The sequence below is a fragment of the Solanum verrucosum genome, unplaced genomic scaffold (assembly GCF_900185275.1).
Source record: "Solanum verrucosum unplaced genomic scaffold, falcon-dt-bn FXZP01000894.1, whole genome shotgun sequence".
Taxonomy (NCBI): Eukaryota; Viridiplantae; Streptophyta; class Magnoliopsida; order Solanales; family Solanaceae; genus Solanum; species Solanum verrucosum.
Genome location: NW_026019772.1, coordinates 24,937 through 97,025, shown reverse-complemented (window position 1 = coordinate 97,025; position 72,089 = coordinate 24,937). Strand labels below are relative to the sequence as shown.

The 72,089-nt window shown below is 32.3% G+C and overlaps 3 protein-coding genes and 1 long non-coding RNA gene across 4 annotated transcripts in view; 2 read left to right on the top strand and 2 right to left on the bottom strand.

The window, feature by feature from the left end:
- The window catches only part of LOC125809901 (26S rRNA (cytosine-C(5))-methyltransferase NOP2B-like), a 4,990-nt gene extending 11 nt beyond the window's left edge, over positions 1 to 4,979 (top strand). Inside the window, 15 exon segments of the mRNA XM_049489460.1 lie at positions 1 to 160; positions 257 to 415; positions 418 to 440; positions 538 to 601; positions 692 to 816; positions 916 to 999; positions 1,086 to 1,159; positions 1,293 to 1,364; positions 1,450 to 1,524; positions 1,970 to 2,025; positions 2,431 to 2,543; positions 2,808 to 2,876; positions 2,950 to 3,023; positions 4,729 to 4,822; positions 4,929 to 4,979. The exon segment at positions 1 to 160 is cut by the window's left edge and continues 11 nt beyond it. Coding sequence (XP_049345417.1) covers positions 85 to 160; positions 257 to 415; positions 418 to 440; positions 538 to 601; positions 692 to 816; positions 916 to 999; positions 1,086 to 1,159; positions 1,293 to 1,364; positions 1,450 to 1,524; positions 1,970 to 2,025; positions 2,431 to 2,543; positions 2,808 to 2,876; positions 2,950 to 3,023; positions 4,729 to 4,822; positions 4,929 to 4,979 — 1,209 coding nt within the window. The 5' untranslated portion in view covers positions 1 to 84.
- Positions 4,980 to 5,422: 443 nt separating this feature from the next.
- LOC125809978 (uncharacterized) lies at positions 5,423 to 6,244 on the bottom strand. The gene is made up of 3 exons (XR_007441840.1): positions 6,203 to 6,244; positions 5,782 to 5,901; positions 5,423 to 5,696 (listed from the first exon to the last, which is right to left on the bottom strand). It is a non-coding gene; the product is annotated as an uncharacterized LOC125809978 (long non-coding RNA).
- Positions 6,245 to 35,037: 28,793 nt separating this feature from the next.
- Positions 35,038 to 35,595, top strand: LOC125810033 (dirigent protein 22-like). Its single transcript, XM_049489581.1, has one exon. The coding sequence runs from the start codon at positions 35,062 to 35,064 to the stop codon at positions 35,593 to 35,595; it is 534 nt and encodes a 177-aa protein (XP_049345538.1). The 5' UTR covers positions 35,038 to 35,061.
- Positions 35,596 to 36,504: 909 nt separating this feature from the next.
- Positions 36,505 to 48,741, bottom strand: LOC125809701 (uncharacterized). The gene is made up of 3 exons (XM_049489333.1): positions 48,586 to 48,741; positions 47,576 to 48,032; positions 36,505 to 36,854 (listed from the first exon to the last, which is right to left on the bottom strand). Exons 1-3 carry the CDS (start codon positions 48,739 to 48,741, stop codon positions 36,505 to 36,507), a joined length of 963 nt encoding a protein of 320 aa, XP_049345290.1.
- Between the last annotated feature and the right edge of the window lie 23,348 nt (positions 48,742 to 72,089).

Below are 72,089 nucleotides of genomic sequence, written 5' to 3'. Positions count from 1 at the left end.
AAGGAGGATCTTTTTAGTGACGGTGAAGGAACTGATGGAGATTTTGAAGAAGATGGAGGTTCTCGTGATGAATAACAACAGGAAATGAACTCAGATCCTCACATGTCTTCTGACTTGGATGACACCTTTGCTGCTGATATATTAGCAAGCGGTGATGCTGGTACTGTCTTTAGTGTATTGGTATTCCAATTTTAGCCATCCATCATGATTGATGACTCACTAAACATTTTTCTTCGCTTTGTCATTTATGTTGTAGACGATGGTTTCGATGTTCATTCGGATTCGGATGTAGATTCTGATTCAGATGCAGATGATACTGATCTTGTAAGGAAGTCAAAAGCTATTGATGATGAAAGGAAAAGAGAGGAGGATGATGGTTATTTAGAATTGCAGCTCAATATTAAAGAAGAAGCTGATGGTTCAGATTTCCAACAACTGAGGTTTGCATAATGTTCAAGTTCTTGATTAGAGGTTTTACTTGTCAGATACTCATGCAGGGAAAAATTATGAATGCTAAATATGTCATTTTAACTTTAGGAGCTCGAAGAAGAAACAAATAGACCCCCGGATCTCTCTAATCTCCAAAGGAGGATAAAAGAGAGTGAGTTTCTTTTCCTTCATCTTCCCTTTCTGAATTATCTTTCTTCGGAGGAAGTAAGTTTCTCATTCACATATAATAAAATAAATGCAGTTGTTCGGGTGCTTTCAAATTTCAAGTCATTGAGGCAAGAAGATGTGACACTTAAGGATTATGTTGATCAACTTAAAAGGGACTTGGGTTCATACAATGATTTTCTCATTGAATCGTTAGTGGAGGTAATTCTAAGTCAAAGTAGTCTAGACTCTGCACCTTTTGCGTTTTCAAGTTGCACTTTCATTTAAATCTGGATTTCTTGATATGTGACCTTACTGCAGCTGTTTCCCCTTGTTGAGTTGATTGAACTTATTGAAGCATTTGAAAAGCCCCGGCCAATTTCTCTGCGGACAAACACTTTAAAGGTCATGGTTTATCTGTCTCTTTTCTATCTTTACCTTTTGTTGCTCTAATGGTTGACTCATAGTTTATTGCGTCGACCGGATTTCAGACTCGCAGACGGGATTTAGCAGGTGTTCTTCTTAACAGAGGTGTCAATTTGGATCCACTAAGCAAATGGTCAAAGGTATAAGGATTAACTGTGGTTCTCTGTGTTTTGTTTGGGTTGACCCATTATTTAAGTATCAATTTGGATTTGTTAATTCTTATTTTTATATGTATCATTACTTATTTCAGCATATGCATTGTTTATTTTATCGGTTGGACTAGTTTTATATGATTCTCAATTTCCAGTTGGTGCCACTCCTGAGTATATGGCTGGTCACTACATGGAATCCTGACATTACACTTTAATTGATATCTTTGCTCTTAGTACGCAACTGTAATGCTTATTTCTAATAAATAACTTGCTTACAGCTCCAAAGTGCGAGTTCGTTTCTGCATGTAGTGGCCCTTGCCCCTCAAGAGAATGAACGTATTGTTGATATGGCGTAAGTAAATAATTTTGTCTAACAAATGTTTGCTTCAATTGTCTATCATTGAATTTTTCACCATCCAATATGTTTTTAATTCAGATCTTTTTTGATTTATTGCCCTTTCATAATCTTAAATGTATCGGTAAGTAATTAACAAGCTTGATCGCTGAAAGAGTTGTACGGTGCATATTTAGATAGTATAGGAAAAAACTAATTGAGAGAAATAAAGCATCTTCTGTTCCTCTCACTTGTAATTTCTACTTTCTTTAAATCAGCATCTTTGTGTTGGATATATCTTTGTCAGTCTTAGGTTTAACTAATCTATTTTTAGTATCTTTCTTGTGAGAGGAAGCTAAAACAATTTCTGTGAACTTTTTAGTTATTAGCTCACTAAGCAGAAAAGTGGATTTTTTTGGTAACTTCTGTTCTTCTAAAGTGGGAAAACTTGTAAATGGTGCAGTGCTGCTCCTGGAGGCAAAGCAACTTATGTTGCTGCACTGATGGAAAATAGTGGTATGTATTCATTTACAGTCAATCATGTTGTATTTTTGTGAAGAAATCCAATTTCTCCATAATTCATCCATAATTTCTGGAATACGTATGGTTGAATGAATTTTCAATACATTTTTCTCCCCTGGTGTTACTATCCATTATCTTCATTTCCTTGAAAATATTCTTTGTTTTTACATTTCTTGCATTGCTTATTTCTAATGCAGTGAACCAAAATATACTGGGTGCTTCCGTTCTATTTTACTATGCGCTCATGTTCATTGTTCTTACCCAAAGTAGCTTATGTGAAACACCGTGTTCTATTTTTGTGAAGTAATCCATTTTCTCCATAATGCATCCATTGTTTCTGCATTCCTATGGGTGAATGAATTTTAAAAACATTTTTCTCCCCTGGTGTCAATATCCATTATCTCCATTTCCTTAATGAGATGAAGGAGTCGAGAATTAAATCACTCACTGCTAACTTACATCGCATGGGGGTAACAAAGTCAAACACCATTGTCTGTAACTATGATGGAAGAGAGGTTAGACTCAGACTATTTTGCTATCTCCCCTTTTAGAACTTGCTGCATTTTATTTGTACGTTTAAATTTCATGCTGGACAATGTTGTTCTACTTTCTTGCTCATTTTAAGCTCTCATTCTTGTTGGCTGGAGTTGCTATGTAGTAACGTCATTGAGCTACAGGCACTGATCTGACAGATTTTGTTGGACTTGTTTCTTGGTTTACCTAGTTATAATATATGGACAAGTCCTCTGATCTAATACCTTACCTGGGAATCATTTCAGCTACCTAAAGTCTTGGGTCAGAACACTGCCAATAGGATTTTGCTGGATGCTCCCTGCAGTGGCACTGGGGTACGTAGTAATGTTTGATGTACATGTTTGACTGAAATCATTTTTAATCAGATGAAGTTCGTTGGTTCTGCAGGTGATTTCCAAGGATGAGTCTGTTAAAACTTCAAAAACTGCTGCAGATATACAAAATTGCTCGCACTTGCAGAAGGTATAAATTGAGTTCAACGTGTAAATTTGGTGATTTTGTGTCATCCATATATCTAGATTTGTGTTAGGGTTTTGCCCTGATTTTCTTACCTTATTTGAAGTTTATTTTTTTTCTTAAAGAAAAGTCAAAGTATTACTATAAATGCTTGAACTTTTTCTGAAAGAAAAATATAATTTTCTTATATTTGGTTTATTCTTTCCTTAGAGAAATAGTTTGGAGATCTATAAATTGAAGATCCCTATTCTCATAGCGTAACACAATAGAATCTACAATGTAGTTGTTTAGAGAACTTTGTTTATGAGGAGATTTTCTCTCTACAGTTTTTATGCTTTTTATTAGTTTTTAATTATGTAGATCAATGGTCATATCAAATAATAATATTATATCCTTTAGTATAGTTTTATGTGTCGTCTAATTTATCAACCATATTATTTGCAATTGTAAGTTTCAGCATGACGCCCTAATCACCCTTTCGAACCCAACAAGTGGTATTAGAGCATATGGTTCAATGATCTAATGCTTGAATGAGGTTGAAGACAGGTTCAAGTGGTTTCAAATCAATTTGCAACTAATTTGATGATAAAAAAGATTTTTGTCCAGCTACATGTGGAGAAAAGATTAAAACCATATTTTCAACATTCCTGTTGCTGCATCTTTAAAAATAAAAATAAAATATTTTAAAACCATTTTAAACCCATATATTTTAAACTTTATTTTTTAACCATGACAAGCAGCAGTGATGAAGACTATGTGAAGAACGAAGATATCATGCATGTGAAGAAGACGAATCAAGTTTTATCAAGAAAATCCAGCCAAAAGGGGAGATTTGTTAGGGTTTTGCCGTGATTTTCTTACGTTATTTGAATTTTAATTTTTTCCTTAAAAATAAGTCAAAGTATTACCATAAATGCTTGAACATTTTCTGAAAGGAAAATATGATTTTCTTATATTTGGTTTATTCTTTCCTTAGAGGAATAGTTTGGAGATCTATAAATTGAAGATCTCTATTCTCATAGCATAACACAATAGAATCCACAATGTAGTTGTTTAGAGAGTTTTGTTTATAAGGAGATTTTCTCTCTACAGTTTTTATGCTTTTTATTAGTTTTTAATTATGTAGACCAATGGTCATATCAAATAATAATATTATATCATTTAGTGTAGTTTTATATGTCGTCTAATTTATCAACCATATTATTTGCAATTATAAGATTCCGTATGATGCCCTAATCACCCTTCAGAATCCAACAACTTGCAATCATGAAATTTCAATGAACTGGTTGTATGCTTGTCATGCTTCATTAGAGAACTCGTATACAACATATCGCCAGCATCTGACTTCACTGGATGTTAGAAAACACTGGTTTCTGAAAATACTTAATTTTTGAGAGATTAAGTTGCAAGGAAAATTGAACGTTATCTTTGTTGTTTTTAATTATTGATTTCATCGATCTTATTTTTTGTATGAGGGAACAGATTTTGCAATTCTAGTTGCCTTATTGCCCTTATTTTTGGGTGTGTTGTTATCGTACCCTCCCAAAGTAGGAGGGTGTTGATGATATTGGAAGGCTCATCTCCCTCCCTCCTGCAATAATGTTAATTTTGCTCCATAATGTTTATGATTATCTTATATTCCATGTTTCACATATTGATGTCGCTTACTCGCCTCTGAGAAACCTGTTTCATGGTCAATTTTCATTTGCCGGAACTGATACTTGCAGCAATTGACATGGTCGATGCCAACTCAAAATCAGGTGAATACATAGTGTATTCTACCTGCTCCATTATGGTTGATGAGGTTTCTTTTAAAACTTATATTTCTTATGAATCTTATAAAAAAGGGTACCCTCCTAAGTGTTTGTATGCATATCAATTTCTACTTATTTGCTTAACTTGGGCTGCAGAATGAAGCAGTTATAGACTATGCACTCAAGAGAAGAGATGTTAAACTATAACATGTGGGTTCGGCAGAAAAGTAGCTTTGGTTCAAACCCTGTAATGTGTTAAAAAATCACTAAATATGTGTAGAACTTAAATTTAGAACCCAGTTACTAGCACTTGAGGCCATGAACTAGAGCCCAAAACTCTTAAGGTTTAAGTCCTGGATCTAACTCTGGATGGGAAGTCTTTCGGAATGAAAAGTATCATGTTGAGAGAGCTCTAATGCAGGAATCAGAGTTCTATCTTTATAGGTCAATGATGTCTATTCTTAACATTGATCGCAGCACCCCAAGTGAAGTACTTACAAGGAGAACAGGCCACATAAATTACTCTGTCTTCGCCATATCACACTCAATTCTCCTGTGAAGTCCTCTCTTTTCAAATGATTTTTCCCTTTTTGGTGTGCTTGTTTCCATCAACCATGATAAGTATGGGGGGGGGGGGTACATACCCGATGAGACATAATAACCTTGTTGCCTAAGTAATCGAAAGCTTAGAGCAACAACATGTAGGTCACTTTCATCAAATTCACCAATCCATTCTTCATAATCATTATAGATTTCACTCAATGATTCCTCAATATTATGTTCAAAATGGTATGCCACTCCAAGCAATTGTATTGTGTTTATAAGTTCAAGTTTTTGTAAAGATTTGGAAGGAGCCATCACTAGCATTTTTCTCACTCCTCCTTTTTGGTCTTCATGTTCCTTCTCTTCCCATTCGTTGGCTCTCTACTTGATTAAATTTCAATATTTGTTTATAATATGCTTTGTTAAAAATCATGAAGAATATTCACAACATAAAGTAATTAATTACCGAAAGATTAGCATAGGCAAGAAAATGGTCTCCCCAAACAGAAGGATGATGATTGGCACATCGACGTGTAATCTCCATCTCACCACCAAATCCAACCATTTTTCTTCTTCTTTCAAGTTACTAGATGAAGAGAGAAAAAAATTTGATCAAATAGTTGTTATTCAATAATTAAGGAGCACAAATGACTAACTTATAATGGCCAACAGGAATGAAAATGTTTTCTAGAAAAAAAAGTTTTTGTTAGTGCATGTTTGGGCGTAAAGATTGTAAAATTTGGAAGAAAGTAATGTTTGTTTTCAAGTTAAAAAAAGATAATTGGAAACATATTCCACACTTACTAGTCACTTTTTATTAGCAAATTATACATATAGCAAGCTACTTCGATGCAAAACTGAATTATTAAAAGAAAATCGGAATATACCTACTAATTTCCTTGCTACTACTTGGCTCTCTTTAAAACTAAGAAATTGTGTCTTCAATGCAAGTAATTAGGACATGAATCCCTTGCTATTTATAAAGCTTTAGTATACCAATAGGTTCATTAATATTCCTTTACGTTGATAGATTTCATTTTTATTATTTGTCACATCTGATATATTAAGAAAATGTGATTTTTTTCATATATTCCCTAAATCATTGTTTAAGATCTAATACCTAAATATCAATTAATAATTATATATAGTATAATAAAATAATCATATCAATTATTGTTTTGTTAAGAAGTATGTCATATTTAAATATAACAAGTGCTCCTCGTATAATAAAGTTTTTATATTATATCTATTCCATATTAACTTAATTTTTGAGGATTTTTTCATTGTTCAAAATAATTGAATTGTTCAAAGTTTAAGATCGATGTTTAATTTTTTTTCCATATTTGCCCTTTCATTTATTGAAAATTTATACTTTCTAGGAGATAAATTACATTACTTATAAAGTTATATTTATAATTTCATAAAAACAATAGTGAAAATCATAATTTAAATTATGTCTTTAAATATTTTTAAATAAAAATGCATTCACTCACAAATTCAGTTAATATGGAGTAGGAGTTAACCGTCAATGAAAGGCAGTCGTTGATATAGAGACGTGACTTAATGAATGAGATCAATTCAAGTCCATTTTGGGATCTCACTTTGAATCCTCTATTGTTTTTGCTCTAACAAGTGGATTAAATGCTACTTTCTCTCCCTTTAATTTATATGGTTTATCTTTTTTATAACCAATCTTAAAAAAAATGACATTTTTCTATATTTAATAATTATTTAACTTTAAAATTCTCATTTTATCATTAATGAAATGATTTATAACCACACAAATTTTAAAAAAATTCTTTGAGTCATTTTTGCCAACAAGTTTCAATTTTTTTTTATTTTTTTTAAATGGAACACTATAATATACAGAGAGACAATGGTTTAATTTGTAATCTTTTACAAAGTTGATTTTTAGTTTTATGTCATTTGTATAAAAAAATAAAATTACATACAAAAACTGAAACAATCATTTTCTTCGTTTCAGTTGTACAAGTAGTAATAAGAAATTATGTTCTTCATGTGGTGTAAAATCTGGTACACAATAGGAACGTTAAAATATTTAATTTCACTATTTTATTTTAAATGGCTTTTTCCGTCTTCTTATTTAGCAATTTTAAGAAAAGGATACCTTATTTTTAAAACTTACAGTCAATAAAAAAAACAAAATATAAGCCATGTACAAATTGAAGAAAATATTAAAACTAGTTTAAGGACATGATTGAAGATAAGAACATGGTCAAACCGTCAAATTCAGAAAAGAAAATAGAATTTTAATTTTATGAATTTTAAATTTTATAATAATAAATTTAAATATGATAGCAGCTAATAGCAGCAGTTCAACAAGTGGAACAAGTGGTGTTGATATAAACCACCCAATGTACAAAGAATTCATGAATTTTATGAAATCCAAGAAGGAATTGGATAATAATCCACCAACATATTCCACCATTCTCATGGATGATGAAAACATAGAAGTATTTGATTTGAATGACAAAAGAGAAGTTATACTTCTACTTGAAAACAGTGACCTAAGATGGAAAAATGAACCATGGCAGGTAATGTCCAGATATCTGGATACAATATGTTATACTACTACTGTGTATAAATACAGAATGTATTATGAGATAATACTCTCTGCCACAGGGTCATGTGAATTTCAACACTTCTACCCAGCAAACACAAAAAAGGATTATAACTTTTCTAAGATGATTATTAAAAAGATCTTAGCACCTGAAGAATGGGGTATGAGACCTTTGAAGGAAATGGATTATATCCATCCTGAGCAAAAAGTCGCAGTAAAATATAACTATTGGGATTACATTAATGCCTTTAATAAAGCCATGTTATATGAAAATGCTAATAAGAAGCATTCATGGTTTATCAAGATATGCGGTAATATATTTGGAAGGCATATTCCGAATTGGTTCTGCAAATGGTGGACATTATATGGTCCTTCAGTGAAAATATTACCTGAGTCATATAAAAAATTATATTTAGAATGGGTAAATATCTCCCCAAAAATTATAAGTTTACAGGATGATAATATATTCTTTGAAGGAATGTCAATAATGTATTTCTTTATTGAATTTTCTATTCCATGGATCATGAAATGGTCGGTGAAAGTTAATACCACTTCCGATGGATTCCCATGTTTACAAAGGACATTTTATACCAAGTTCTGGAGTAAACTATTACAGAAGGACCAGGAAGGAAAGGTTCATGGTCAAGAAATTCTTGATTCAATAAATAGAAAATTAGCACATGATATTGCTACTTCAGAACCACAGGTGATAGAGGATCTGAGTCCATTTAAGAAGATCACAAGAAAACTTCAAATGAAGAAAGGTCTGATTTTGAAATCAGAAGCCATAGCTTTGAATATGGAAGAAGTGAAAAAAGATTTAATGATAAATATTGATATTGAAATCAAGGATGATATCTCTATGATAACTGCATAGTTAGAGAGGGACAAAAAGTTGATGAAGAGATCGATATTGAGACTTTTTTACAAAAATATCAACAACAGATAGAAGAATCTTCTAGCACCAGCACAACTGTCAAAGGGAAAAATAAAGGATGAAAATCCCACAGATAGCGTAATGAAATACTCTAATAAAGTTGTCGGCCACATGTAATAAGGCCAAAATACTTTTATAAAGTAATATTACCGGAAGCCGAATGTAATGTCAGCTAGTAAAATAATGCAAGGTCATATGGGTGTGTCGGCCTTATCGTTTTATTAATGGCCATTGAAAAAGTCTGGCCAATACCTTTTTGTAATTTTTAACTTTTAAAGATTCCTCTCATATCTATATAAGGAGAGGAAATGTGTGTAGTTAGAGGCAGGTTTTAGAACCCCCTCTCTCTCTTGTACTCTAAATAATTTTCTTTGTAAAATTTTCTAAGTAATTGAATAAAAGTTTGCAATTTGGTTGATCTGCTGGAAGTTCGTCTTAAGGTACTTTTCTTATTTTATTTACTTCTTTTTATGTATTAGACCCAAATGATGGGCTAAACTGTTTGTGTTGAGCTATAGCATACTAAGTTACTATAATAACTGGTGTATGTTGCTATCATGAAGATTGTTTGAACAGTCAGATTAAGGTCATATATAGATTACTCAGGCATAGTTATGAAAGATCGTTGAATTGATCCGTTGGATTACCCGTTGGATTATCCATGTGGAGGGCGGATCCGGACGGACCCAGATAGTAAGGATTTTCATATACTTTTGCCAGGATTGATCTAGGTTCGTAAAGGTTCCTCATAGCCTGATTGTGCGATCCGTTTTCACTTTGGTATCAGAGCCATGAAATTATAGTAACTATATGTGTTATAGTTCAACACAGTTTGTTTTTATGAATATCATAAAAAAGAAATGTAATGTTAAAAACAATAGGAAAGAAGAGTATGACATACCTCAGCACTTAGATCTACTTAATAAGTGGACTATTCCTAGAATATCACCTAGAATCATATATCAGATGGGTACTTTCGAGAAGCTTGGTCTCAAACAGGTGGTTAAAACCACGGGAAAAACTATCACTATTGATAGTGATAATCAGACTTTTAGATTATTATCTGAAAATGATTTAGCCCCTTATAGGGATATTTACCGTTTTATGCATATTGGTTTAGTACAGGTGGCCTTTAAGCCCCTTATTTTACGTGGAATTCTTGAAAGCTTTATAGCAGCTTTACGTGATGATAGAAATTATAACAGGAAGAAATCTCTTATAGGAACTATACAAACTCGTCTAGCTTATGGACCTGTTTATTTAATGTTTATCCTAACTTGCAGATTTCCTTGCAGGATGAGAACTCATTAAGTTCGCTCATGTTAAATGTTAAACTTCATGGTTATGATTATATACATGGAACTGAAGTTGTTTGTATTTATTATAGAATTTATTATAAACTTTTGCATACTTTAAATCCTATGTGCAAAATGATTGATTTAAAAAATGAGACTATTTTGATAGAAACTAATTTTGATAAATCTAAAGTAGTCACTAGAAGACCTATCAAGTGGGAAGAAATTGATTTTCCACAAGAATGGGTTATTGAAAGTGCTACTCAACCCAGAAATAATATTAAATCGGAGATTTTTGAAATTGAACAGTTGAACGATGAAACTGTTAAAATTAGATTTTCCGATCTTTCTAATGTGCATGATAGAATTGAGAATCGTTGCATATCTTCTAGAATGACTAGATCTAATTCCTCTTACGTTTCTCCTATTGATTATATTGTGCAAGCTCCTTCTCGTGCTTCTACTTCTCAAATTAGAGAAAGTTATGATATAAAAATTGATAAGGATAACATTGCTCGACCTATTTCCAGGGCTAGCTCAGATTTAGATATAACTGAATCTGAAATGAATTTTCTAGATGGATTGACTAAATGAAATTTGTTTTATGATGTCTGACAAACAAATTGATTTTAGTCCGGGTTCACCGGCAAGAGCCAGAATCGCTAAAGATTTTCAGGGAAAGAAATGAAAACTTTTCAGAAAATGGTTCTTCAAAAATTTTAATAAAAAAGAACAATATGATTTTCAAGAAGAATTTTATAAAGATATTATGGACTCAGAAATAAATCGATTAGTTGCTTTTGTTCCTTGGTTTATGTGCAAGCATGTTCATAATTATATTTCTATGTTAGAGAAAGATTTTACTCTAAGCAATGGAGAAATTACTAAATCAGTTTTTCCTCCGCAACAGTCTTTTCATATTAATAGAAATGATAGGGTTGTTAACTTTAATGCTTTTTCAAAATTGTTTGAAAATGATACTGCTTTAGTTACTACTAGTCATGTCAATGTCATGATTAAGCAGAATAACTATGCAAACATTTATATGAGCATATTGGGTGAACATATTGTTTCTTTGCATGATAAAGTTGATAAACTAATCTCTTTGTTACCTACCAAGATGAAAGGTAAGCAAAAGATGGCTCATAGTAGTCTACAACCCCCACCAGATATTAATAATTTCAAGATTAAAGATTATTCAAATCTTGAGAATTTCTTGGCAAAGAAATTCAAAGGTGGTAGTCTCCAGCCTATTAATGCTAGAGACTTCTCTGAAGGAGAAACTAGTCAAAAGAAGGAATTTTCTGATGGTATTAATAAGATCTCAGAAAACTATGTTAGGAAACCAGTCCAAAGGATGTACTATTATCCTAGATCAACTCTTCAAGATGCTTTGTTGGAGGAACATGAACATATTATAACTAATAGTTATAATGGAAAGAAAATCTATGAATGGAACATAGACGGGTATACAGATAGGCAAATCTATACAACTGTTCATCGAATGTTGATGTACAGCACTATCTGTAAGACTAATGAAAATAGTGATAAGACTATTGCAGATATGATCACTGCAGGGTTTACAAGTCAATTGAAAGGATGGTGGGATAACTATCTCAATCAGGATCAAAGGGACAAGATTCTCCAAGCAGTTCAACAAGAAGAAGAACAGTATACTCAGAACGCAATTTATATACTGGTCCTGAATATTATAGAACACCTCCGAAAGATGGTCAAATAATAGTGAGACTATTAAGACTCTGTTACAAAACCTTAGGTGTAAGACCCTTACATCATTTAGGTACTACAATGATGTTTTCTTATGTAGAGTAATGGAGTTACCTGAGTGTAATAGTACTCATTGGAAATCAAAATTTATAGATGGGTTACCTACTATTTTTGTTGAAAGAGTAAGAAAGTCTTAAAGAGGAGACAATACAAGTATAAATTATGAGGATTATACTTATGGAAAACTTATAAGTGCCTGCGTACATGAAGGACTTTCCTTATGCAATGAGATAAAGTTAAACCAATAGATTAAGCGACATCGCTTAAATGAAAAACAACAATTAGGAGAATTTTGTGAACAATTCACATTTGATATTACTAAACAAAAGTCTAAGGACAAGGAATATACTCCTAAGAAAAATAAATCTTCCAAAAAGGATTATGAAAAATGGAAGAAAAAAAGAATAGAAAAAAAGCTTAGAAGAGCTGAAGAAGGTAAATGAGACTCTTCTAAGAGAAAGAAAAAGTATCGCCATAATTATAAGAAGTCGGATACTTGCCACAAATGTGGAAGATTTGGTCATTATGCAAAAGATTGCAGAGTCAAGGAAAAGATTAAAAGCCTTGATGTAAGTGACAACATAAAAGATTCTCTTTATAAGATTATTCTTAATTCTGATTCAGGAAGATCAGAATTAAAAGATAGTAGCAGTGATGAGTCCTCAGCAAGTGAATATCTTAAGGCCCTTCAACAAGAAAATTATATAACTTCAGAGGATGAATGTTGACCTTGTCAACAAGGTTTACAATGTGAAAAGGATAAAGAAGAGGATGATCTTTATAAGATCTATTCTCAATATAAGGAATTAAGTCTGAATGTCATTGATAATGACAAAGTACTAGAACTTTTACAAAGCATTAATGATCCAGAGATAAGAGCTCAGATTATTGATAAAATCAGTAATAATACTCTAGTTAAGGATCATACTCCTAAGAAAATCCCAACCAAAGAAGGTTTCTATATCATGGCAGAGGTTAAAAACCTTCTACTAGAAAGGATAAAGGTTATAAGTTCTCCTACTACTATTAGTGATTTGAAGGATGAGATTAATAATCTCAAAGAAGACATTGTTCGTCTTAAAGAAAAGAATGTCGTTATTGAGGTAAGACTCGATGCTATTCAAAGTCTCTAGGATTTGGGTAATGCCTCTGATTCGTCATCTTCTCTTGGAGGAGAAAATAATAGTCTTGATTTTATGAAAAATATTTATATGAAAAATAATAAAACAGATTTTTTGCATAGTCTTAAAGATTTTACTTCTCAGAAGTTTTATACAAAAATCACTTTGCTTATAGACTATAATTATAAAAAAGAATTTATCGCTCTAATTGACAGTGCTGTTGATTTAAACTGTATTCAAGGACTTATACCTTCAAGATATTTTCATAAAACTACTCATAGTCTTCGTTCTGCTAGTGGTAGCAAAATGAATATTGAATTTTAAATTACCAAAAACTTTTATTTGTAAAGGAAAGAGTTGTGTTCCTCAAAGCTTTGTTTTAGTAAAAAATATCACCAACTAAATTATTTTGGGTGTCCCTTTTATAAATGATATTTTCCCTCTTACTCATTGGGATAATAATAAAATTATTGGAACTTGAAATAGCAAACCTTTCATACTTGAGTTTGTTACAAAACCTTTTACTAGAATGATAAATGATCTGACTGCAAAATTGATTTCAAAAAATAATCAAGTTAGTTTTATAAAACAAGAGATCAATAGTATAGAAGTTGGTCATAATTTACAAAATTCTAAATTACAGGAAAAAAAATAATATTTTAAATAGTCAATTCTCTCATGATATTTGTGGAGATCATCCTAATGCTTTCTGGAACAGGAAGAAGCATGTAGTTAGTCTTCCATATGAAGATAACTTTGATGAGATTAATATTCCTACTAAGGCTAGGCCATGGCAAATGAACTCAGAATATTTAGAGTTGTGCAAAAAGGAAATCAGTTCTTTGCTTCAGAAAGGACTTATAAGGTAGTTCAAGTCACCATGGTCTTGTACGGCGTTCTATGTTAATAAACATGTTGAGCAAGAAAGAGCAGCCCAAGATTGGTAATAAATTACAAACCGCTTAATAAAACTTTACGATGGATCATGTATCCAATTCCTAATAAGAAAGACTTATTGGATAGAGTTTATGATGCTATTATATTTTCTAAGTTTGATCTGAAATCATGTTATTGGCATATTCAGATAGCTGAGTCAGATAGGTTCAAAACTGCTTTCAATGTGCCAATGGGACAATTTGAATTGAACGTAATGCCTTTTGGTTTAAAAAATGCTCCATCAGAATTCCAAAAAATTATGAATGATATTTTTATACTTTATAGCAATTTTATAATTGTTAATATAGATGATATCTTAGTATTCTCCAAAAATGTGGAAACTCATTTTAAACATCTTGATTTATTTAAAAAGATTATTACTCAAAATGGTTTAGTTTTATCTCAACCTAAGATGGCATTGTTTAAAACAAATGTCAAATTCCTTGGTCATAGTATTGAAAGAGGAAATATTAGTCTTATCAATAGAAGTATTGAATTTGCTTCTAAATTTCCTGATATTATTACTAACAAGACTCAATTACAGAGGTTTCTTGGAAGCTTTAATTATGTTGCTCCTTTTATAAAGGATTTAGCAAAAGACTCAGTTGTTTTTTATGACAGGTTGAAAAATAATCCTAAGGCTTGGTCAAATTACCATACTGAAGCAGTTAAAACGATTAAAGAGAAGGTTAAAAACCTTCATTGTCTCACTTTGGCCAATCCAAATTGGGAAAAAAATGGTAGAAACTGATGCTCCAGATATAGGATATAGTGGTATCCTAACACAATATTGTCCTGATAATAAACGACATTATATTGTACATTTTTATTCTGGCAAATGGAACATGACCCAGAAGAATTATGCCACTATAGCTAAAGAATTACTGGCTATAGTGAAATGTGTTCTTAAATTTCAAGGCGATCTTTATAACCAAAAATTCTTAATAAAGACTAATTTTCAAGCAACTAAGTTTATGTTTAACAAAGACTGTAAGCATGATGTTTCTAAACAGATGTTTGCTAGATGACAAGCTTTGTTGGCTCCTTTTGATTTTGAAATACAGTATAAAAAAGGGGAAGATAACAGTCTTCCAGATTTTCTCACTCGAGAATATTTAGATTAATCTAAATTGTTTTTCTTTGACAGGATGAGCTTAAGACCATCATGGCCCCCTCCAGGGAGAAGAGGAGGAAGGGGAAGAAGTAATTCAGGAAGAGGAGGTCATATCCTCGTCCAACATGGAAATAAGAAGTTAATAGCAGTCAATAGCAGTAGTTCAACAAGTGGAACAAGTGGTGTTGATATAAACCACCCAATGTACAAAGAATTCATGAATTTTATGAAATCCAAGAAGGAATCGGATAATAATCCACCAACATATTCCACCATCCTCATGGATGATGGAAACATAAAAGTATTTGATTTGAATGACAAAAGAGAAGTTATACTTCTACTTGAAAACAGTGACCTAAGATGGAAAAATGAACCATGGCAGGTAATGTCCAGATATTAGGATACAGTATGTTATACTACTACTGTGTATAAATATAGAATGCATTATGAGATAATACTCTCTGCCACAGGGTCATGTGAATTTCAACACTTTTACCCAACAAACACAAAAAAAGATTATAACTTTTCTAAGATGATTATTAAAAAGATCTTAGCACCTGAAGAATGGGGTATGAGACCTTTGAAGGAAATGGATTATATCCATCCTAAGCAAAAAGTCGCAGTAAAATATAACTATTGGGATTACATTGATGGCTTTAATAAAGCCCTGCTATATGAAAATGCTAATAAGAAGCATTCATGGTTTATCAAGATATGCGGTAATATATTTGGAAGGCATATTCCGAATTGGTTCTGCAAATGGTGGACATTATATGGTCCTTCAGTGAAAATATTACCTGAGTCATATAAAAAATTATATTCATAATGGGTAGATATCAACCCAAAAATTACAAGTTTACAGGATGATAATATATTCTTTGAAGAAATATCAATAATGTATTTCTTTATTGAATTTTCTATTCCATGGATCATGAAATGGTCGGTGGAAGTTAATACCACTTCCGATGGATTCCCATGTTTACAAAGGACATTTTATACCAAGTTCTGGAGTAAACTATTACAGAAGGACCAGGAAGGAAAGGTTCATGGTCAAGAAATTCTTGATTTAATAAATAGAAAATTAGCACATATTATGATATTGTTACTTCAGAACCACAGGTGATAGAGGATCTGAGTCCATTTAAAAAGATCACAAGAAAACTCCAAATGAAGAAAGGTCTGATTTTGAAATCAGAAGCCATAGCTTTGAATATGGAAGAAGTGAAAAAAGATTTAATGAGAAATCTTGATATTGAAATCAAGAATGATATCTCCATGGCATCAGCCAACCATACAAATGATGATGATGATAACTGCTAGGCTGGAGAGGGACAAGATGCTGATGAAGAGATCGATATTGAGACTCTTTTACAAAAATATCAACAACAGATAGAAGAATCTTCTAGCACCAGCAGAACTGTCAAAGGGAAAAATAAAGAATGAAAACCCCACAGATAGCGTAATGGAAGACTCTAATAGAGTTGTCGGCCACATGTAATAAGGCCAAAATACTTTTATAAAGTAATATTACCGGAAGCCAAAAGTAATGTCGGCTAGTAAAATAATGCAAAGCCATATGGGTGTGTCGGCCTTATCGTTTTATTAATGGCCATTGAAAAAGTGTGGGTCAGTACCTTTTTGTAATTTTTAACTTTTAAAGATTCCTCTGATATCTATATAAGAAGAGGAAATGTGTGTAGTTAGAGGCAGGTTTTAGAACCCCCTCTCTCTCTTGTACTCTAAATAATTTTCTTTGTAAAATTTTCTAAGTAATTGAATAAAAGTTTGCAATATGGTTGATCTGCTGGGAGTTCGTCTTAAGGTACTTTTCTTATTTTATTTATTTCTTTTTATGTATTAGACCCAAATGATGGGCTAAACTGTTTGTGTTGAGCTATATCATACTAAGTTACTATAATAACTAGTGTATGTTGCTATCATGAAGATAGTTTGAACAGTCAGATTAAAGTCATATATAGATTACCCAGTCATAGTTATGAAAGATCGCTGAATTGATCCGTTGAATTACTCATGTGGAGGGCGGACCCGGACTGACCCGGATAGTAAGGATTTTCATATATATACTTTTGGCAGGATTAATCTATGTTCGTAAAGGTTCCTCATAGTCTGATTGTGCGATTCGTTTTCACTTTGGTATCTTTAAATTTTATAATAATAAATTTAAATAATCATAATTAAATTTAATATTTAATATTTATATATATTTAATAAAATTATTATTTAAATAAAATCTACTGAATTCGAACAATCACATATGAACCACTAACTTCGTCCTGGTCAAATATCCAGTCCCTTTCATCATTCTCACATTGTAATTAACCTTCTAGAAAAGTTGTGTACCCTTTCGTTTTCTTAACCCACCTCTAAAAGCAGACTTGGTTGTAAAAATTATATTTTTAAAATTTTTTATTTAAAAATTAGTATTTGTCATGAACTTTTTAAAATTTAGCTTAAAGTGAAAATTTTCTTTTATATTATTTTTAACTCACTTTTTTATTTTTGAAATTCTGTTTAAATACATTTAAATATTTTCCGCAATAAGTATAATTATATATAACTCAATCCTCAATTTTAACTCTCTAAATTTCAAACAAAGTGAAAATATTTGAACTATATAGTCAAGTACAAAAAATAATAGTTCTAGTTTTATCTTTAATATGATCGCTTAGAAAATTTTAATCTTAATGACACTTGTGTTTCCAATCGATAGGTAAATCCATTCAATAGTTTTATTAAGTATTTTATAAGTATGAAATGCGGAATGCTAAAATACTACCTAAGAATTGATTGATGTCATAAATACAAGAGCTTCTAAAATGCGATGAAAATCTGAAACTAAAATGATAAGTCTAGACGTAAGAATATCTAGTCTGAATAATAATAAAAAAATGGAGGAAGGTATGGGCCACGAATAGCCAAGCAGCTCACCACAACTCAAAGATACTTAAGCTCGGACTCAGAAAGTTCCACGAGATGCGCTTGGATTAATTCGAAATGAAATTTGCACCACAAAAGAGTACAAAAGGTGTAGTATAAGTATGAAACAACGTGTACTCAGTATGTCTCATAGACCGATAACAAAGAAGTAATGACATAAGTATATAAGAAATCATTCTGTAATATTACAAGTCTACATTGTACTTATTAGTCAACTTTCACCAAAAAGGGATAATCAAATGTCACGTAATGCCCAAACCTCAATGAAGCACACAATCAAACAAGAATAAACGATATGATGAGATGTAATGCAAAACCATGAGATGATATGCATCAAAATGCCATGTGATCTCTCAATCGTATATACAAATACTTCTCGTAAATTCTTCGAGAGTTTGTGATCAATGGTGCATTTCCACATGCCTGTGCAGACGACCTTAACGCACTATCATAAAATCAAATCATCTCCAACACAGAGAATCTCCACATGCCTAACTCATAATCACAAAACGATCTCAACACAGAGGATCTCCATTTGTCAGACCCTTACTCATACTCAATCTCATGTCAATACATGTGCACAATATAATATCAACAAAATAGGAGATGATGCATCCAACCAATCAAATGTCGGTATGACATATAATAACCTCAATTAGCACAAATGTATGGGTTCAATAATAAACACAACCACATAAAGGAAATCAAGTCATAAATAATACATCAGCTAATGCCCACATGCTTTGACATTCTCGGATTACAATTCATCATGTTATAGTAATAAACTTTTTATTTGATAACGCTTATACTCATACCAATGTCCGTCACACTATTGGTACGAGATCCCCATCTTTCGTCCTTATCTATTATCTATTTCATTTTTAATTTTTAATTAGAAAAAAACGTCTATCAACAAAGTCTGAAAGTCTTAACATACCTCAAAGGTTGAACACACCAATCCTCAAGATTTCACCGTTCCCTTTTGTAAAGCTTTCGTACGTTCCTAATCTATCAAATATGCATTATTTGTAAGTAAACGAGTCCATAGACGAGTCTAAATTTATAATCAAGCATGAATCTTGATTTCAATTAATAGTCAAACCTTATATTTCCTAAATTTAAAATCTGAGGTTAAGTCTCAATTCCTCAAATATCATAAATTTAATGATATTCATATAATATGATAATACACCTAATATTTAATTATATATACCAATATATCAAAATTTGATTTATAATATAATATCGTACAACAAAATTATAACTACCAAAGAACAAACTTATACAAAACTAAGCTATATCAAGAACCGCAATTATGAAAAATTATATACAAAACTGAAACTCAACAATTCAATCGTACCTATCATCATTTCCTAATTATTATCCTATAATTATTGTAATAATTACCTAATAGTTGACCATTTTTTAGAAATTCTCACATATAGCAAACATAAAAATCATATTTATATGTTATAACTATAGTTTGCATAATTGTGTTTCATAGCAAATTTTATGTTTGCTATGGAGCTTTTGACTTGTATAATTCGCTAGATACATCCAATTTATATACAAATTGTTCAATTTTGTATAAATTTATTTATACAATTGAATAATTTGTATATAAAACGTTTCAGTTTTTTCTATATGTGTATATGTATACAGTCATGTTATTCTTTAATTATGATAATTGCATTTGTATAGTAGATGTTATTTGTATATGTATACGTGTTTTTTGTTAGGCTTGCATGTCCATTGTATATGTACATATAGCTGTAATTTGTATATGTACGTGTTCTTTGTATAAGTTGATATGTGAAATCTATATGCAAATCTCTCTCTCGCTTTATACAACACAAATTATACATTGTAATTTGTATAATCTATGTTTGTATAAAGCGAGAAAGAGAGAAAGACAAAAGAGAATTTGTATAATTAAAAGTGTATAGAACAAAAATATATATATTTGTATTTGTATATACACTTTTCTCTCGCTTTATACAAACACAAACGCATTTTATACATTTGTATACCGAATGGGTAATTGTATACCGAAAATGGCTAATTGTATACCGAACTAGATGGCAAAAAAATAGGATGTTTGCTGCGAATTACAAATAAATTAAACTATGGCTACAATATTTAATTTAAATTAATACTTTGCTATTTCATACAATTTTCCCTAAAAAGTTTCACAATAATTATAGAAAACCCATGTTAACAACAACAATTTTTCAATCCAATTTCTTGCTGGTCAACCCCACACTAATAATGTCAACAATTTCCCAACATTTATAATGCATTCTATTTAATAGGAATTGCTTCGTACAATTCGCCATCGTTTGACGCCGCACTAAATATTGTAGTCTATTATTTCTTCTTTCTTTTTTTGAAAAATAATTATAAATTAAAAGAGCTAAATTTTACTATTTTATTTATGGTTCAAGTGAATTGACTCATTAAATATTCAATTGACAAAGCTAATGGTTCAAGTGCTAAATTCTATTTTACGTACACCTAATTAATTCTTTTGTATAAACATCACGAATGCACAATGATATTTTTATTATGTTAGTAAAAAAATTGACAAAGCTAATGTTTACCAAATATATATCTATTGGAAAGGAGATATGCACAAATATGTCAATGTTATTTAAGTTTAGTAGTAATAGAGAAAAGGATCAAAATTGTCCCTTATCTTTGTCTTAAGACTTAAAATGATCCTTATCTTTTCATATGGAGCACTAATAATCCTTCTTCTTTGTAAAAATAGTGCAGTTTTAATTTGTCAAATATTTTCCATCTATCACTAACGGAAGTCGCTCATATGAGTGACTGCATTAAATTGATATGACCAAATTTCTCATTTCTAGAGGAAGAAGTGATTATATTGTGAGCAGATTTACTCATTATTCATTATCTCTATATTATTATGGTGAGCAGATTTATTTATATAGTAACTATCTTGGTGTTGTCTCCAATCTTTTGGTAGTGTTATTTAAAATTAAACACAATCAAAAGTAATAACTCAAACTGACAAAATATTATTGACTTATTGATAATGGTTTATTAAATTTATGATTCCGTAAAAATAATAGCTTTCGAAATGAATAATGAAAGGGTAGAGTGTACATGCATCTTACCTCTATCTTCTCAGATAAAAATATTATTATCGAAAGATCATTTTTTTTATCTTACATCTACCTTTTCAGATAAAAATATTTTTTCGAAAGATCCACGGCTCAAAAGAATTTACAATTTGGTAATGATTTAGATTATAATTATTTTTGTGAATTATTCATTTTATAATGATATATTTATGATTTTTCTTGACGAATAACGGATAATTTGATAATAATTATTAAATTACAATTTTATGCCTATTCGGTAATAGAAAGCTCTTATTTTAGACGTATTTTTTCTGAAATTCTGGATAACTTACAAGTATTGCTTGATTAGATCAATAGTTACATATTAATAATATATATTATTAGGTTTTTCGTAATCTTTTCATTTGTACTTGTGGATATGCATATTTAATTTAGATATTGATGATATATTTAACTTTATAATATATAATATTTTGGATGTTGCATACTGTTGAATTGTCACTTAACTTAATTATGTTTCGATGTTTATTTCAATTAAAAAAAATAACAATTAATTAACAATCAATACATAAATAACCCAAAAGTTGCGAGTTCGAGTCACCAAGGGAGCAAAAGGGATGGGAGCTCCTAGGGGAGGGTAAAAAAAAAAAAAAAAAAACATAAATAACCCATATCCTATTTTTTCTATAATGATTTAGTATTTTTATTAATTAATAAATCGAACTAATATATGAGGTGAATATTAATTGTGAATACCATGAATCCTACGGTAGGATTCCTACTACTTAAAATTTATTAATTTGGTGACCTCAATGATTAATCTTTACCATCTTTATGAATGGACAAATGGGGCTAAACGTGTAACTTGACGGAAAATGTTTGGAAGATTAAAACTGCACCATTTTATAAAGGAGGAGGACTATTAGTGCTCCCTATAAAAGGATGAGGATCCTTTTGAGTCTTAAGGCAAAGATAAGGGACAATTTTGGTCCTTTTCTCGATAAAATAGCTTGTTTGATTAAAATATGGAGGTTGAGAGTTAAAACTTGGCCGCATGCAAGTCGTATGGATACGAAAAAATTCTTATCTGATTAATTGTTCTCGACAAAATATCTAGTGATATATTGAAGGGAAACCTACATAAATCTCACTAGTTTAGGAGTTAATTACTTAGATACACTCTAGTTTGCAGTATTACTTATCTTACCAGATCTTGGTGCATCCAGATATGTTCAGATACGTCCAGATACATGTTTCTCAAGATACACGAGGTCAGATTTGTTCTAGATACATTGTATCCAAATGAATTTCACATGTATCTGAGATACATAAAAAATCTCATTCGCCTTTCTCCCATCTTTCTAGTCACTCTCCTATGTATCTAGTATCTCAGATACATGCGAATCACACCAAATACATACATATACATGTATCTAGTGTAATTCGCATGTATCTGGAAAGTAAAAAAATGCATATATCTAAGTGTATCTTTCTCAATATATGGTAGAAAACTCTTAATTAATGGGAAGATATGTAATATTTTTAAAAGTATATTTGAATACACTAAGCTGTTACAGTTGGGCCGAATCTCATACAATTGGGCTGTATTAGACTAATATAAATAGGATCCGAATAAAGTCCAAGTCCAACATATCAGGACTCCCACAAAAAAATTATTAGCATATTTTTGTTTTAAAATGATCCAAAGTGGTCCAATTCAACTTTATATGATTTCAAATTTGATATCCAACCTTCTAATAATAATTTTAATGGTTATATTCAATCTAATTAAACCTGCAAAAGTTAATGGACCCACTTTGTATTCTTCAAAAATCAAGCTCAATAAAACCTAAATGAAATTGGTGTTCTTCGAAAAAAAAATTAAACAAACCTAAACCAAATCAACTACAAATAAGTAATGAGTCTTCAATTTCTACACATTACCAAGTAGAGGGAGAAGAGCCCGTCTGACTTAACTTATTTTAATTACTTTTAAGTGAAAATAGTTTTAAAACATTTTTAGTTATTTCGACGAATTTAAAAAGTGCTTATAAATATTTAATTTAAAACTAAAATGATAAAAATAAGTGAAAAATCAAGTAAAAAATTAATTCAAACAGAATCTATAAAATAAAAAGTGTTTATAAATGTTTTTTACCAATATATAAAATATTAAAACTCATAATTACCAAACACAACATGAGTTTTTTGTTTACCAAATATACGAATATTTTATTCAAATTGTATATAATCACTTTTCGAATCTTGCTATCGATTTTATGTATTAGGTTTTTGAAATAAAGTGCAAGGAATTTTTGTGTATAAAATATGTATGTATATTGTGTTTCCGATATAGTACAGATAATTATATAAAAATTGATGAAGTATGCATAAATTCTATTAAAATACGTATAAAATCTGTAAAATATTGAAATTGATAACGAACTATGCACAAAGGAATAGGGCTGGACACATGCTCGTTTTTTCAAATCTGCTACAAATCGTAGAAAACTTGTTAAAACTTTTTGATATGTTTTATAAATATGGAAATTCGATCCCTCTCTATTTTTATTTTCTCCAAATTCTTGCTTTGATTAAGAACACATGTCATAATTTACAATTAATGATTGAAATTTAATTAACTAAAATAAGTTAATCATTATTAAAATAATTAATTACTTTCTTTCTTGACTAGAGTAAATTTTTACCGTGCATGAAATATTTTCACTTCCTTCCTTTTTTTTTATTTTTTATATTATATATATTCTATTCTATTTCTACTATATTTTTATAAAAGAGAGTTTAGGCCCAAATATAATATATAATATGGGAAACTTACATAAATATACTATAAATAAAAAATATTTACCATTTATAGCAATAACATTTTTTTTTTCACTTAATCACTTTTAATACATTTATAATTCACTTTTAATTCATATTACAAAGAACAATTTATTATTCACATATAATACAAGTTTTATTGATGGATAATACATTTATCACACATTTTAATACACTTATAATACAATGTGTTAACTTCTTACCAAACAAGCATAATATATTTTTTAAAACAGTTATAATACATTTATATTGCATACTTATTTCACTTTTAATATATATTGCAGATTTAACATAGTATTGCTATAAATGGTAATAAATAAAAAGTATCGCTAAAACTCGTAATTATTTTTTAAAAGGCACTCATCCAAGTAATTTTTACTTTCCGAATCTTGAATATATTATAAAAGAGAGTTTAGGCCCAAGTATAATATATAATATTCAAGAATGGGACTTTTCCCAATCTTGAATATTATATATTATACTTGTGGACTTTTAAAATTCTATTTTATACCCAAAAATAATATATAATATTCAAGATTGGGACTTTCTTGAATATTATATATTATATTTATTATATAGTAGAACTTCTATATATTATATTATTATATTATACTATTCTACTTTCTACTTTTCTATTTCTATTTCTATTCTACTTCTACTATATTATAAAAGAGAGTTTAAGCCCAAGTATAATATATAATATTCAAGATTGGGACTTTCTTGAATAATATATATATATTTATTATATAGTAGAACTTGGGCATAAAGTCCCTTTTAAAATAATATATAGAATATGTATATATACACAAATGGAAAAGTCTCAATCAAGGAAGCAACATATATCATTTACAAATGACTTAAAAAGCTTTAAAATATTTAAAAGTTATTTAATAAAATAGGTTGACTCTCAGGATTTTATCAGGCTCAGATATATTGGGACAGAAAAAATAACACATATCGTTTTAATATTACCAAAAAAGTATTATAAATAATAATAATTAGCAACTTAAAATATCTGAAATACATTTTAAAAGGGTTAATTTTGTATTTTTATCCATATCACATAAATTAGGACAAAGTGACCAGTAATGTACATTATTTCAAAGTTACATAAAAATATTATAAATCACAATAATTAATAACTTCAAACATTTTTTTAAAAAAATATGAAAATTTGGATGACTCTCCAAATTTCATTTGTGTCACATAAATTGAGACAACAAAAATAACGTATATTGGGTCCATTTTAATTTATTTGTCTTATTTTTTTTATATTTAAAAATTGCGTAAGAATACTATAAATCATAATAATTGACAACATAAAATATGTTTTGAAAAAAAATACAAAAAATTCCACTAATTCTTGAAGTGAATATATCGTAAAAATACTATAAATCATGATAATTGACAACATAAAATATTTCAAAAATGTTGTATGTGGGTAGTTTTATTAAGCGTCAAAGAAAGTACATGTTTGTGATAAAAAAACTTATTCCTTTATTCACGCAAACAATCGCTTCAAAAGCTCGGTTATTAGCCTCAAAATATATCATTTATATTATTGGGTCCGTGCATAGCACGGGCAACATTATCTAGTTAATAATATATAAGTTAGAGTATTTTTTTTTAATTTGGGTGTTCAAAAGATCCCATGTCTATAGACTATACGATAATAGGTCCTTTATTTTGCTTGTAAAATTTAAAATATACCATGCAACACTTTTTAATTTTATTTCTGACAAATATTATTTTTTAAATTTCTTAAATTTGTTATTATCATTGGTTGAAGTTTACTTCTCATTTTACTATCTTTGAATGATAATGTGATCGGAAAAAAATCGATGCATGTGTAGTGCCGGCAAAAAGAGCTCATATTTTGATAATCCGTCCAATTCATTCATATTTTAATGGGTTGGATGAGTGATTTTTTACATGGGTAAAATATGGGTAAAATATAGATTAGTCAAATGGGTTAAACTTCTAACTTTTATTCACTCAAAATTCATGATATCACTAAAAATAGTGTAACTTCTCTTCCTTTTTATGTTATTCTATAGAACTAATTATTCTTCTCTATAATTGAAAAGGTGAAGGCTTTGACCCTCCAAAAATGTAATTTTAAATGTACATTTCTTTGTTAATTATAATTATATTTTTTTATTTGTTTAATTTTATATTGGATAATAAATAATAGTGTAAAATAAGCAAATGATGTATTAGTATTGACATTGCTTAAAGTGCATTAAGCATGTTTTAGTCCTAAAATGCAAATATTCATTTACTTTGAAACTAAAAATATTTTCATCTTGTTATTACATAAATTTATTTTATATTGAAAAGTTATAGGATTTTTTTTTATTTTTATGATACAATAAAACTAAATGAAGCATTTTCAACATTTTTCGTCTAAAAAGAAGACTAAAATATTTTCTCCATATTTGATTTCTTAAGTAAGTACTATTTATTCATGAAAATATGGGTAAATATGGGTAAACTAGTATTTTATCCAACCCATTTATTACCCAATCAATTTTTACCCATATCAAATATGAATTGACCTAGTTTATGTTGACTCATTTTTAATCCGCCCAAATTTAATCCAACCCGTCCATTTGCCATCACTATGCATGACAATGATTTACTAAGGGTAAGAAGGAATCTTTTTAAATATATTTAGAAATAATATAAGGCTAAGATATAATATATATCTAGAATTGTGGGGTTGAAAAAATATTTTAGAAATAACTATATGAAAGTAATTAAATATTCTAACCGTGATTATAATTTTACTTTGATTAATTAAATTTTAATAATTTATTTTGAACTTGATATATATCTCTAATCCAAGCAAAAATTTAGAAAAATAATTCAGAAAAGAGCCCAAAGAGAAATAGATCTAGGAGCAGAATTCATAAAAAGTTGATGATTTTTCCACAAGAATTCATAGTTTTTTCCACAAGAGTTTTCATATTGAACAATTCAAAGCGTTGAAACTTATATGCATACTGTTCTAGAAGAAAATATAGTTGAAAAGTACATAATTCATATTTCAGATTTTGATAAAGAGTACTTTGAAGTAGCCAAAAAAATATTTTGAAATCAAGTCTTCAAACTTCTTGAATTAGATAATATTATTTTAATTTTTAAGTATTATAGTATTTGTTATTTGGCTATATTGATAGTTTTTAAATTATTTGTTTAAATTTTAATACGTCAACTAGAAAATATAAATCGGATTAATAACATTACATCTTAAAAAGAACTTCAAATACTGATATATTACATTACTAGAAAATATAAAATTGGCTACAAAATTTATGAGCAATTTCTAGATATAGCTAACTGAATTTTATTATAATTTATCGCTATCATGCTAAATAAAATTAACATAATTTTGTTTTATTTAAATATAAAATTTTATTCATCCCTAAATTTTTATTTTTTAGTAATTTTTTTTTTAAAGTTCAAGGCATATTATTAAAATTTAAATTTTAAGTCATAATGACTTAAGCCTCCCCTAATTTATAGTCTTCATTTACACTTTGTCATTTTTATGATATGGAAAATCTATAGCACGTGGAAATAGTACCTCATTCGACAAGTCTTTTGTTTCTAGTAACTTTAATCATGTCTGTTTGTTAAGATCTGATCTAAGCCTTTACGTAAGCAATCACGAAAGAAATGGAACACTAAGCTATTATTTTTTTTTATTTTTTTTTATTTTTACCCCTCCCTAGGAGCTCCCACCCCTTTTGCTTCCTTGGTGACTCGAACTCGCAACCTTCGGGTTGAAAGTGAGGGGTGTTTACCATTCGAGCAACACCCTCTCGTCTTTTATCAGTTAGAATATGACAATTGCGACCTACTTTTTCTAGTCCAAAATGGTAATGTTCTTGATTAAGAGGGTGTTTGAATTGGCTTAAAAGTCGGTCAAATCTATTTTTAAATCAGTTTTTGACTTCTGAAAGTGTTTGGCAAATATAAAAAATAACATAAAATAAGTTGAAGAGTGTTTGGCAAGGTCAAGAATGACTTAAAATAAGTCAAAAACCAAAAGTAGGTCTCCCCCTAAAGTTTATTTTTTGATTTAAAAGTCATATCAGTTTGACTTTTTATTTTTTACTTAAAAGCTACTTTTTTTAAGCCAATCCAAACGGGCCATAAGTATGTGAATGAAGGAGTTGATTTATTTTTAAAAAATTTAAGAGGAATTTTGACTATAATATTATGTTATGATTCTTAAGAATTTAGTGGTGTTATAGTTTGATTTGATACAAAAGTTAAAGAATTTTTTTTTTTTGAAATTTGTGATTTAAAATAAGTCATAAATATTTATATGACTATAAATAATTTTATTAAAAATAAAATGAATACTTAAAATTAAATTGTTACTCGATAAAAAATGAGTCATAGAAATTGAGATGGAGATAGTAATAAATTTGAGAGAAATATTGAAAACACTCTTGAACTTGGCGCAAATTATTAGTTTCGTCTTCGAACTATTGACAGCCTTAAAAGTATCCCTCTACTTGACTAACTAAACCTAGATACATTTCCGATCTGTCACATGACATAGCAAGTAGTCTCAAACTCTTGTAGGAGTATGAAGATCTTAATAAAAAGTCGAGAGAAGTGTTGAAAACACCCTAAACTTGGCGATAATTTAGGAGTGTATTTTTCTCATGTTGCAAGATTGGGTGTATTTAAGTTCAGTTAGTCAAGTAAAATAATGTTTTTAAGACTATCAATAATTTAAGAATGAAAGCAATAATTCATGCCGAATTTAAGAGTATTATTTTCAATTACTTGTCCCTACTAAATTATTACTAATAAAGCGGATGAAGATAGGAAAGGAGGATGGGCACCGGGTCCCATATATAGTGCATTATAAGCACCATTGTTTTCTGAAAACAAGAAGTGAAAAATACGAGAGGAACACCAAGCCTTCCTAAGGCAAAAAGGAGGTCTCTTTTGAGCTTTGAGGTATTAATTCTTATTAACCAAAAATCCATCTTTATTTGGATATGTTCATTCTTGTTTTTATTTACTAATGTTGGTGATCTTTTTGTGTGCTTTATTATGGAAAAAGAGAAGTCGTATGTGTTTGTTTTAATCGAAATCACGTTGTCTACAATCTATAATTTTTTTTATATTTTATATGCTTTTCATTTCATTTTATTTGTTCTTTTATATTAAAAATAGATTTTTTTTTATTGTTCTCTTTAATCAAAAAGTAGAAGTTTATTATTTTCTTCCAATATTATCCTTATCGTTAAGTAACAATACTAAAAAGAAAATGTTATTCCACTATAATTCAAAATTTGGTGAGATAAGATTTGATCATATTCAGAATTGAGTTTGAGATTAGATTTATATAGTGTTTAATTAACAATATAAATTTATCTTAATTGTGAGATATCAGACCTTATTCCGCTTACCAAACAATTCAATATCAAATTAAACTTAGATTTTCATTTCAGTAATTGACAAAAGCATCTATGTAATAATCAATTCCCTATTAGAGTATAAATAGGAAGTCCAAGATACTACTACTTCTTTTATCCCAACTCTTTTTTGCTTTTTATTCCAATTAGAGTATGGTAAATTCCATAGCACATATGAACAATGTGGCCTAGGGAGAAATTTTAGAAACAAATTTTCACTTCTTATATATAAACCAAAAAGTTTTCTAATTATTCGAACAAATCTACATTTTAGATGCAGGTGTTATTGCAACTACTTATGTGATGTATCGCGTTGCCCTAGCATACAAGCTAACTTTGCTTGTACATATCAATGAATATGTTGCACTACACTCACTCTTCATTGCTACAATATGATTCATCCAATTGGGATTTTCTAAAAGGATCTCAAGCTACTACAAATATAAATTATGCAATGGAGGCAACCAAAATCTATCAAGCCATTACTAGAAGAATATTATCAATTTGACGATGATCTAGATAATTCATAAGGCAAGTTGGAAGGATTCAAACGAATGCATCTATGAGGAGAAAGATCGATAAACGATCTTAAGATAAATGTGTTTTTTGGTACGAAAACAAGCTCTCAAAGGTGAATACCAAAGACTATTTGCTTGGGATATGTTAAATGATTTAGCATGAGTCGTGGCAAGTATTTTCAGTTGAAGTTTGAACATTTAACGTATAAAGTTTAAACTCCAATTCAAAATACTTACCACGACTCGAGCTGAACATATAACCTATGCTAAGTAAGTAATTTTTGGAATTCATCTTTCAAAGCTTGTTTTTATACCAGAAAACACCTTTATCTTGAGATCCTTTATCGATCTTTCTCCACATAGATGCACTCGTTTGTATCCCTCCAATATGTAAGTCTTTTGTAACAAACTCCTAGTTTCAATATATAATTTTGTTGTTAGGAAATTAAATTTCATATATATATAAATATAATGTACAATCAATTAATTCCAGCAAAACATTAATTTGAATTGTCAAATTCTAGTTTTCTCTTGGGGTTTCAATCTGATTGCTGATCGAATATGACAAATTCCATGAGAAAATTAAATTTTGGATAGGGAAGCTAAGTCTTATATGTCTATGTAAAGCAAGAATAGTATTTCATTTTTCAATTATATAGAAGAGTCATAGCATAAATGAAAAATGATATTTTTTGTAAATTTTACTTTATATAAGGTAAAATTATAATCATGTATGATGTATGAGAGGTTAAAATGAAATTCTAGAAAGATCTAATTTTCTTTTTCAAGCTCCCCAGAAAAGACTTATTCTACATGTGACACAAGACATTTTAGTGCAACTTCTTGAAGCAGATCAACATAGATTTAGTTATCCAAATTGATTATAATATGGAAGTAGATATTGGAGGGTAAAAAACTTGGATTTTCACTCAATTTTAGATAATTGATCATCGCATTCAATTATTTAACTTTGTTATGTCTTTTAAAAGTTATTCAACTTTATTGAATTGACTTTTCTGGTCATTATTTTTTTAAATATAATTTTTGATAACTGTTTAATGACGTGACAATCATAAATTTTATTTTTTTTAAAAAGATTTTATAATGAGGAACTTTCGCATATAGCCATATAAAAATATCATAATTACTCTCCATAGCTATAGTTTGATAATTACAATTCGTAGCTACATGTTATAGGGAGGAGAGAGGCGAGAGAGTTTGGGAGAGTGAGGAGAGAGGCGAGCGAGAGAGGGCAGAGAGTGGGAGAGAGGTGAAGTGTATATGTATAATTGTATATTATACATATGTATTTGTATATATGACAAGCGAGATTGGGAGAGGGAGGAGAGAGGCGAGGGAGATTGAAAGAGGGAGGAGAGAGGCGAGCGAGACTGGGAGAGGGAGGAGAGAGGCGAGCGAGAGAGGGAAGAGAGTGGGAGAGAGATGAATTGCATATGTATATCAGTTAGATAATTGTATATTATACATATGCATTTGTATATATGGCAAGCGACATTGGGAGAGGGAGGAGAGAGGCGAGCGCGAGAGGGCAATAGTTTGTATACTTCACATCTCATTTGTATAATTTGCGGCTACGCTTGTATAATTCGTGTATTTTTGTATAATTGTGTAATATAAAGTCTAGAATTTTACAAATATGATAAAACTTGAAATAACAAATTGATACTAACATAAACATATGAACTTTAAACAATTATACAATTACATTATATTATATAAATTAATTATACAAAATTCGAAAACTACACGTTTATACAAACTTTAAAAGGTTATACACAAAAAGATTGAATGTAAATGGTGACAAAACTGAAAAATCAAAGGAAATCATCGTCATATACAAATATAAAACATCATAAACAAGAACAATTGCTAGTAGTGAATTATACAAATGTGGCGAATTATACAAATATGGCTAATTATACAACTCGAAGTCAGCCCACGTAATTAATAGTTAATGTTAGTCGCGAGAGATAATTATAGCAAACTATAGCTATGATGAGTAATTAAATAATATAAGTTTGCTTAACCACGTAATTTTCCCTGGGCTCTTAGTCAATCTGTTTTCTTGTTCTTTAATTTGTTTTTTTTCGTAATCCTTCATTATCGTATTTAATAATGTGTTGTCTTGAGTATGAATATTTTAGATATATTGCAGGATATACTCAAATATTCAAATTTATGATTTCTATGACTAATTATATTATGGGAAAATTATATGGTTAAGTAATTATTTACTAGTTAATTAGTCATCATAGTTATAGTTTTAGTTAATTACAAGCCACTCGCAACCAATATTTCGTGATAATTACGTGGGATGGAGTTTTGAATTTGTATATTTTGCACATTTGTAGAATTCGGAATGTGTATAATATAATTTGTATAACTGTTTAAAGTTTAGATGTTTGTGTTTGTATAAATTCGTCATTTTGAGTTTATACAAAAATAGCTCAATTATACAAACGTACCCGCGAATTATACAAACTCACCCATGCATTATACAAACGCGCGAATTATACAAATCTGCGTATTATACAAATGAGGCAGTTTAAATTATAGCTACAACCCGTAAATAGGCAAACATTATACAAACCCGCGAATTATACAAATCTGCGTATTATACAAATGAGGCAGTTTAAATTGTAGCTACAACCCATAAATAGGCAAACTATAGCTATGAAGCATAATTAAATTTATTATAGTGGCTATTTGTGAAAAATTCCCCTATGATTATATTATCTTAGTAGTTCCGTATTATTATTATTATTTTTTCTCATGTTATTCTTTATTAATTGAATTAATAAAATATATATATATATATATATATATATATATATATATATTAATTGAATATGACTATTTTAGATATACTACCAAGATATAGTCAAATTCATATTTTATATAACTGATTAATATCATCTTATCTTATAGAGAAAATGGTCTAAAGCCCCTCTAACCTATATCCGAAATTTTAACTACATACTCCAATTTTACGGGTGTTCTATCACTCCCTCTGAACATTTTATTTGTCTATTTACTACACATTTGAGTGCTGACCTGTCATAGGAGGTGAGAACACCTTCTCTAGGTGCGTGAGAAGAGGCAATAGCCTTAAATTTTGACGAAAAAAAGTGTACTTCTCCAATGGTCATCTTCCCCAAGTTAAATAAACCATTTTTCCTTCTTCCCCACCATTAACCCTTGTTCCTTTTTAAAAAAAATTCACGTTTTTCTTTCAATTTAAGGTAGGTTTTAATTGTTTATGCTCATTTCTACTTTAAATCTTGAAGTTAGGATTTGTAATCTACTCCAATTTCTTATTTAGGGTCTCTAATTTGAATTTTGAATTTTCTCGAAATTCGTTAAAAATGGCAATTGAAAACTTGAATAAGCTTTGTATGGATGAATACACACAAAAATGCTTCAATCATCACCATAAATGCTTCGATTCAAATGGAGAAAAGGAGTTGAAAAGCTTCTCTTTGGGGTTTCTTACGTTTTTAGGAGAGAAATAGAGAAAAAAAATAAGAATTGGGGGTTGAAGTGGGTAGGGACCCGCGCGTGCAAACACGTTTATGTGGACTGGGCAGCACTCAAGTGTGTAGTAAATAGACAAATAAAATATTCGGAGGTGATAAGACACCCGTAAAATTGATGTGTGTAGTTGAAATTTCTGATATAGATTTGAGGAGGGGGGAGGGGTTAGACCATTTTCTCTATCTTATACTAACAGTTTTCTTACCCGAAATTGATTACCAAAATGAGTTTCTTTAAAGATAGACAATTTAGTGTAACTTATCATGCATATTCACTATAGTCTGACTGTTGTTTAATTAATATTCTATTCCTTTGTAAAACTCAGAGAGATGTTATTTTTAATGAATACTATGCTCAAGTGAAACATGTCAACATCAAAGGAAACGACGTAATCTTCCAGAATCAAAGCCATTTACTCTGAACAACTGTAATGTACCATCTAAAACTATTCGCACATTTTTCTGTGCCTTTGTGTTCAATTATGAGTACAGAAATTACTATAAATTATAATCAATTGTAGTAGGTTTACACCTAACAATTTAAATGCATTTTTTAAAGTGGTACCATTCAATTAAATTATTGGACCAAAACATAAATTACTAAAACCTAAAAGGGGGGGGGGGTATATATTTGTGAAAAAGAAAGGGAGAATAACTAGCTTTCTAAATTCTATCTAAAATAAGAATTCCCACTAAAAAACAAAAGAGAGTATCGAACCTATACCATTCTATATTTGTCACTAATTGCTTTTCTTAGTTATAATCAGTGAGATGTTGACACAATAATCTTTAAATTATAAGATTCTTAGAAACGATCATATTCTCAAACAACATTTTCAAAGTTTGAATAAAACATTCCGTTCATTTCAATTTCTGTCAATTTATTTGACCGAACACCGAATTTATGAAAAAAATAAGGGAATAATGCATAAGTACCCCCAGCCTATGCCCAAAATCCCTGAGACACATCTAACATTTACTAAGGTCCTATTAACCCCCCACCCCCCGAACTTATTTTTTAATTAATTTTCTACCCCCTTTTCTGCCTACGTGGCACTATCCTTGAAAAAATTGTCAACACGCGCTGGGCCCACAAGATAGTGCCACGTAGGCCGAAAAGGGATAAAAAATTATATATAAAATAAGTTCGGGGGATAATAGGACCTTAGTAAATGTTAGGTGTGTCTCAGGGATTTTGGGCATAGGCTTGGGGGTACTTATGCATTTTCCCAAAAAATAAAAATATTTGAAACTTCTGATCTTAAATATGTCATAATATTTGTACTACTATAAACGCTTTTCAGTAAGGTAAAATGAATACTTTAAATTATCTTATTTTTTCATTTTGAATAAACTAAAAAAATAAATATATAGATTCACATAAGTTGAAACCAATGGAACATAAAATACACCAAATTCGTTGTTCTTGAAACAATTACCCCCCCCCCCCCCACCCCCCACCCAACCCCCAAGTTGCATAATAAATACCAACTCAATTTTACCAAAATCAAAGCACAAAATAACACAAGAATCAAAAGTGACATACCCCATGGCAACAAATTCAATCAAGCTATCCCTCATTTTTCTTCTAACAATTTTCATAACCTCAAAGGCCATATTACATGACCAACTTAAAGAAACAAACATGACACTATATTTTCAAGATTGGTCTGGTGGTCCAAATGCTACTGTGCTACAAATAACAGGCCATCAAGATCATGGTCTTCTAAGTTTTGCCAAATTTGGTTCTGTTTTCGTTACTGATGATCCAATAACACAAGCCTTCGATAAAAACTCTGCGGAAATCGCTAGAGCTCAGGGCATATATGTTACGTCTGCATTGGATGGCAAAATTTCTCATGTGTTAATATCGATTATTTTCACCAATAATGAATATAAAGGTAGCACTTTGGAAATTCAAGGTGCTAGTCCTCAATTTGAAAGAGTAAGAGAAGTGGCAATTGTTGGTGGTACTGGAAAATTTAGACTTGCTCGTGGATATGCAACTTTTGAGACTATTCACTTTGATTTGGCAATTCATTACGTTGTTATTCAGTGTAATGTTACCATTTTACATTACTAATTGGCAGACTACAAAATAAACTGAAAAGTGTACTGCCGTTTAATTTATTTCCGATTTTATTTGTCGATGTAAAGGCTACCTAGCTAGAACAACAACAACAACATACCAATGTAATTCTACATGTAGAATATGGAGAGGAAAAATTGTACACAAACCTTACCCATATCTCACTCATGGAGGTAGAGAAAGGCTAGCTTGAACTTTCTAAGTAATTGCTGATTTTTATATTTATAATAATAATAAGTATAATCTTTTGGCCAGATATTTTTTGCCTATACATTTTAAGAATGTCTACCATTTCCAAGTTGACTTATAAAATTCTACCAAAATCTCTGAACGGTTGGGTGAGATTTATTCACTGCGTCAATTCTTGTATACATCAATTTTTTTAATGTATATACAGTAGATGTTATATCTCTTTTTAACTTATTTGTGAATTTAGTTATTTCTTTATATTTTGTATTATATTAGTAAATTTTTTGGCTCTCATACTTCTTTATGGAAAAAAAAAAACACGTTACTTGCAATGTGGATTTAACATATACATTTCAAATTCCAATAGAAGGAATAAACTTGAGCTAGCTATTTAACTTACCTAATTAAAGCTTTTAGGAGTAGTTGATAATGATAATGGGAATTAAAGGAAATACTTGTCATAAATAGGATCGACGTATGTAGTGTTAATTACTCTTTCATCAAAACATAAAGAAGAAATTAAACATATATATATAAGATGAAAAACAATGAATTTATTTATTTTCTTAATATGAGGATGATACAATAATGGGAATTAGGGAAAACACAATGCATGCAAAAGCTAGTAAATTCAAACTTATTTGCTTAATTACCAAAACAACGTGACATAATATCTCGATACTACCAAGTGTAGCTATTAGGCTACAAGAGATTTTATGTACGGCCATTATTACCACCACCACCACCAAACCCGGTCCCTATTCCAACACCTTGACCACCTCCACCTCCAGCTCCAACTCCTATACCAATGCCCATACCAAATCCGCCACCCATTCCTCCAGCACTCGCACCTTCCATTCCCCCTCCCAATCCTCCTAACCCTCCACCCCCGCCAAAACCACTACCATAGCCTGACCCTCCTCCTGCTCCTCCTCCTCCTCCACCACCACCACCTCCTCCTCCTCTAGAACCACCTCCAGCTCCAAATCCTCCACCATATCCATAACCATTTCCGGTACCTCCCCCACCACCACCACCTCCACCACCACCTCCTGTTCCAAATCCTGCTCCGAATCCACTACCATAACCTGACCCTCCTCTACCACCACCACCACCACCTCCACCTCCTCCTCCTCCTCCACCACCACCACCTCCTCGACCTCTCCTTGGACTATGTACACCCCGTCCAGCACAACCTCTCCTACCATATCTACAACCGTTATTATAACCCACCTTTGACTCTTCAAGGCTATGATCATCACCAAAAGTGACAGCACTCATTTCCAAGAAAATGATCAAGAAAAGAAGTAACCCTACAACCCAATTGTAAGAAGAAGAACCCATGACTATGATCACAAAGATTCTCACTCAGAGTTTATGAAAGTATGTCAGGTTACTTGTGCACTTCCTCATTCAGAGTTTATGAAGGTATATATAGGCGTAATCACTCGTCAGTGGAAGCAATTAAGGTTTAAAATGTGCTAGGCTGTATGCATGGTTATGCCTTTTGAGCAGTTGGGGAAGTGGCGTGGACATTAAATGAACCAATCATTTGTGTCAAAAAGATAATTACATTGCTGGCTAGGCTACAACGTGAAGCTATTGAACCTATGTACTGTATGATTTAGGTCCCATTTTTTTTTATCGATCAATAGATTTTTAATTTTATTAGAAAATATTAGGTGCTTTGTGTTGGGAAATTGTAACAATGAATATATTATTTCTTCATAATCAAGTATAAGTAATGCTTGAGTTGAGATTTATAGAGCAGTTGTTAGATCGACTATGTTGTACGCGTAAAGTGTTGGTCAGTCAAGATGTTCACTAAATAAAGGTATTAGAGGTAAGGATGTTTAGATGGATGTGTTGACTATCTAGGAGTAACAAGATTAGGAACGGAGATATACAAATAAGGTAGGGAATAGCTCTTTCGGTGGACAAGAGGCATGAAGCGGAACTGAGATGGTTTGAACATGTACCGAAGAAGAGGAGTACATATGTCATAGTCAGGAGGTGTGAGAGGCGGTGATAAGTTACAAGCGAGGTAAAAGTAGATTGAGAAAGAATTGAGAGAGATGATTAAATATAATATGACAGAAAAGTTGAGCTTACTTTTTGGTGACTATAATCCTTGCAAAAATAACTAGTTGTCAGATGTAATTTTTTGGAATTAATTTTAGGTTCAGTTCTATTTTGCAGCTAAGATTTTGAAGTCAAAGATATGACAATATCCACTTCCTTCTATATGATTGGTGCTGATTTTTTTAGGATTAATACAACAATTAGGGATTACTTTCTTTTTTACTCCAATTTATACCGCTAGACAAGAGTGTCTGACGGCCTTTTATTAAAAGATACAAAATCTCATGAATCAGTAAGGGTTAGAGTTTATTTTATTAATCTTTAATAAGTAACGAACTTCTACTAATTAACAAGCGTGACTAGGGATATATTACTGGGAAATTAATTTTAAAAAATAATTTACCTGGACCTGACCCAAATATAGAATAGCATAGGTCAAAAATTAAGATAGACAGTTAGTAGTTAGTAAAAATTATCTCTTTTTCTAGTGGTAGATTAGAGTTCTAGTCTAGAACATCTATATATATATATATATAGATATATATATATATATATATCAGTGTTATTATTAGTATGCTAAAATTATCTTAATCTTCAATTTTAGTACGTAGTATAATTTTTGTATCTTTTTATATTTATTTATCTTTACTATTTATTGTTAATATACTTTTTTATCATAATTTTTAATTTTACTTTTGTATTTTTTTTCAAATTTATTTTGGAAAATTATTTTTTGAACCATAAATCTATCGGAAACTGTTTTCGTGTCCTTAAATATATATATCTATAAAGCCTATCTAAATTTCACTCACATAATTATATTGAATATGTTATTGTTATTATATACTGGTGCAAAAATTTTTGAACCATGAATCTATTGGAAACTATTTTCGTGTCCTTAAATAAATATATAGCGCCTATATAAATTCTACTCACACAATCATATTGAATATGTTATTGTTATTATATAGTGGTGCAAAATTCTTGCTCACCCCCATACGGTAATCTGTACCAACATAACTGACAGCTAACTGCCTACTTTCAATTTGTCTTTTATGAGCAACCAAGTTAGATAGAATAGAACTATTGAAAGATCAATACTGTTCCTTATTATAGAAAACTAAGGGTCCAATCTTCCAAATTGAAATTAAAGACATTTATTTTGAACAACTGTAATGGACCATGTAATATTATTTCCACATCTGTTTACCCCTTGGCTCTTCATGTTCGATGAATAAGGAGAATATTATTTTCTCCGTTTCATTTTACGTCATATTTGTTTATTTAATATGATATTTTTAAAAAGATTATCAAAATTTATGGTCTAAAACAATTTTAGATGGTTGTGTGATAGAATTTCATTTTATCATTGAGAATAAAATGAATTTTTAAAGTTAAATTATTTATAATTATAGTAAAATAACATTCTTTTTAAAAATAGCTAAAAAGGAAAATATGTCATATAACATGGAAGAGAGAAAATAGAAACTATACTTAATCAATGTAAGGATAGATCTTGAGTTTAACTCAACCCAAAAAGTTAGCTTCTGAGAAGAGGATTGTCCAACTCTATATAAGGTGACCAAATTCCTATCCCTATTCGGATGTGAGAATTCTTAACGATCAATTGTAGTAGGTTGCATGTCATGCTCCGAGCCTACACCCTGGGCAGGACTGACACTCGAGTTCTACAATCTATTGATGCATAACAGGCATGAAGCCAGTCCATACCTAGAATGACATAAAAAACTACCATGTCCAACTCAACTACGTCAGCCATGATACTCTTGTGATTGACGGAAAATGGTACAATCACGATAGACTCTCTCTGCTAGAATAGATTCACCAGCAGGTGTAGAAACACTGAAGGGCTCAAGAAGTTGCTTAGGAAGAACATCAAAATTGAAGGCTTGGATCATACCAGTGACAACATCTGGCGAATCCTCTTGCTCTTAGCGACTAGTGATAGCATAAAGACGGTTTCCTCCTCCGCTTGCCCTTGAAGTAGCTCATCTAGATACAGCTCTGTCTGGTAGAGCAACTGAAAAAGGCTGGGCTCCATTGTCTCCATTACCATTACTCTGCATGTTCTTAGGACACTCTCTTATAAAATGACCGTTCTGGCCACACTTGAAGCAACCAGTGAACCATCACGACACACCCCTGAGTGACTTCTACCACACTTAGCACATGCAGGAGTCTTAGTACCCTCTTGTGCCTTACTACTTTGCGAATGCGCAGGTCTACCTTTGAAGTTCTGAGAATTCTGACTATTGTACTCACATTTGTACAATAGGTAGTGGTAAGGTCTGCATACACTCTACCCTCCCCAGACCCCACTTAGTGGGATTTCACTGGGTATGTTGTTGTTTGTTTGTTGTACTCACATTTGTTCCTTGGTGCAGGGGCACTAGCAGATGATAGAGAATGTCCTTTCTGCTTATGTTGGAAAGAAGACCGGTTCACATTACTCTTTTTGATGCCCGAATTCATTCCCTGATGTCTTAGCCCTCTTATTCTTAAACTTTTCTCTATCCTTCAGCTGGTCCTCCTCAACTTGTTACACATGGATCATCAGTCTTGTTATGCCCATGTAACCTATTAGCATGGCTACCTTACTTGACAAATGAGTCAACCCAACAACGAATAAACTCATCCTACTCCTTATGTTAACAACCATATCTTTGCTTCTGTTAGCTCACGGGGAAAGAAATGCCCCATGAAAGCACTCTCAAACAATCCAACTCACAATCGATTACGTGCAAGCACGAGTTAGAAAGAAACTTTTTAGAGATAAAAACTCTAACGCACGAAATGAGTATGAAAGAAGTGAAGGAATTTCCTAAATGTTTTAGCCTCATAATTATAGATGTGGCATGCTTCACACCGATAACTAGGACTCTACAGATTCGGCTTCATGGGCCCCTTAGGACTCTTGAACTTTGTGCTTTTATACCAAGTTTTTTACGCTTCGAGCCTACACCCTGGGCGAGACTGACACTCGAGAACCATTGTTGTCCCCAAGCGAACCCTTGGCCTAACTTTCTTACTCAGCGGAAGACTTTACTCAAGATAAATACTTTTAAAATAGTACACTAAAACGTTCAATAAATAACTGAGAATACAATAAATAACATTCACTGCCAAAGTGGCAACTCAAGTCTCAGCTTAACTGAAAAGGAAAAGTAAAGACTCATGAACTAACATTAACTAACTCTGTCTATGAAGACTCTAAACTCTGAAGGATATCGGGACAAGACCCCCGATCATCCTAACAACTGAAATAAGCAAGCAATAAAACAAAACATAACCAAATGGATCATCCGGAAAGCAATAAGGCTCACCAACTGACTCTGAGTGCTCAATAGGATCAACGATGCGCTGGATGCTGATCTTGATTACATGTGTCTGCATCATAATAAGATGCAGAACAAATGGCATCAGTACATTGAATGTACGAGTATGCGAGAGAAATTCTAAAACAGAACATAAGCTTGAAAGGAAGTGAAGAACTTACCTGGCTCAACTGAACTTAACTGAAATGAACTGAACTGATTTCAATACAAAGTAGTGTATATAAATGCAATATAAAGAAAAGCTTTAAAACATGGTTTTTAACTCTGTGTATTTAGAAATACAATAATAACTCTGTATGTTTGCAAAGATACAATATGAACTCTGTTTGTATATGAAAATACAAATATTTCTGATGTATATAAAAATACAAAATACTACTTTGGGAGTTTCTCTAACTGATGACCATCACTTAAGAGCTATCGTGATGATACATCATTTTGTCTCACGCTATCAAGGACGTCCTATACCTTGCCGGGGGTATAGAACATGAACTACTAAGTGAGTCCACTAGTCTATGCTAAAATGCACTAAAGGAATCATCTAAAAAGTATGACTTTTTTTCTACCCATGATGGCTACATGGTTTATGGCTGTCACGCCCAGAGCCTACACCTTGGACATGGTCGGCACCCGAACACTATTATTGACCTCAAGCGAACTATTGGTCTGACTTACTGACCCAACAAAAAACTTTAAACATGCTTACTATGATCAAAGTGAACTACTCAAATAATTTTAGTGAAATAACTCAAAATGTTTAATAGTCAACATTCAACTTGGCCAAAATGGCAATTCAAGTCTTAACATATGAAATGATAATGTAAAAACATCTGACTACTAATTGTCTATGAAGCCTCTAAAACAAAGAGGGATGTCGGGACATGACCCCCGATCATCCTAACAAGACTAAAAAACAAATAAAGGAGTCCTCCGGAATGCAAAGAGGCTCACCAACAGACTCTGAATGCTCAAGCTGGATCAACGAGGCGCTGGATGTTAATCCTGGTTACCTGCGTCTGCATCATAAAATGATGCAGACCAACTGGTATCAGTACATTAAATGTACGAGTATGCGAGTTGGAATGTTAAACAATACATAGGCTTGAAAAGATTCTGAAAGAAACATTTACCTGGCTCTTCTAAACTCATGAATAACTCAACTCATAATAAAGCAATAACAAACATGCAATATATGAAAAGCTTTATAAAACAATATATGAGAAACTTTATATAACTCAATATATGATCCTTTATTGCCCATGATGGCTACATGGTTTATAGAGACTTGAGTTAATATGAATTTTCATCCCCATATCGGTGCTCAATACTACTCCCAAAATATACTTAGCTCATATGATTTAAAATCAAAACTTCTTTATTTTGTTTGAGATAATTACTCAAAACTTTAGCTTAAAAGCTCTCTTGGAAATCGATGTTTCCCTTTCTTATTCAAATGTGAAAACATTTAAAACTCTTGGGAATACTTAGTTCGGTTATAGCTTTTTGAGAAATGAACTCAACTTTTTACTCTTTGCTTAAATTGAAACTTAAGTCTTAAAACAAGGTTAAACCGTTTGTTAAAGACTTTTGAAAACTTTAAAAACTTTGATTTGACTTGATTCTTAACTTCTCTTGACTTTGATCCTAACTTTCCTTGAATTGGATTATGGATTCAAGGTTCATGATCTCATGTTTATGGAAGATTTCATGATGATTAAATGTACCTTAGAGTGTTGGAATCAACTAGAAAACATAGGTACATTGCTAAGAAACTAGTACGAAAGATTAGGGAAGAAATGGGAAAGACTGGCGACCTTGGCGCTCTGAGAGGCGCGGGGCGCCAGAGCACAAACTTCAAAGCTGAAGTTGTGGCGCTCTGGCTGGCGCGTCGCCCCAAGCCCTTGCCCAGAAAATTCTCGATTTTTCTTGCTCGTTTTTCATCTCTAAACCCTCTAAACTTCAATGGTTCTTTCCCCCAAACACTTAGAATCATTTGTACCCTCAATATACATCAGATTCTACTTGAAAAAACACAACTAACAACATGAATCAATCTCAAGACAACTCCAACAACACAACCCACAAGAATTCAAACGAATTTCATCAAGAACTCAAAGATTTACTTTCAAATCTAATAATTTCGCAGAAATTGAATCATGATTGGCGCATGGGTGAACTAACCCAATGCTATGTGATCTCACATACCCGGTAGTAATAAATCCTTGGTGAAAACCACAACTAAATGGATCGATCTTGATGAATCTTGCCCTTTCTTCTTCTTTCTCCTCTTTTCTCCTTTCTCCAATCCCTAGCGTAAATTTCCAACTTCTAAAATTGACTAAAATCTTATTTGACCCATATTAAACTCCTAAAAATGGATTAAAATAATAGGGCAAGGAAATGACTAAAATACCCTTAAAAATCCGGATTGGACATTTCCTTATTCCAACAGCCCAACTTCCAAAGGGCATAACTTACTCATACGAATTCGGAATCGCGCAAACTCGGTGGAGTTGGAAAGATCATTCCAAGATATTTCCAACCATATCTGGAAGTAGACCTAAATCATTCTTAGCTAGGAGTTATGACCGTTTGAAGTTGACCAAAAACTCATTTTTCCTAACTTAAACAAATTTCCAGATTTGTCACTATTTCCAAAAACGATTATTTCAAGTTCTTAGCTTCTTCCTAGCTATTTCAAATTTCGAGATGTTACAATATCTCCCCCTTGGGAACATTCATCCTCGAATGAGATTACTCCTACTGGGTTAAGAGTGGTAACATCAAGTTAAAACACCCAACAAGCACAAGCAAATGCAAACAAACAACATACTCACTCATAATTTAGACAGTACTAAGAAGAGAATTAGTACCTTGGTCTGCATTTTCTCCGGACTCAAAGATATGTGGGTATCTTTTCTTCATATCCTCTTCAGCTTCCCAAGTAGCTTCCTCAACAAATTGGTTCCTCCAAAGAACTTTGACTGATGCTACTTCCTTAGCCCTCAACTTGCGAACTTGGCAATCTAGAATCCGAACCGAAATTTCCTCATACAATAAGCTGTCCTTGATCTCAATATTTTAAGTTGGTATGATCAATGAAGGATCGCCCGTGCACTTCTTCAACATGGAGATATGAAACACCAGAGAACTGTTGCTAGCTCTTGTGGTAGCTCCAACTCATAAGCTACATTGCCCATTATTTTGGATATTCGGTAAGGCCCAATATATCGGGGACTAAGTTTCCCCTTTTTACCAAACCTCATAACACCTTTCATGGGTGAAACCTTTAGATATACCCAATCATCTACTTCGAACTCTAACGCCTTTCTCCTAACATCAGTGTAGGATTTCTGACGACTTTGTGCCGTTTTCAACCTCTCTTGAATTACTTTAACATTCTCCATAGCTTGATGAACTAAATCTGGTCTTATCAACAATGTTTCACCAACTTCAAACCATCCAATAGGAGATCTGCATTTTCTCCCATAACGAGCTTCATATGGAGCCATTTGGATGCTAGAGTGGTAACTATTGTTGTAAGCGAATTCAATAAGGGGTAGGTGATTATCCCAATTACCTTTGAAGTCGATCACACAGGTCCTCAACATATATTCTAATGTCTGAATAGTGCGCTCTGCTTGCCCATCTGTCTAAGGATGAAAGGCAGTACTTAAGTTCACTTTCGAACCCAAACCTTTCTGGAAAGATTTCCAGAACTGTGCAGTAAATTATGCACCTCTATTTGAAATAATGGAGACTGGGACTCCATGAAATCTTACCACCTCTTGAATATATAACTTGGCATAATCTTCTGCTGAATGGGTAGTCTTTACCGCAGAAAATGGGATGATTTTGTCATTCTGTCGACAATCACCCAAATAGAATCATGCTGTTTGCAAGACCTTAGCAAGCCTGTGATGAAATACATATTAATCATCTCCCACTTCCATTCCGAAAGTTCTATATTCTGCACCAAACCACCGGGCCTTTGGTGCTCTACTTTAACTTATTGGCAATTTGGACACTTATCAACAAATTCTGCAATGCTCTTCTTTATATTATTCCACCAATACAGTTCTTTCAAATCACGATACATCTTTGTGGAACCCGAATGAATGGAATATCTAGAGCTATGAGCCTCTTCCATGATCCTCTCTTGGAGTCCATCCACCATTGGTACGCACGATCTACCTTGATATCTCAGTACGTCATCTCCTCCTTGTTCAAAAGCTGATACTTTTTGCTTAACAACATTTGCCTTCAACTCAACTAAAATAGGGTCTTGGTCTTGCTTGCCTTTTACTTCTGATACTAATGATGACTCGGCCCTATTCGTTACCGTTATACCTCCTTCTGTGGAATCCATTAGTCGAACTCCTAGGCGTGCAAGTCTGTGCACATTTTTTGATAACTCCCTCTTTTCTTCCTCAACATGGGCGGTGCTACCCATAGACAACTTGCTTAACGCATCAGCAACCATATTAGCCTTACCTGGGTGGTAAAGAATACTCATGTCATAATCCTTGAGTAATCTAACCACCTCCTTTGTCTGAGATTAAGCTATTTCTGGGCGAATACATACTGAAGGCTCTTATGATTAGTAAATATATCAACATGAACACCATACAAATAATGATTTCATCTCTTCAAAGTGAATACTACAACAACCAATTCTAAGTCATGGGTTAGGTAGTTCTTCTCATGAACTTTCAACTGTCGGGAAGCATAAGCTATAACTTTGCCATTCTGCATTAAAACATAACCCAAGCCAACTCTAGATGCATCACAATACACCACAAAACCTTGAGTACCTTTCGGTAAAGTTAAAACTGGGAAGTAGTCAACCTTTTCTTCAATTCCTGAAAGTTTTTCTCACAAACTTTAGACCATTGAAACTTCACTGTTTTTCGAGTCAACTTCGTCAAAGGGGACGAAATGGATGAAAAACCCTCTACAAACCTTCTATAATAGCCAGGTAAACCCAAGAGACTCCTAATATCCGTTGGAGATGTGGGTCTAGGCCAATTCTGCATTGCCTCAATTTTCTGAGTATCAACTTTAATTCCCTCTCCAGACACAATATGGCCTAAGAATGCCACAAACTCAAGCCAAAACTCACACTTAGAGAACTTGGCATACAACTCCTTATCTTTTAAAGTCTGAAGAACTATTCTGAGATGGCTAGCATGATCCTCTTCATTCCTTGAATAGATTAGTATGTCATCAATAAAGACGATAACAAACATATCTAAGTAAGGTTTGAAGACTCTATTCATAAAGTCCATGAACGCTGCTAGTGCATTAGTGAAATCGAACGACATGACCAGAAACTCATAATGACCATAACGGGTCCTGAATGCTGTCTTTGGAATGCCACATTCCCTTACTTTCAACTGGTAACCTGATATGAGGTCAATTTTTTAGAAACAGGAAGCACCTTGAAGCTGATCGAAAAGATCATCAATTCTCAGTAGATGATCTTTATTATTGATGGTAACATTGTTCAACTGACGGTAATCTATACACATCCTAAGGGGATCATTTTTCTTTCTCACAAACAAAATCGGAGCGTCCCAAGGTGAGACACTTGGTCGAATGAAGCCCTTATCTAGGAGATCTTTCAACTGTTTTTTCAACTCTTTCAACTCTGCTGGTATCATCCTATATGGAAGAATAGAGATAGGACGGGTATCTGGAAGAATATCTATATCGAAGTTTATCTCTCTTTCAGGATGGACTCCAGGTAGATCATCTGGAAAGACTTCTGGATACTCTTTTACTATAGGAACTGACTGGATATGAGGTATCTCAACACTAGAGTCATTAAATCGGATTAAGTGATAGACACATCTCTTAGAAAATAACTTTCTTGCCTTAAGGTACGAAATGAAACGACCCTTAGGCACTGTTGAACTACTTTTCCACTCTAAGACTGGCTCACTTGGAAACTGGAACTTGGCAACTCGAGTTCTACAATCAACTGAGGCATAACAGGCATGAAGTCGGTCCATACCAAGAATGACATCAAAATCTAACATGTCTAACTCAATTAAACCATCCATAGTACTCTTGTGATTGACGAAAATGGGACAATCACGATAGAATCTATCTCCTAGAATAGACTCACCAACAGGTGTAGAAACACTAAATGGTTCACTAAGTTGCTTAGGAATAACATCAAAATTCATAGCAACATAAGGAGTTACAAACGACAAACTCGCTCCTGGATCTAGAAAAGCATAAATAGTAAAGTCAAAGACTTGAATCATACCAGTGACAACATCTGGAGAGTTATCTTGCTCTTGGCGACTGGTGATTGCATAAAAGGTGGTTTGTTTCTCCACCGGCATCGAAATTAGCTCCTCTAGGTGCAGCCCTGTCTGGTGGAGCAACGGATGAAAATTGGGCCCTATTGCCCTGGTTTCCACTATCTTGCCTGTTCTTAGGGCACTTTTTCATTAAGTGACCCTCTTGCCCACACTTGAAGCAACCTGTTTGTCCATCACGACGCTTACCTTGGTGGGTTTTACCACACCTAGAACATGCAGGAGCCCAGTTACCTTCTTGTGCTACACTACCCTGAGACTGTGCAAGTCTAGCTTTGAAGTTCTGCGAATTCTGGCCATTATACTCACCTTTGTTTCTGGGTACAGATGCACTAACAGATGATGGAGCAGGTCCCTTTTGCTTTTGTTGAAAGGACGAACGATTCACGTTACCCTTCTGTTGCCCGGACTCATTCCTGGTCTTAGCTTTCTTATTTCTGAATTCATCTCTATCCCTAAGCTTCTCTTCCTCAACCTGCTTCACATAAACCATCAACCACGAAATATTCATATCACATATAAGCATTGCAGCCCTACCTTCCTTACTCGACAGAGAAGACAACCCAGCCATGAACAAGCTCATCCTACTCCTCATATTCGCAACCATCTCCGGAGCATAGCGGGACAGTTGGGTGAACTTCAACCTATACTCATAAACACTCAAAGAATCCTGCTTCAGTGTTAGGAATTCTCGTACCTTAGCCTCTTTTAGTTCTCAGGGAAAGAAATGCCCCAAGAAAGCCTCATCAAAACAGGTCCAACTCACAGGTGGTGAATCCTCAGCTCTACCCCCTTTTCACTGGTCGAACCAAGTCCTAGCGACATTCTTCATTTGATATGCAGCTAGCTCAACTCTCTCAGTATTAGCAACAAGCATCACATTAAACACCTTTTTTCAGTTCATCTACAAAGTTCTCTGGATCCCCAGAAGTGCTTGAACCAGTGAAACTTGTAGGATTCATCCTCAAGAACTCACGAATCCTTGAAGTGTCAGCCCCTTCTTGTCGAGCTCTTCTTTGCTGCCCAACCTGGTTAGTCACAACTTGACTCAGCATCCTGATTGCTTCTCTAAATTCAGCATTAGTGACTTCCCCTTGAGGTTGCACTTCAGATGCATTTGGTAACTCTTTCTCCTCAACATTACACCTAGCAGGACGACCTCTAACAGCTCTTTGTGGAGACATGATTATCTGAAAACACGCGCAAGCACGAATTAGAAGGAAAATTTTTAGAGATCAAACTCTAACGCACGAAATGAGTGTGAAAGAAGTGAGAAATTTTCATAAGTGTCGCAGCCTCCTAGTCATATATGTGGTACGCTTTACACCGATAAATAGGACTCTACAGACACGGCTTCATAGACTCCTTAGGACTCTTGAACTCTGTGCTCTGATACCAGGTTTGTCACTCCCCGAGCCTACACCCTGGACGTGGCTGGCACACGAAGACCATTGCTGGCCTCAAGCGAACCCTTGGCCTGGCTTACTACCTCAGCGGAAGACTCTAAACATGCTTACTATGATCAAAATGAACTACTCAAATAATTTTAGTGAAATAACTCAGAATGTTTAATAGTCAACATTCAACTTGGCCAAAATGGCAACTCAAGTCTCAACATATGAAATGATAATGCAAAGACATCTAACTACTACATGTTTATGAAGCCTCTAAAACAAAGAGGGATGTCGGGACAGGACCCCCGATTATCCTAGCATCTGAAAGACTAAAAAACAAATAAATAAGTCCTCCGGAATGCAAGGAGTCTCACCAACAGACTCTGAATGCTCAAGTTGGATCAACGAGGCGCTGGATACTGATTTTGGTTACCTGCGTCTGCATCATAAGATGATGCAGGCCGACTGGCATCAGTACATTAAATGTACGAGTATGCGAGTTGGAATGCTAAACAATACATAGGCTTGAAAAGATTCTGAAAGAAACACTTACCTGGCTCTTCTCAATTCATGAATAACTCAACTCATAATAAAGCAATAAGACACATGCAATATATGAAAAGCTTTATAAAACGATAAAAGCAACTTAGTTCGTTAAAGAAAAATGCAATAACAAACTCAACTTTACTCATATAACAAAGTAATATAATTTATGTGGGAGATTCTCTAACCGACAACCACTACTATGAGCCTAAGTGATGGTACAACATTTTACCTCACGCTGCCAAGGACTGTCCTATACCTTGCCGGGGGTATAGAACCTAACTCACTAAGTGGATCCACTAGTCTATGCTAAAATAATCACAAGGAATCATCTAAAAAGTATGATCCTCTACTACCCATGATGGCTACATGGTTTATGGAGACTTGAGTTAATATGATCTCATCCCCATATCGGTGCTCAATACTACTCTCAAAATATACTTAGCTCATATGATTTAAAATCAAAACTTCTTTCTTTTGTTTGAGATAATTACTCAAAACTTTAGCTTATAAGCTCTCTTGGAAATCGATGTTTCCCTTTCTTATTCAAATATGAAAACATTTAAAACTCTTGGGAATACTTAGTTCGGTTATAGCTTTTTGAGAAATGAACTCAACTCTTTACTATTTTCTTAACTTGAAACTTAAGTCTTAAAACAAGGTTAAACCGTTTGTTAAAGACTTTTGAAAACTTTAAAAACTTTGCTTTGACTTGATTCTTAACTTCTCTTGACTTTGATCCTAACTTTCCTTGAATTGGATTATGGATTCAAGGTTCATGATCTCATGTTTATGGAAGATTTCATGATGATTAAATGTACCTTAAAGTGTTGGAATCAACTAGAAAACATAGGTACATTGCTAAGAAACTAGTACGAAAGATTAGGGAAGAAATGGGAAAGACTGGCGACCTTGGCGCTCTGAGAGGCGCGGGGCACCAGAGCACAAACTTCAGAGCTGAAGTTGTGGCGCTCTGGTTGGCGCGTCGCCCCAGAGCCCAAACTTCAGACTCTGAAGTGGGGTGCTCTGAGAGGCGCGGCGCCCCAAGCCCTTGCCCAGAAAATTCTCGATTTTTCTTACTCGTTTTCATCTCTAAACCCTCTAAACTTCAATGGTTCTTTCCCCCAAACACTTAGAATCATTTGTACCCTCAATATACATCAAATTCTACTCGAAAAAACACAACTAACAACATGAATCAATCTCAAGAAAACTCCAACAACACAACCCACAAGAATTCAAACGAACTTCATTAAGAACTCAAGGATTTACTTTCAAATCTAATAATTTTTCTGAAATTGAATCATGATTGGCGCGTGGGTAAACTAACCCAACGCTATGTGATCTCACATACCTAGTAGGAATAAATCCTTGGCGAAAACCACAACTAAATGGATCGATCTTGATGAATCTTGCCCTTTCTTCTTCTTTCTCCTCTTTTCTCCTTTCTCCAACCCCTAGCGTAAATTTCCAAGTTTTAAAACTGACTAAAATATGATTTGACCCATATTAAACTCCTAAAAACGGATTAAAATAATAGGGCAAGGAAAAGTCTAAAATACCTCTTGAAAATCCGGATTGGATATTTTCTTATTCCAACAGCCCAACTTCCAAAGATCATAACTTACTCATACAAACTCAAAATCACACAAACTTGGCAGCGTTGGAAAGATCATTCTAAGAGCTTTCCGACCATATCTGGAAGTAGACCTAACGCATTATGAGCTAGGAGTTATGACCGTTTAAAGTTTACCAAAAACTCACTTTTCCTAGCTCTTTATGTTTAAAAACATAACTTATTTCTGTGGTTTGATATAATTGCTCAAAACTTAGCTCAAATGCTATCTTGGAAATCTCAGTTTCCTCTCTTGCTTAATTGTGAAAGCATTTAATCTTTACTGAAAACTAGCTCAAAGGCTCTTTGGAAATCAAAGTTTCCTTTCTTGTTTAATTATGAAAACATTTACTCTTTGAGGATACATAGTCCCGATATACTCTTTTAAAGAAATGAACTTCAAACTTTACTCTTTACTCAACTCGAAACTCAAGTCTTAAAACAAAGTTAAAACGTTTGTAAAAGACTTTTGAAAAACTCTAAGAACTTCTCTTGACTTGACTCTTAACTTTTCTTTGACTTGGATCTTAACTTCTCTTGACTTGACTCTTAACTTTTTCTTGAATTGACTTATGGATTCAAAGATTGTGATTTGTGATAGGGAAGATCTCATGACATATATGAGTGATTTTAGATAGCTAAACATGAGAAATGACCAAGAAATCCTGCCTGGAAACTAGTCCACGACGCGGGGGTGTATTTAAATTTTTGGTTGCGAAATTAATTTTTGAGGCAGAACGGTCAGTGACCGCTCCATGACGAGAGGAAAAATTGTCAATTCTGAGGAATAGGTCCGCGACGCGGACCTAGTACCTAGATTCTGCCGACTTGTTCCTTCTTCGTTTTCTAACCCCAAATTACCTAGATTCAATTCTTTTTCTCCATATCTCTTTAGATTCAGGTACCCACAACATATACACAAGAATCTAACTCAAATCAACTCTAATAATCGATCTTAAACTCTCAAAAACTCCTCAATCTCATCCCAAATTCAAGAACGAAAGCAATTCAAGAATACAACACAAGAACATCAAATTCTCAATCTTTTTAGGACGAAATTACACTGAATAAAACATGTTTAGCGCGTGGGTGAAGGAACCCAACGATGTGTGAACTCACATACCTCGTAGGGATCACCCTTTGACGAAATCCACAAGTGATTCTTGAAGATCTTGACGATTCTTTCTCCTTCTCCTCTTTTCTCTTCTTCTTTTCTCTTCTCTCAAAACCCTAACACAAATTCCAAAGCGTAAACTGAATTCAATCAGTTTAGACCTTAAAATAATTACCAAGAACGCAATTAACTAATTGGGTATGGAAAAGACCAAAATAACCTTCAAAAATCTGGATTGGACTTTCCTTATCCAAATAGCCCAACTTCCAAAGGACATATCTCACTCATACGAACTCAGAATTGCATTAACTCAGCGGCATTGGAAAGATAATTCAATGATATTCCCTACGGTATCTGGAAGCACACCTAACTCATCCTGAGCTAGGAGTTATGGTCATTTGAAGTTGAACAAAAACCCAAACTTAACCAATTTTTCAGATTTTTATTATTTCAAAAAATCACTCTCTCTAATTCTAGTTCTTTCAATTTGCGAGATGTTACATTGCATCTAACAATTTACATGCATCTTTAAAAAGGAGGAAATAATATAAGACCACTTACAAAATGAATATAAGAAAAGAATGTTTTCAGATTTAGATTTTATTGTACTATAAAAATGACATAAAACTAAAATAAAGCAACCAAATCAAATCTCCCTATATTTAATGAGAAGATTCAATTAAATTGCACAAAACATAAATTATACTAAAATAAAATATATATTAAAAGAAAGCAAGGCAGAATATATAGCTTCTAGCACGATTTCCCACTTAAAAGCAAAAGAGAGTATTGAATATATTACTACTAGATATGAGACCCCGTGCCAGCACGGGGCCCAATATATGTTACTGTTTCCGTTTTAATTTATGTGGTACATATGAAATTTGAAATTAATCAATTTTTTAGTATGTTTTTATATATTTTAAGTTGCTAATTATTTGTATTTAGAGTATGTTTTACGTAAATATATTAGAAATCACAATAATTAACAAGTTAATATAAAAAAAAACTTATAAAAAATTCATTGACTTTTGAAATTTCATTTGTATCACATAAATCAGGACCGAGTAATATATATGAAAATTACATAAAACGTACTATAACTCACAATAATTAGCAACTTAAAATATCTATATATCTAAATTTTTCCCAATTTATGCGGTATAGATGAAATTTTGAAAGTTAACAAAAACTTTTTATATGTTTTGAAATATTTTAAGCTATTAATTATTATGATTTATAATACTTTTTACATAAAAAAATTATTTATATAAAGTATAAAAGAAAAAATTTAGAAAAAGGAAACATAAATGTTAGCAGGAGTCCAGTCTATGTTAATTTCTATGTTTTAATTATTGTAATACCGATTGAATTTGGAGAGCCAACTAAAAAATTTGAAAGGATTTTTTTTATAAATTTTAAGTTGTTAATTATTATAATTTATAATATTTTTATTAATTTTAAACCAATATATGTTTTTCTCTGTCTCAATTACATGAGACATATGGAATTTGGAGAGTCAACTAAATTTTTTAAATATGTTAAGTTGCTAATTATTATATCTTATAGTACTATTACGTGATTTTCAAATAAAATATGTATTTTTTAATTTCAATTTATATGTCATTGATATAATTACATATATTAAGTAATGAAGAATTAATGTGTAAATTATGTGACACCTATGAATTTTGGAGTGTAAATCAAATTAGTTATATGATTTTTTAAAAAAAAACGGTTAATTATTACAATTCATAATACTTTTTATATATTTTTTAAATGATATATATATCTTTATGATATTGATATTAGTATTATAATAAATTAAATTTTATTATTTTAAATTTATGATCTGAATTGTCAGTCTATGCCACATTATAAAATGTTCCAAAGTAGATATCAGATTTACAAAAATGTCGATGCCAGCTAAAGTAATAAAATAACATCTAAGGGCATGAACCTATATATATGTATATATAAAGTTGAATATTGACAATTTGATGTGGCATCTCTCTATGACCAGTATTTGTATTCATATTTTTTTCCTTTTTTTGACATTTTATCTTTATTTTGTATTTTTTATTTGTACTTAAAAAAAATGTATTTATGTCATACCCGATTAATTATGCCCTTTATAACATCCATTACACTAATATAAATTTAAGTAAATGAAAATGGAAGGTGAAAAGATAAAAACTATTCATTTTTTATAACTGTTTATAATTATTTAGCCTATAAAATAAAAACAAAATAGTTGAGCATTTGTAACAAATAAGAACAAATTTCTTCACTTTGGTTCTTCTTCTTCTGACGATAATGATCAATATATGGTATCAACTTTTGTCGCTAAGATGTCCATCAAATTTCTAGGTCATGTGACTTTTTTAACAAAAGAGAAAGAGAGAATATCTCATTATTCTTGTGAAGACATTGATGTAAAGAAAGAGATTATGTAACAAAAAATTCTTTTCAAAATAAAAGACATTTTGAAAAAATGTTTATTCCTCCTACAAGGAGAGAAAATTCATTGTGATTGAGAAATTTATAAGAAGCCTGATTAGTGTTTCAAAGGGTAAGAAAAATTATTTGGAGAAAAAATCATTCTATTTATGGAATTCGTATCAAATTAGGAGGAGAACAAGCAAAAATTTATTTTGTGACTTAAAAAGAGAGAAAATTAGATATTATTTCTTTCAACCTCATTATTCTTCTAATTTCTTTCTTCTTTTATTTTGTCTTGATTTTTTGTATCTTTAATTAAAGTTTTTTTTTCTTATTTATCTTTAATTAAAGTTTATATATATTTTCTTAAAAGAGAATTTTAAAAGATGATCATATTTAGTTCCTTTCCTCATCAATGCTATTAATCTCATAATTAGTGTTATTTATATTATTTTCTTAATTATTTTTTTTCTTTCATTTAATTATTTATTTGAAGAAATTAGTTATTATAACTTTATAAGAATTACACATGTATTTTTACATAATTGATTTGTTATTTTTAAAATTTTTGGATCATTCTTCATCTTAAAGTTTCTATCTATATGTAATAATAAAGCTAAAATAGAAAATGTGGGGTGACACCTTCTTAGCAATAGATACTTATTTATTCTGATCAATGTTTCTGACATTTTTTGTTATTTTTTCCTTAAAATAATTGTTGCCTCGATTTTTAGTTTTAGTTTTATTTTTGTAGCATTTTCTAATTTTAAAAGACTGAAAAATTTATATTGAAAATTTACAAAATATAAAAAATGATTTATTTCACGCCCCGAGCTACCCCCGAGACGCAGACACGGGACCTAGGACCACAAGTGATCCCAAGCTAACCCTGCTGGCATGATCATGAGCATACTAAAGAAAATAAATTGATGCGGAAGCTAATTCATAAATAAATCTAAAAAGATGGGGAATACCCATATACTATAACTGAATATATGAAATCTGAGAGTTTAATACAAAAGAAATATCAAACTCAAAACACTAAGCTGAATTTAACTATGTCTGAAATAAGCCTCTAAACTGACTAGAAATGCTGGGACAGGCCCCAGCTAAGTCTAGCAAAATTGAAACTAAAGACTAAAAATACTGAAAAGAAACTCATGACTATTGTCCCCGAAGAATGAGGACTCACCAACTGATTCTGCTGAACTGAAGATCGGGAATCGATCTAAGCGTGATCTGGATGCTGAGAACCTGAACCTACATCACGAGAAGATGTAGCGCACGTATGCGTCAGTACTTAAAAGGTACTGAGCATGCAGGATAGAGTAAAGCTGAAAGAACATATAACTAAACAAAGCAATAAAGCAATGAAATAATCTGAACATGATATAGATACTGAATACTGACTGTACTGAAATATGGTCAATTCAATAGAGTCTAACTGAACTGTGGGAGCTACTAATAACCGACATAAAACCACATGAGCTAAATGTGGAGTCCGATGTATACGCCCCATCGAGAGGACCCAATATACCCTGCCAGAGGTATAAAGGCATGCTGGCGTGATCACTAAACTGATGTTGCCCACAGAGGGGACTTACACCTACGTGGCTCGTAGTTCTGGGACTATATGGGTACGCTGAAACCCTAGTCCAACTCGGTATTATGCTACTCCTAATGAATTAAATGGTTAACACATTATGACTGAGTTTTCTGTAAATACTGGATAGCTCGAACTGAATATTCAAACTGAGAATGCAACAATTAATCTGATAATGATGCATTCATAAACTGAGGCATGTAAAACTGAATACTGAAATATCTGACCTAGCATGTGTAATTCAAGAACTAAAGAAATACATAGCTAGGGTTCTGAAATTCATGCGATAAACTGAGCAATAACATGATAATCTAATTTGGAACATTTAAATAACTAATTCATGATGATCTGCTATAATTTTAGAAACCCTAGGTCTGTTCATAATCATGGAATCAAGAATCTGACTGAATTCTAGGGACCTAATGGGCGAAAGGAACCCACTAGTGAAATCCCACATACCTGGTGACGAATTCCACGGAGAAATCTTTCTATTTCGGGGTTGGAACTGAAGGAAACTTGTTGCGTTCTTGAACTAGGGTTCTTGACCTTTTTCTCCCTTCTTGCTTCTAATTTTCTAAGTTTTGATTAATGAATTTGACTTAGGTAGGTTCTAGTTATGTTTCTAGGCTTAAACTAATTAAAACCTCATGATTTAGGGTCTAAACGACGTATCTTAGGGGTTAAACGAAATAGGAAAATACCAAAAGACCCTTAAATTAGCTGCTGTCGGAGTGACTGACGGTCCGTCAATCAATCGACGGTCCATCGATTGGGTCCGTAGGTCGAGTCCGACCGACAGGTCTTCACTAAAACAGGCATAACTTTTTACTTGGAGGTCGGAATTTAGCAAACTCAGTGGTGTTGGAAAGATAATTCGATTATCTATCTAACCATAGTTCATGGGACACATAATTCATTTTTTGCTAAAAGTTATGACCATCTGAAGTTGACCCATCAAAATTTTCAGCTAACTGGCTGCTATCCTTCAATCTACGGTCAGACCTACGGACCGTGGATCAAACAACGGTCCATGCTGGTCAACCGTAGTTCGTGTCAGAGGCTGGGTAAAGGAGGTCTTGATCCACGGACACAGACCACGGACCGTGGTCTGATCTACGGACCGTGGGTCTGTCCGTGAGTCGAGACTTAACCAATTTTCTGAGCTGGCTGGGGAGGGGTTGCAGTGGTGAACCACGGACCACCAGCACGGGCCGTGGTCTGACCTACGGTCCGTGGATGGTGACCGTAAGTTGCACCTGCAACTTCTCAAAATCTGCATTTTTGTCTATTTTGAATACGGGGTGTTACATTATCTCCCCCTTGGGACCATTCGTCCTCGAATGAAGACTAATCTAGCTGAAATAGAGGGAGAGGGCTGCAATCCCTACCACTAAACACTGAGAACTGAATTTCTGACTGAACTGAGTTCCAAGAACATGCAAATACGCTGAAAATGCAAGTACAAACTGAAGGAACATGATTCTAAGACTGAATTTTCGCATGAATGACTGAAAAACTGATGAGGAACTATTACCTCAAGTTGGACTGGAATCGGAAGGAAAAAGGTGAGGATACTTGGACTTCATGGCTGCTTCTGCTTCCCAAGTAGCTCCCTCTACTGACTGACTCCTCCACAAAACCTTGACTGAAGCGACTTCTTTATTTCTCAACCTTCTAACCTGACGATCGAGAATCTCAACTGGTACATCCTCATAAGAAAGACTATCTTTCACGGCCACACTCTCTAATGGCACTATGGATGCTGGATCACCCACACACTTCTTCAAAAGAGAAATGTGAAAGACTAGATGCACTGCTGCTAAGTCTGCTGGCAACTCTAACTCATAAGCCACTTTACCAATCCTTTTCAAAATCCGGTAAGGGCTTACATATCTGGGACTGAGCTTTCCTTTCTTGCCAAATCTCATCACCCCTTTCATAGGTGACACTTTCAAGAAAGCCCAATCATCAACTTGGAACTCTAGTTCCCTTCTTCTCACATCTGCATAAGACTTCTAGCGACTCTGAGCAGTCTTAAGTCTATCTCTAATGAGTTGCACTTTCTCCATAGCATCAAGGACCGAATCTGGTCCTATCAAGGCTGCTTCACCTACTTCAAACCAACCAACTGGAGATCTACATCTACGCCCATATAATGCCTCATAAGGGGCCATCTGAATGCTAGAATGGTAACTATTGTTGTAGGCAAACTCAATAAGAGGAAGGTGATCGTCCCAACTACCCTTGAAGTCGATCACACAAGCTCTCAACATGTCCTCTAAGGTCTGAATGGTACGCTCTGCCTGACCATCCGTTTGTGGATGAAATGATGTGCTAAGATTAACCTGAGTACCAAGACCTTTCTGAAATGACTTCCAGAAATGAGATGTGAACTGAGGACCTCTATCTGAGATGATAGACAAAGGAACTCCATGCAACCTCACAATCTCATTAATGTAAAGCTTGGCGTAATCCTCCGCCGAATCTGTAGTCTTGACCGCCAAAAAGCGAGAAGACTTAGTAACCCTATCAACAATCACCCAAATTGAGTCATGTTGTCTGCGAGTACGAGGTAAACCTGTGATGAAGTCCATGTTGATCACTTCCCACTTCCAAGTAGGAATGTCAATCTCTTGAGTCATACCTCCTGGTTTCTGATGTTCTACCTTGACTTGCTGGCAATTGGGGCACTTAGCCACAAAATCTGCTATATCTCTTTTCATACCATTCCACCAATAGACTTCCCACAGATCGCGATACATCTTAGTGGCGCCTAGATGAATAGAATATCTGGAATTGTGGGCTTCTTCGAGAATATGCTGTCTCAATTCACCCACATCAGGAACACACAATCTACCTTGATAGCGAAGTACACCATCTCCCCTTTGGGAGAAAACCTCCACTCTCTGATTGTGGACTGCACCCTTAAGTTCAAGCAAGATTGGATCACTGTCTTGATTTTCCTTAACCTCTACTACCAAAGAAGATTCTGCCCCATTCTGAACTGTTACACCACCATCTGATATGCTCATAAGACGAACTCCTAGGCGAGCAAGTCTATGAACATCCTTTTCTAGCTCTTTTCTTTCTTCCTCAACATGTGCTACACTACCCATAGATAGTCTGCTAAGGGCATCTGCTACTACATTTATCTTACCAGGATGGTAATGCACACTCATATCATAATCTTTAAGGAACTCTAGCCATCTTCTCTGGCGAAGATTCAGCTCTTTCTGGGTGAATACATACTGGAGGCTCTTATGGTCTATGAACACATCTACGTGAACACCATACAAGTAATGTCTCCAAATCTTAAGTGCAAACACCACTGCTGCTAGCTCGAGGTCATAAGTTGGATAATTCTTCTCATGTACCTTAAGTTGTCTAGAAACATAAGCTATAACCTTACCTCGCTGCATTAATACACAACCTAGGCCGACTCTGGATGCATCACAATAGATCACATAACTATCTGAACCCTCTGGTAGAGTCAAGACAGGAGCTGTAGTCAACCTAGTTTTCAATTCTGCAAAGCTTTTCTCACAATCATCTGACCATTGGAACTTAACCTTTATCTGAGTTAACTTAGTCAATGGAGAGGCTATGGATGAAAATCCTTCCACAAACCGTCTGTAATAGCCTGCTAGACCCAAGAAACTTCTGATATCTGTAGCAGAGGTAGGTCTGGGTCATTGTTTCACTGCTTCTATCTTCTGGGAATCTACTCGAATTCCTTCACTAGACACAATATGCCCAAGGAAAGCAACTGATTGTAACCAAAACTCACACTTACTAAATTTTGCAAATAACTGGCGATCTTTGAGAGTTTGCAGAACAACTCTCAAATGACTCGCATGTTCTTCCTCATTCCTAGAGTAAATGAGGATATCATCAAAAAAGACGATAACGAACAAATCCAAGTACTGCTTGAACACTCTGTTCATCAAATCCATGAAAGCTGCAGGAGCATTGGTTAGTCCAAATGACATAACTACAAATTCATAATGACCATACCGAGTTCTGAAGGCTGTCTTCGGAATGTCACTATCTCTGACCCTAAGCTGATGATAACCTGATCGGAGGTCTATCTTTGAGAAATGACTAGCACCCTGAAGTTGGTCAAACAAGTCATCAATCCTGGGGATAGGATACTTATTCTTGATTGTGACCTTGTTCAACTGCCTATAGTCAATGCACATTCTGAGAGAACCATCTTTCTTCTTTACGAACAATACTGGTGCACCCCATGGCGAAAGACTGGGTCTGATGAATCCCTTATCTAGAAAGTCTTTCAACTGCTCTTTTAATTCCTTAAGCTCAGCTGGAGCCATTCTATAAGGAGGGATAGAGATAGGCTGGGTATCTGGAAGGAGATCAATTCCAAAGTCTATTTCCCTTTCGGGAGGAACTCCAGGAAGATCTTCTGGGAACACTTCTGGAAACTCACTGACTACAGGAACTGACTCAAGAGTTGGGGTTTCGGAACTAGAATCCTTAACCCTAACTAGATGATAGAGATAACCCTTAGAGATCATTTTTCTGGCCTTAAGGTAAGAAATGAATCGACCCATAGGCGCTAAGCTACTACCCTTCCATTCTAGGATTGGTTCGTCTGGAAACTGAAAACGAACAATCCTAGTTCTACAATCAACTGAGGCATAACATGAATGTAACCAATCCATGCCTAGAATGACATCGAAGTCTACCATTTCTAACTCTACAAGATCTGCTGAGGTGACTTTCTGTATACCCGTCTAGCTATAACACTGGGTCACCAACTGGAGTAAAGACTGAGAAGGGTTCTGAAAGAGTTTTTGGACTAACACTGAATTGGACTGCTATATAAGGAGTTACAAAAGACAAAGTAGCCCCTGGATCTAACAATGCATAAACATCAAGATCAAAGACTCGTAACGTACCAGTGACTACATCAGGGGAATCTTCCTGATCATGACGAGCCTGAAGAGCATAAAGCCTGTTTTGGCGCTGTCCGCCACCAGTACCAGAAGAGTTACCCTGCTGAGTCGGGCGACCTGCTGGTGCTGCTGAAGTTGTAGACTGAGCTCTACCATTATTTCCTCTTTGACCTTGTCTTGAAGGGCAATCCTTCAATCTATGACCAGACTGGCCACACCCAAAGCATCATTCCTTACCTGCAAGGCACTCGCCCGGATGGTTCTTACTACATTTTGGGCAAGTTGGGTAAGTTTTGGTGATTGAAACACTACCTTGAGACTTAGAGCCTGACGCCCTACCTTTCTGATCATTACGGAACCTGGGGGATGGAACACTAGCTGATGAAGGGGCTGGAGTCGAAGACTTCTGCTGAAAATGCGAGCGATTTCCACCACCCGATTTCTGTTGGGAATACTCGTAGTTACCTGTTCTTGCTTTCTTAGTCTCCTTAGCCTGTTCCCTAAGCTTATCACCCTCAACCTGCTGAGCATGAGTCATGAGCCTAGAGATGTTCATATCTCCCAACAACATAGCATTCCTGCACTCTGTCTTCACTAAGTCTGACACTCCATAGAGAAACTTATTCATCTGAGCCCTAGAATCAACAACCATGTGAGGAGCATACCTGGAGAGTTGGTTAAACTTGAGCCCATACTCTTGGACAGTCATGTTACCCTGCCTTAAGTTCATAAATTCCTGGGCCCTTGCTTCTCTCAACTCTATAGGGAAAAACCTGTCTAGAAAGGTTTCGCTGAAACATTCCCAAGTAATAGGAGCAACATCTGTACCCCTGTTCTCCTTCTACTGAGTATACCAGATATGAGCTACATCCTTAAGTTGGTAAGATGCTAACTCAACCCGATCATTCCCAGTGACCTGCATCACCTCAAAGATCTTCTTGATCTCATCCAAGAAATTCTGGGGATCTTCACCAGTCTGCGATCCTAAGAACTCTGGAGGATTCATCCTAACAAAGTCACGGACCCTTGTTGTTGCTGATCCACCATTTGCATTCATAGGAACTTGAACTCGCTGATTGTTCTGGTTAGCGACACTCTGAGCCAACATCTGAATGACATTCCTGAATTCAGCATTCGACACTTCTTGATCTGGAACTGGAGGAGCTGCGTTTGCGTTCCTGGCATTCGCATTCCTAGCATAAGCTCTACGAGAAGGCATGATCACTGAAACGTAGAACGCCGAGTTAGAACGGAATTTAGATCATACCTTACGCACGATAAGAGTAACAAGAAAATGAAGATTTCCTAAACACTTTGTAGCCTCCCTCTCATTAGATGTGGTGCGCACTACACACCCATGAAAAAGGACTCTACCTAGTGCGGCTTTTCAGACATCCTAGGACACTTAAACCTAATGCTCTGATACCAAGTTTGTCACGCCCCGAGCTACCCCCGAGACGCGGACACGGGACCTAGGACCACAAGTGATCCCAAGCTAACCCTGCTGGCATGATCATGAGCATACTAAAGAAAATAAACTGATGCGGAAGCTAATTCATAAATAAATCTAAAAAGATGGGGAATACCCATATACTATAACTGAATATATGAAATCTGAGAGTTTAATACAAAAGAAATATCAAACTCAAAACACTAAGCTGAATCTAACTATGTCTGAAATAAGCCTCTAAACTGACTAGAAATGCTGGGACAGGCCCCAGCTAAGTCTAGCAAAACTGAAACTAAAGACTAAAATTACTGAAAAGAAACTCATGACTATTGTCCCCGAAGAATGAGGACTCACCAACTGATTCTGCTGAACTGAAGATCGGGAATCGATCTAAGCGTGATCTGGATGCTGAGAACCTGAACCTACATCACGAGAAGATGTAGCGCACGTATGCGTCAGTACTTGAAAGGTACTAAGCATGCAGGATAGAGTAAAGCTAAAAGAACATATAACTGAACAAAGCAATAAAGCAATGAAATAATCTGAACATGATATAGATACTGAATACTGAGCTAACTGAATGCAATGACCAAATTTATAACATGCTGAGACTGAATACTGACTGTACTGAAATATGGTCAATTCAATAGAGTCTGACTGAACTGTGGGAGCTACTAATAACCGACATAAAACCACATGAGTTAAATGTGGAGTCCGATGTATACGCCCCATTGAGAGGACCCAATATACCCTGCCAGAGGTATAAAGGCATGCTGGCGTGATCACTAAACTGATGTTGCCCACAGAGGGGACTTACACCTACGTGGCTCGTAGTTCTGGGACTATATGGGTATGCTGAAACCCTAGTCCAACTCGGTATTATGCTACTCCTAATGAATTAAATGGTTAACACATTATGACTGAGTTTTCTGTAAATACTGGATAGCTCGAACTGAACATTCAAACTGAGAATGCAACAATTAATCTGATAATGATGCATTCATAAACTGAGGCATGTAAAACTGAATACTGAAATATCTGACCTAGCATGTGTAATTCAAGAACTAAAGAAATACATAGCTAGGGTTCTGAAATTCATGCGATAAACTGAGCAATAACATGATAATCTGATTTGGAACATTTAAATCACTAATTCATGATGATCTGCTATAATTCTAGAAACCCTAGGTCTGTTCATAATCATGGAATCAAGAATCTGACTGAATTCTAGGGACCTAATGGGCGAAAGGAACCCACTAGTGAAATCCCACATACCTGGTGACGAATTCCACGGAGAAATCTTTCGATTTTGGGGCTGGAACTGAAGGAAACTTGTTGCGTTCTTGAACTAGGGTTCTTGACCTTTTTCTCCCTTCTTGCTTCTAATTTTCTAAGTTTTGATTAATGAATTTGACTTAGGTAAGTTCTAGTTATGTTTCTAGGCTTAAACTAATTAAAACCTCATGATTTAGGGTCTAAACGACGTATCTTAGGGGTTAAACGAAATAGGAAAAGACCAAAAGACCCTTAAATTAGCTGCTGTCGGAGTGACTGACAGTCCGTCAATCAATCGACGGTCCATCGATTGGGTCCGTAGGTCGAGTCCGACCGACAGGTCTTCACTAAAACAGGTATAACTTTTTACTCGAAGGTTGGAATTTAGCAAACTCAGTGGCGTTGGAAAGATAATTCAATTATCTATCTAACCATAGGTCATGGGACACATAATTCATTTTCTGCTAAAAGTTATGACCATCTGAAGTTGACCCATCAGAATTTTCAGCTAACTGGCTGCTATCCTTCGATCTACGGTCAGACCTACGGACCGTGGATCAAACAACGGTCCGTGCTGGTCAACCGTAGTTCGTGTCAGAGGCTGGGTAAAGGAGGTCTTGATCCACGGACACAGACCACGGACCGTGGTCTGATCTACGGACCGTGGGTCTGTCCGTGAGTCGAGACTTAACCAATTTTCTGAGCTGGCTGGGGAGGGGTTGCAGTGGTGAACCACGGACCACCAGCACGGGCCGTGGTCTGACCTACGGTCCGTGGATGGTGACCGTAAGTTGCACCTGCAACTTCTCAAAATCTGCATTTTTGTCTATTTTGAATACGGGGTGTTACAATTTATTTAACTCCTATCATCATCAATATTATTATTAATTTGTTTTACTTCTTTTCTTAATCTTCATTTCATCATTAATGTAATTTATATCATTTTCTTAGATATATATATATATATATATATTTGTGACATTTCTTAGAAGTTAGGATTACTATTTCTATAATTTTTAAAATTTTTGAATTCTTTTGTCATACTAAATACAACATGTTTTATTATAATTACATTTAATATATTAATCAATATGTTGTACGAATGAAAAGAAAATTATCATTTCACAAAAACAAAGGTTAAAATATAATTTATTATGATTAAGGAAAGATAAAATTATTATTCCAATATCCATAAGCATATATAATACATTAAAAATTAATTGAAAAGCTGTAAATGGAAAAGGAATCACCATTTAAGGAATCATTATTTCTAATTTTTTGGATCATTTCTTCATGTAAAAGTTTCTATCCATACGTAACAATAAAGTTAAAATAGAAAATGTAGTGACACCATTCTTACTAATAGATAGTTACTTATTTTTATATTTTTTTTTTGACAATTTTGGTTATATTTTCTTTAAAATAATTATTGCCTCTATTTTTTTTTTAAGCTTTATTTTTAATTTTAAAAGATTGGAAATTTTATGTTAAAAATTTTAATAATAGAAAAAATGATTTATTTAACTTTTATCATCATCAATACTACTAATTTTTTTGACGTTTTTTCTTAATCTTCATCTTATCATTAATGTTATTTATATAATTTTGTTTAATCACTTATTTTTTCTTTTTTAACTCTTTTATATATATAAAGTTGGATATGTAAATGATGATGTGACATTTCTTAGAAGTTAAGATTACTATTTATCTAATTTCTCCATTTTTTGAGTTCTTTTATCATACTAAATACAATATGTTTTATTATAATTACATTCAATATAGTAAACAACATGTTCTAGGAATTAAAACAAAATTATCATTTCAGAAAAATAAATGTTAAATTATAATTTTATTATGATTAAGGAAAAATAAAGATATTATTTCAATATCCCATAACCACATTCAATACATTAGAAATTAATTGGATATAACTGTAAATGGAAAATGAATCACGATTTAAGGAAAATAAATGTTTGCAATACCATAATAATTAAGGAGAGAGTAAGATATTATTTTAATATCCTAATTCGGAACTTTTAATCTACTACTCAATTAAAAATAGAATGCATTTAATAACATCAAAAAGTTATTAGTTTAATATTTTTTCTCATTGTACTAATTCAATTCAATGAAACTTAATTTTAAAGATAAAATAACAACTTCATTTTAATTGTTGTCAATATATTTGAAAAAATTATTGTGAAAAGGCTTTTCTTGCACCTTATTTTAATTTTCATATACTATTATTATTTTTTCTGTCATTTTTCAATGAATTTTATTTCAATTTAAAATTTATTGTTTATTCTTAAAACTCCGACGGTACAAATGAAGGTGGAGTAAAATATAATAAATGATGATTCTTTTACTAAATAAGAAGATATAACGAAATTGAAAGGGTGACGTTTTTTTTTTTTTTTGTAAATGGATAGGAAATTCTATTAAGGTATCTTTATGTCATTATTCAATATATTTTTAATATAAATTTCATTTGTTGATGCATTTGTTTAGTACTCCCTCTGTCCCTAATTACTTGTTTACTTTTCCTTTTATAGTTGTCTCTAATTACTTGTCCATTTTGACAAATCAAGAAAGAATATTTTTTTACCTATTATACCCTCAATTAAATGAGAAATTACTTTGAAAATTGCAGAACTTTTCATCTACTTCATAATTAATAGAGGTAAAATGATAAACTGACTATGTCATTAATTGATTTCTTAATAAATGCGTAAATTTAAAAGTGGAGAAGTAATTAGGGACAGAGAGAGTATTACAGTCTTATTTGACATTATGAGATATTTCTTAGACATTTAAGGAGAATGGTAGACCGAAATATATATTATATATTAAAGGATGAACTTCATGCAATGGAAGAATTTGTTATTAGCAAATATATTTTAACTTATTTGATAAAAAATATATTCTTCCTCATTTAATAGATGTAAAATTTGTGAAACTTTATTTTTTTTCACAATCTTCATATTATTAAGACAAATAATAATATTACAATTAAACAACAAAGTAAATATAAAATTAAAAAAAAATATTTAATTTAAATGATCGCACGAAGTGCGGCCAAGTTCTCTAATTTAAAACAAAAAAGTAAAATTTAAATGGGTCTACTATAGAATTCCTAGAAATCCAACTTGAAAAATTATGGTAAAAATGGAAAATAAAAAGTGAAATAAATTTAATTGAGAGTTATCCTTCGTCTGTCCCATTTTATGTGAGACTTTTTATTTTTCGAGAATCAAATAGTTTAAGTTTAACCATAAATTTGCATATGATATCTTCATTTTTTTTTAAAATTTGGACAAATTAGATAAATAGTAATGTTAGCTTCTAAGAAATGTGACATCATCATTTACATATCCAACTTTTATATATATAAAAAAAGAGTTAAAAAAGAAAAAATAAGTGATTTAAGAAAATTATATAAATAACATTAATGATGAGATGAAGATTAAGAAAAAATGTCAAATAAATTAGTTGTATCGATGATGATAAAAGTTAAATAAATCATTTTTTCTATTATTTAAATTTTTAACATAAAATTTCCAATGTTTTAAAATTAAAAATAAATGTTAAAAATTAAAAAAAAAATGGAGGCAATAATTATTTTATGGGAAAAGGTCCTGATTTACCCCTAAACTTTATGATTTGAAGCTGATATACCCTCCGTTTAAAAAATGACTCATATATGCCCCTGCCGTTATAGAAATGGCTCATATATGCCCTTTTACTTAACAGAATTTTTTTTAATAAATTAAAATTTCATTTTTTTACTTTAATTTAAGAAAATGTCATGTGACTTTTAAAATACCCACCTTCCACTCCACCATAACACCCGACCCAATTGGAAACAAAAAATCTCACCCACCCAAATTAACCTAACTCATTTCATTTCGTTATTTCCACACTCAAATGAAACCAAAAAAAATTGTGAGGGTTCCAGTGAGCTCTACAATCTAGAGTTTGGGTGATATTTGAGAAACGAATATTCAAAACTTCGATTTATCGGTGAAATGGAAGGCAAAATAAAAATAAAACGTCAAACTGCCTCTTTAGAAACTTAAGCGGCCGCAGTGTGCCCTTCTTCCTTGGATCTGCCTCAGTTCCTAAAGTGCCCACAAAATAATAAACCCAGTTATTTATCAAGCATTTAACATACCAAAGTTTGCAAGCATCAAATATTATTACAAGAGATGCGTTATGCATCCTATATATTGCACATTTAACCTTTACTTTGTTAGGGTCTATATATTGATCCACCTTAAATAGAAACTAGGTAAGCTTATATACCGTAAATCCACAACTTAAGCTAAAAGTGAGTGATAATCTATCTCTAAACAAACATGTTCATTTAGTGTGAAAAAAATCAATGGCTAAGAAAGAACAAATTGCCTGAGAAATGTACCAAGCAGAGGGCACCCCCGGATAAAGAGAGGAAACACAATCTGGTAAAAAAGAAACCCTCGAATTGGAAAAGGAGATAAATGTATGCCAGAACAAAGCCATCAAGAAATCATTCTCGTCCTTGTATAGCCGAAAGAAGAGGCAATTAAGGGAAATATTTATTTAACTGTATTCATGTCCTAAAATTAGCAATCTTCACTCAAAATGAGACCGGATACTAACAAAAATTTTTTTTTTGTTTCTGTTGAGGTGGAAACCATGAAATGAAATGGGTGAAGTTAATTTGAGCGGGTGGGTTTCTATTGTTTCCAATTGGGTCAGGTGGGTATGGTGGAAAGTGGGGTATTTTAAAAGCCATATGACATTTTCTTAAATTAAAGTAAAAAAAATGAATTTTTAATTTATTAAAAAAAATTCTGTTAAGTAAAAGGGCATATATGAGCCATTTCTATAACGGTAGGGGCATATATGAGCCATTTTTTAAACGGAGGGTATATCAGCTCCAAATCATAAAGTTTAGGGGTAAATCAGGACCTTTTCCCTTATTTTATTAAAGAAAAATATGTGTAGAAAAAGTAGAAGTAGATGAAGCCAAATGAGTAATAATAATAATTCTAATAAGGACTAATGAGTAATAATAATAATTCTAATAAGGACTAATGAGTAATAATAATAATTGCAATGTTAGTCCTTGGTGTTAGTCCTTCTATTAATGTACAATTGTTTTTGCACATCGTACAACTAATTAATGCATTGAAAAGTTAATGTACAAAATTGTATGCATGTTGTAGAAGAGTATTAATGCAATGTTGGTCCTTTCCAACTCTCACTTCTAAATAAGAGTAATATATAATAAGTGGAAATGTCTACTACTTAGCACATGACAAGTGTTGGATGATATGTGCTTGATAGTGTTGTACATTCTTCTTTTATGGTTGTACCTTTAAAATTTATATTATTGGACAATTTAGCACAATTAATTACCTACTACTTTATTAGCCAAAAAGTTTGACCTCATTTGGGCCCATTTATTATTTATATGTTTTCAGTTTTCAATATATGTTGTCTATCTAATTCTTTTTTTCAACATTTTATTTTAAACTTCTTGAAATTTAATTACATATTTATTACTCTCTATGCACTTTTAATTGTTATGATTTCCTTATTAGAGTCAAACTATAAGAATTTTAACTAATATTTTATAATGTGTTTTTTCATCATATTCATAGGCAAAAAATTACAATTTATAGTACTTTTTGTATAGATTTTGCATATTTAATTTTTTTTTTAAATATTGAATTAATACAATCTGATTTAACTTTGAAAATTAGTCAAATGGACTTTCAAAAAGCGCAACATGACAAATACAAGCGGAGAGAGTATATTTTAGCTACAAAATATATTAGAGGTACAACTTTTTAAAAAATTTAAATTTTTATTGCGTTGACTCTTGAAATCTTATCATTGTCATATGAATTTGAACAAATTATATATTATTAAAAGTTACATAAAAGATGCTATAAATCACAATAATTAGCAATTAAAAATATTTTTAAATCATATAAGAAATTTGGTTGACTAATTGGAATAGAATAAGTAACATGTACTATTTGAAAATAACGTCAAAATTTCTAGAATTCACAATAAATTAACAACTGAAAATATTTATGATTATTCACGTGAATTGAAACATGAGTAACCTATATTATTCAAAACTAACGCAAAAATACTATAAATCACAACAATTTAATAACTTCAAATATATTTTTAAGAAAACATATAAAAAATCGACTGATCTTCAAATCCATTTATATCACATAAATAAATAAAAAATATATATTTATTGGGCCCGTGCTGGCACGGGCACCAAATATCTATATATATGTGTCACAAATGGAAAAGTCTCAATCAAGGAAGCAATATATATCATTTACAAATGACTTAAAAAGCATTAAAAATTTCAATAATTATCAATTTAAAATATTTAAAGGTTATATAATACTTTGATTCTCAGAATTCTATCAGGCTCACATATATTGGGACAGAAAAAATAACACATATCATTTTAAAATTACCAAAAAAGTATTATAAATAATAATAATTAACAACTTAAAATATCTGAAAGACATTTTAAAAGGGTTAATTTTGTAATTTTATCCATATCACATAAATTAGGACAAAGTGACCAGTAATGTACGTTATTTGAAAGTTACATAAAAATATTATAAATCACAATAATTAATAACTTAAAACATTTTTTAAAAAAAATGAAAATTTGGATGACTCTCCAAATTTCATTTGTGTCACATAAATTGAGACAACAAAAATAACATATATTGGGTCCATTTTAATTTATTTGTCTTATTTTTTATATTTTTTTATATTTAAAAATTGCATAAAAATATTATAAATCATGATAATTGACAATATAAAATATTTTTTTGAAAAAAATACAAAAAATTCCACTGATTCTTGAAGTGAATCTATCGTAAAAATACTATAAATCATGATAATTGACAACATAAAATATTACAATAAAATATGCTCCAATGGTTATTTAATATACTGTCAAGCATATACATTTGAATTAAACAATTAATTTAATGATATTCTTTTTTTTTTTTTTTTGCTCATTTAACGATAATAATTTAAAAAACAATTTGAGTAAATGAATCTTATTTACTCATTGATCTCAGTTTAGTGGTGTTCTACTTTTTCTCAACAACATTAAACACTTTTCACATTTAGAGTACTATAAATATGAAAAAGAAAATTAAATTACTTATTTTTTAAGATAATAAATATTATTTTTAATAAATATGAAAATAAATGTACATAAAGTAATAGATAATTTTTTTATTCACTTTATTTGAAAATCAGCGTCGTCTGATTATGAAAATTACAATATAACTTGAAGTTGTATTTGAAATTTGAAAAACATTCAAAACCTTGCTAATACTTTAATTATATTATTATTTTTCAAATTTTATCCTAAATTATTTAATCTTAAAAAAATGACACATCTAAATTTCTTTTATTTTTTTTTTGAAAAGAAAACACATTCAAATAATCAAATATTATTTGCAAAATTAATAACTTAACACATATTCAAATTCAAAATTTTTAAATAAAGTAATTCTTTTTGTAATAGTATGTTGTAGTTATTACATGAGATCTAATCTATGACATTATACAACTATCTATTTTGAGATATTATTGTTTTAGTGCAATTTGGTTGTCTATCTCAGGTAAATTAGTCAAGTAATTTTTAGAAAATGATGAATATAAACCATAATTAGAAAGACATAATATATAAATATGTCTTTTAACTTGATCTCGTCTGACATCTATGGCATTCAACTCAGGGTGTGCACAAGTAAACACTCAAACATATATAAAGTTGAACAAGTAGACACATACGTCATACGAAGCATAATGCACATAGGACCCACATAGAATGTCGCATAGGAAGTGAATTATATTGTCACGTAGGATGTCAAGTAGAACACATATGTAAATTAAAGAATATAGATGTCAGATAAAATCAAATTAAATGACATATTCATGTATTATGCCATTAGAAAAATTATATTTAATATCTAAATTTTTTCATAAAATTTGATCAAATGCGACTTCACTTATAATTTTTTTAAATAAAATAAAAAGTACTTTTTTCATGACCAAACCACACTAAAAAAGGAAATGATTAAAAGCCCTCAAATTTGCAAATTTGAATTTTCGATATGAAAAAAATCTCATTAAAA

Bases quoted from the DNA above. Each gene is read 5' to 3' on its own strand.
- LOC125810033 (XM_049489581.1), top strand. From the start codon at position 35,062: ATGGCAACAAATTCAATCAAGCTATCCCTCATTTTTCTTCTAACAATT.
- LOC125809701 (XM_049489333.1), bottom strand. From the start codon at position 48,741: ATGTCTCCACAAAGAGCTGTTAGAGGTCGTCCTGCTAGGTGTAATGTT. The intron at 48,033-48,585 runs GTTGGGCAGCAA...TATGTGAAGCAG, and splicing joins GTCAAGTTGTGACTAACCAG to GTTGAGGAAGAGAAGCTTAG. The intron at 36,855-47,575 runs GTGGAGAAACAA...GATTCGGAGCAG, and splicing joins AGGAGCTAATTTCGATGCCG to GATTTGGAACAGGAGGTGGT.